Source organism: Salvelinus sp. IW2-2015, linkage group LG36, assembly GCF_002910315.2.
Source record: "Salvelinus sp. IW2-2015 linkage group LG36, ASM291031v2, whole genome shotgun sequence".
Classification (NCBI taxonomy): Eukaryota; Metazoa; Chordata; class Actinopteri; order Salmoniformes; family Salmonidae; genus Salvelinus; species Salvelinus sp. IW2-2015.
Genome location: NC_036875.1, coordinates 23,631,757 through 23,703,730, shown reverse-complemented (window position 1 = coordinate 23,703,730; position 71,974 = coordinate 23,631,757). Strand labels below are relative to the sequence as shown.

Here is a 71,974-nt window from a genome sequence, read left to right as displayed (position 1 = left end):
GACCAGGACCCCCGGCGGCTGGGAGAGATGATGGATGATGCCCTGGGGCTATGGAGCTGCTGTGTGTTTATAGGTGTGCTGTTAGCAGACAGTTATGAATGACTGTGTTCAGGAAACTGTTTTTGTTTTGTGTTTGCGTGGGTGCATGGGTGCACATGAGTGTCTAATGTCTGTAGTGGACTTTGTCGTTTATTAAAATGTGTCACACCTGAGGCTTTCAGCAAATCAGCCTGTGTGGGAAAGTGTAAACAGTGCAGCCATATGTTCACACCCACTTTCACAACATACACACGTAAGGTGCAATGCGCACATAACACACACACATGCACACACACACACACACACACACACACACGCACATACACATACACACACACACATAAGACATATTCACTCCATTGATTTATGAGTTTAGAATGTGAGAGGGAAGCCTTAGATATCCGTATATCAGTGTTTCATTATGAGGCCACCTTCTCAGCACTATTTATACACCAGTCTGCAGACATAATCCACATAGCAGGGGGAGCAGGAGGATGTGAGGAGGGAATGAAATAGAGTGACATCTCTGTTTTGTCTGAGATGCAGATGTATTCAAGTTTGTGTATAAACTGTGTGTGTGTGTGTTTCTGTGTGTGTGTGTGTGTGTCTGTGTTTACAAAACCATAGGTCTGTGTTGGTCCAGTCCCTGGTCCTGTGTGTGGATCAGGTTCCTCTGCTGTGTCCCATCCTGCACGCCCAGACCTCTGACCAGGACCCCGACCAGGACCCCTGACCCGGACCCCCGACCAGGACCTCCAGCCAGGACCCCCAGCCAGGACCCCTAGAACAGTACCCCCGACCAGGACCCCCGGCGGCTGGGAGAGATGATGGATGATGCCCTGGGGCTATGGAGCTGSTGTATGTTTATAGGTGTGCTGTTAGCAGACAGTTATGAATGACTGTGTTCAGGAAACTGTTTTTGTTTTGTGTTTGTGTGGGTGCATGGGTGCACATGAGTGTCTTATGTCAGTAGTGGACTTTGTCATAGTTGGCAGATTCAGCAATCAGTCAGACCTATTGATGAAATGTATGGGGGTATGTGTGTGTATGTTGTTATATGTGTGTGTGACTGGTTATTGATGACTGGCGTACTGTGGATGCTGTTATTCCAGCTATATTGATTACAAGGTGACAGACACGTGAAGGAAGCCCATTAAACACTTTGATACATGGAACACCTACACTGGTGTTTGTTCCAATCATCCCTGCTCAGACAGGGTTACTGCAACACAGCCTTATCATGTACCAAGGGCATGGCCAGGAGGGAGAGACCAGGTAGTGTTTCACCCTCTGCTCGGCACATTCAGGCCCAATGAAAGTGTTCATTCATCAGGACTGAGGCAGCCAGGCATGAGTTTACAGCCAGGACAACAACAAGGGACTGTTTCTAGGTTTATCCATAGATGGGTCTTCCTGTTTGTCTCGTTAGGTGGCTTTGGGATGAGCCTGTTGCTATGTAAAATGACGAGGCCAGGAAACCATGGATTTCAAAGAATACCAGTGTCATTCTGAGTAATAATGTATTTCCTAAAGAATCTTCACAATAAGGAAGTGGTGAAGTTAATTATTCTCAGGTTCACCCTTGGATTGAAAGATTCYGGGTTCACACTGAGAGTTCAACCATGCATGTGTGACACCAAGCGAAGCCTCATAGAGAGTTCACAGAGGTACACGGTTAATAGGGTACTGAGGGTGTATAAAAAGAACAGAATTGTGTTAGCTTACCAGTCCTGGCCAAAGCAAACATATGGTGAGTTCAGAATGGTTAATTATCTGATGATGTTTTATCAAAGGAACTTCTCAGTAGCAGACTCCCCTATAGACTCTGTATGGGAAGATAAGGACTTACTTTCCTTCTATCTCTCATTCCCTCCATATTTATTTTCCTGCGTCTCTGACACTTTCTGGGCTCTAGACACCGGAGGCCCTTTGATGTTCAGAGTAGGCCTGGTTACTGTCAGCAGGGCAATGTTTCGGGTTATCAAGATCACACATCTTTTACCAATGAGTCGGGAATACTGGGAATCAAGTGTCTGACGTGTGTGAAACACTCTGTGTCTGGAGAGAGGAGAGTTAATAAATAAGCTAGCATAGAGATATGGAACTGGGAATGGGAATTTATAGGGTTTAGATTACCATGGGCTTGATTAACAACCTGCTGTTATCTGAGCAGGTTGTTCTACTTTATCTGTAAACCATTATAGAGCTAGACCGTGGATCTCAACTACTGCTCAAAGTTATGGGTAGAGATCTGTTTTAATTCTATGATCAATAATACTATGACAAATAAACAAATAAGCTGTTATTAGCTGAGAAAGTTATCTTCGGTTTGCTATGACGACRGTGACAGTCAACGTGGATGGTTATTGATACATGGTGGATGTACAGTATAACCGGATCACTGCAGGCAGGGGACAAAGGACAAAGGACAGCAAGATTAATTGAATGGACTCAGGAAGACAATCAATCCCTGAGTCTTGCTTCTTCCCTGAGTAGAGCCGCCATTCTAAGATCTGGTCAATTGTACTAGACGGACGCTGAGATTCGGTGTCAGATGTGTTGGGCGTGCCATACCTCCTAAATCCACAGCTCCCCCACCCTAACCCCCCTGCCCCCGTCCCTCTTCCCCCTCCCAGGAAACTACAGCTTCCTCTCCATTCATCTCACTTTTATTTCTATGGAGCTTTTTGCAAACTAATTTGTCAAACTTTTATGTCCTCAGATATTAAGCCCAGAGCAACAGTGTCGAGGAAATAGTCCCTTTTATTATGAGCACAGGAGGAAACTGAGAGAAACCACACTCCAAGGGGGAGCCAGAAGGACTGAATGAAAAGCAGGGTCAGTCAGTAAAGGGTAGTCATCCGATGCCTTTGAAAATGGACACTGACCACAGTGGGCATAACTTGAGTTTCACTTTCGGTATTCAGGTTTGGATCCTCCATTAAACCTGAAGAAAGTTCATCTGCAGTTCAGTTTATTCTCTGTGAGGGTGAGTGCATGAGAGTGTGTGTGTATATGTGTGTTCGCAATCATATCACAGTGGGGTGCACAGGATGTAACACAGAGCCGCCCTCAGCAAGTGTGGATCTTCAACAACAACATGAGCACAGAGGGACGCTCAGATGATAGTCAAAAGATCTGGAGGGGGGAATCTGAGGGAACTATCGGTAATGGGGAGGGGTACAGYGTGTCTCTATGGAGGCTGGAACAGGACCAGGGAACCAGGGATAATATTCCTAGTTTTTATGGCTATTCTCTATTCCATTGAATGTTGTATTCCATTCACTGAATGTTGTCCAGACCCCAGGGTGAGAAGTGTGTGTGTGGGGGTGTGTATGAGTGAGAGAGAGAGAGAGAAACTCCCTGTAAACTGATACTCACAGTGATGCCAGGCCCTGTCTCTGTCCTGCTGTCCAGAGAGACAGAGTGAGAGAGAGGACAGAGAGAGAACAGAGAGAGAACAGAAAAGGTGAGAGGGGGAGGAGGGAGGGGGTGACAGACAGATAGGGAGAGGATATGTGTGTGCGTGTGCATATGTGTGTGTTTCCACTGTCCTATAGTGTGTTATATGAGACAGCAGACCTTTGTCTGGCCTATTACATGAAGAGGACTAATCCACACCCTCCAGATAAACTGAGACATCCTCTCTGTTTCCAGGACAGAGGAACATAAATACTCTACACATGCTATCTGTGAGGAAGCTTGTTGAGAGTCTAGTGTAACAGTCTGTGACAGTGTGTGTGGCATTGTGTTGTGACAGTGTGTGTAACAGTGCTGTGTGACAGTCTGTGTGAACGTGTGTGTGACGTGTGTGTGACAGTGTGTGTAACAGTCTGTGTGACAGTGTGTGTGACAGTGTGTGTGACAGTGTGTGTGACAGTGTGTGTGACAGTCTGTGTAACAGTTTGTGTGACTGTGTGTAACAGTCTGTGTGACAGTGTGTGTGACAGTGTGTGTGAGTCCCTGATGGGGAGAGAGAGTGGAATTTGTTGCAATCAGTAACTGAAGCTATATGACACATACAGTACAGTGCATTGGAGGCCTGCCCATCTCTCTTAGAGACGTCAGAACTTCCCTCTATAGTTTAGGCTGTAATTTTTGTTCTCATATTATAAGGTCAATAATATGATAGTTTTCCTGACCGTCTTGGGAGTGGACAGATTTGGCAAGCATTTTTTTTAACATTATGTTTCTACTGGTTTAATGATATGTAATAATTCCCAGGCAAAAAGCCAATAACATGAATTAGGTTTTTGGCATTGGCAGTGCATTCCTTTATTCCATAGTGTGTACTGGCATTTATATCTACGTATCTCAGCACTCTGAAACCCAGTATGCAAATTGTTGGCCTAAATGTGTAAATTGTGCAAATTCTCTGAATGTGTCTCAAAGCATCTACAGGGGAATATGCAATCACCAACAGTAATCAGATTATCTCTGCAAGAGTCAGTCTTAACTGTGCTGGTTTCATTGACCATGCTGGCAGTGTGAGTGTGCCTGTGGGTGTGAATAACTGTGTAACTGGACAGGCTGGTTTTCAGAGAAACCAAGTCGGTTTGTCTTCCTGTACACGGAAAGAAAGGCATGTGAGACAAAGAGTGTTTTATATAAAGCTGTTAAACCTTGTTAGGAAGAATTCTGGTCAAAGTAACAGCGTGCTAGTCTGTTAGTCTGCACACTGCATTGTTTGGCCTGTCTTTCTGTCTGTGTTTCAGTAAACAGATGTTTTTTTACTGGGAAAAACCAAACCCTGCCCCAGACAGGAACACAGCAACAGAGGAGGACATTTTTCTGCTTAAATATTGTCAGGGAAGTGACTGTACTGGAGATGTGTGAACGAAAGCCAAATGTCTCTTTGTGTTTCTTCCTAGACTCCAGAGGAGCCCATCAAATATGTTGTTTATCACCTCATATGTCACTCAAGAGTTATGAGTCTGAGGCTATAAACATCACTGTTATTTTCACACTGTTCTGTTCTATTTGTCCAACTAGGGTATCATTAACACACTAAGACTATCAGCACACCAGGTAGGTCATTAATTATACTGTACAAGCTACATTAAGGGGCAATCTTACTGTATGAAGTTGTTTGAATGTTTTCTCTCCAAAAAGTTGTAATAAAAAATCCCAAACTGTGCTCATATGGAATCCCATATAGGCCTACTATGGTGTGAGGGGACAAGTGTTATATGGACGACGAGTTTAGCTGGCTTCTCATTTATATGGTCTCCATTCCACCCCTACTGTCCCTTTACTGTGATGATAGAATTACTTTTCTCATTCTCTTTTTATCCTAAATAAAACATATARAAGAAAGATAAGGATGAGTAAGTTAGATGAGTAAAAAAGCAATAGTCAAACCCAAGTAACTTGATAATGTGATAGTTGTCTTCTTTGGCCCATATGGAAAACAATACATGAATTTCATGTGAACACACGTGATCTAGTGTGATCTCATGTCATCACATGTGATTTAGTGTGACAACATGTGAAGCAAAATGTGATAACATAAAACTACACATGTGAGCACATGTGAGAACATGATCTCATGTCAAACTAATGTGAAATAAATGTGACAACATGTAAAATGTCAACATGTGTTATTGGAACACTTCACATGTTGTCACATATGTAGTTTAATGTGTGTACTCACTACTGTAAGTCGCTCTGGATAAGAGCATCTGTTAAATGACTTAAATGTTCAAATGTAAAATGTTTAATGTTGTCACATTGCTTTACATGTTGTCACGTTATCACATTAACTTCACATAATATCAAACCATCCCAAACCATTACAAGAAAAGTAATAAAATAGTATGGGTTTTTTAAAAGTAAGTTGTACGGTGTTCAGGTCAAATGTAACCCCATCTGGATTTGAGATATGCTGCTCTTTCTGCTGTGTCACAAAGTCTGCAGCCTTYCCCTACACATGCATTACTTATAATACATCTCTGCACTTAGMRAAGGAGTGCCAGCTTCACTGCTATTTTAGTTTTCAGTTATTCTGACTATTCTCAATTTCAAGGTTTTCTGTGTAGTTGTCTAATGTTGGTGGGTTTTATTTTGTTTGAATGTTTCTCTTGAATCACTATGATAAGAGGGTCCTGGTGTATCGCTCAAAACCACTGCTCTGCTGAGGTGACACTACAGCCTCGGGTTTGATCCCAGGCTGTGTCATAACCAGCTGTGACCAAGAGCCCCATAGAATGCTGCACAATTGGCCGAAGAGAGGGTTAAGAGACAAGTAGGTGGCCAGGCGTGTCATGTTTTGGAGGAAACATGACTTGAGCTTCGCCTCTCCTGAGCCCATTGAGGAGTTGCAGAGAGGAGCCAAGGGACCTAATAAATAAAATACACTTGTGGCCATATATACCTTTTCACGGTCCGGCCTGGTTAGTACAGGGACAGGAGACCGCCTGGGGGGGATAAATGGTATCATTATGATAAATATGATTGTTTTTCTATAGTGTATTTCTAACAAAGCTGATATTTACTTTGATGTCCAAAATGTAGCAGTACAGGTAAAATCAGTTATTGACACAGACATGGTGGCATATCAGGAAGATTAGAACGCAGTGAACCAAGAGGTTGTGAGTTCAAATCCCAGGTAAGGACATGTTGAATATTAATTACTGTATWTATAAACATACATACACAATGTAGTCAAAGTCTATTTATTATGTAAGTTGAAAACACTGTATGCTAAACATGCTGTGTATCACAATGACTCATTTCAGTTTGCAGGGCATCACCTGTGAAATGTGATCATTTGAATCCACATGTGAAATATCATCACGTGATGTGTTCCAAAAACACATGATTTCACAAATGCAAAACGTGGAAATGTCACACATGTTTTTTCCATATAGAGTGTGGTTAATTTATCCCTTCGTCTTCTTACACTTCGAGAAACGCTTAATGAAGAAACACGTTGAGCTTAGGATAACACAGAGGAAATGGTTTTGCTCTTGTTCATGTCTTCTTAAAGGTTTAAACAGCTGCCGTCTCTTCGCATGCGCTTTTCTGAAGTTCTGTCGTTAAGGATGACAATAGCATGCTGCTCTGACAGTGTGCGGGCGGGTGGAGTGTGTGGAGCTTTTTAGTGGACAGGGTGTTGGGTGAATTAAGCGATGTCTAAATACCGGATCCATAGCCCCGGCACGTATGAGCAATATAAATCAACATTACAAGCCCCGGCTTTCAAGACCATGTGTCCTGTCCACACCATCGCCTTTGATCTGGTTAAGCTCGTTATTTACATAGACATGAGTCATGTGGCAATATCAATGAGAGGGCTAAGCACTGGGTAGGGCGCACAGGTGGTGGGTTACAGCGAAAGTGATAAAGAAGCATTGTTCAGTTAAAGGGCAATTACACCACTTTTAAACCTCATTTTCATTATCTCCAGCACAATACATGTCAACATACTGTATGTGAAAACAGCACATTTCAACATTTTGTAGAAAAAAAAATGAAAAAAAGTTCTACGCAATGACATCATCAAAAGATAAAACATTTTAAAACAGTGATTTTCAAAGACTATGAGATTGKTGGTGATGGGGGAGCAGGAACATACCCTCCTTTGGGCTAGAAACTCGCTGCAGGTTTTGAAAATCACCATTTTATACCTTTAACCCTACCCAGTGATGTCACAGAGAAACATTTTTTAGGACCTTTCTTCTTATCTTTTTAACCACAGACCATAAAAACTCGCTGTTTTCACATATGTAGACACTGGTTTCGTGCTGGAGATTATGAATATGAGGTTGAAAAGTGGCAGAATTACTCTTTAAGGTGGACTTCAGAGACTGTTCTGATCCCACCATTGTCACCAATATAGTGATTGAGGTGAAGCAGTCAGAGCGGGATTTGAACCAGCAACTGTGCAACCATGTTCTGCTTATGTTTCATACAAATAACCTAATATAACACTGAAGGGCAGTTGCTTCTTTGGATACAAAGTTATAAGAGAATCATGCTGACATACAAAGTCAGACTGTCACGGCCGTCAAAGGAAGTAGACCAAAGCGCAGCATGGTGAGCGTACATATTCCTTTTTATTTAGGATGACGCCGACAAAAACAATAAACAATACAAAAACAACCGTGAAGCTTAAGGCTATAATGCCAACAAACAAAGACAACTTCCCACACTGAAAGGAGGGAAAAGGGCTACGTAAGTATGGTTCCCAATCAGAGACAACGATAGACAGCTGTCCCTGATTGAGAACCATACCCCTCGTCGCCGACCCCGGACTGGGGACCCTCGTTGCGGGCCCCGGACTGGGCACCCTTGCTGCGGGCCCCGGACTGGGCACCCTCGCTGCGGGCCCCGGACTGGGCACTGTATTCGTGCCATGGATCATCACTGGAGGCTTCGTGCCATGTATCATCACTGGAGGCTTCTTGCCATGGATCATCACTGGCGGCTTCTTGCCATGGATCATCACTGGAGGCTTCGTGCCATGGATCATCACTGGAGTGAGGAGACATGGGCAGTCTGGTACGTGGAGCTGCCACAGGCTCACCGGCTGGGGAGACACACAGAGGCCTGGTTCTGGCGCAGGCACAGGACTCACCAGGCTGGAGAGACATACAGGAGGCTTTGTCCTTGGCAGAGACACCGGATACACTGGGCCATGGATGCGCACTGGAGGTCTCGAGCTTAGAGCTGGCACAACCCGTTCTGGCTGGAAGCTCACCTAGCCCGGCAGATGCGGGGAGCTGGGATGTAGCGCACCGGGCTGTGAACGCGCACTGGAGACACTGTGCGCTCCACCGCAAAAACACGGTGCCTGACCAGTACGACGCTCGCCACGGTAAGCACGAGGATTTGGCTCAGGTCTCCAACCTGACTCAGCCAAATTCCTCGTGTGCCCCCCCCCCAAAAAAAAATTGGGGGCTGCCTCTCGGGCTTCCTTGCTAGCCGTGTTCCCTCGTAACGCTGGGCCCCTTTACTCGCTGCCTCCGCCTTCCTCAATGCTTCCACCTGCTCCCACGGCAGATGATCCTTCCGGCCAGGATCTCCTCCCATGTCCAGGATCCTTTGCCGTCCAGGATGTCCTCCCATGTCCAGTCCTCCTGAAAACGCTGCTCCCCTTACTACGCTGCTTGGTCCTTTGGTGTTGGGAAGTTCTGTCACGGCCGTCAAAGGAAGTAGACCAAAGCGCAGCGTGGTCAGCGTACATATTCCTTTTTATTAGGATGACGCCAACAAAAACAATAAACAATACAAAAAACACCGTGAAGCTTAACGCTATAGTGCCAACAAACAAAGACAACTTCCCACACTGAAAGGAGGGAAAAGGCTACCTAAGTAGGTTCCCAATCAGAGACAACGATAGACAGCTGTCCCTGATTGAGAACCAACATAGAAATACAAAATCATAGAAAACAAAAACATAGAATGCCCACCCCAAATCACACCCTGACCAAACCAAATAGAGACATAAAAAGGCTCTCTAAGGTCAGGATGTGACACAGACACATATTTACTCTCAGTAATCCCAACGTCTAAAGGTGTGGACAAGGTCATCACAATAAAAGTCTTGCAGGCCTCCACCTCCAAGTATAATCAGCCAAAAACATTTAGGCACTATGTTATCAAGCCTGTTCAGAGGGTTAAATAAGGCGTGGCTGTGTAAATGAATATGTATGATTACTCTGTGTWAATTAGTATGTATGATTACTGGTGTTTGATCCAACTCATGATTTGATGGCCTCTCACCTCTCATTTCCCTGTCTCTCGCTGCAGAACATCTGTCTAACATCTGCCTGCCAGTATGACTGGTCCTACTCTTCTCTCCTAGATGAGTGAGGTGTCCTGGGGGGATAGACTATCCCTATCCTCTATCAAAATAGTCTCTCTGCTCTGACTTCTCCTCAAATTCACTCCAGAAACTCCCCTAGGAGCACACACAGCTGTACTCTTCAACTTCATTAATAATTCAAGACCTTCCACAGCCATACATTCTCATATGGAATTGATCYCAGGCCCACTGAAGCAAATACGGGCTTGATTGAGAATTAAATCTAGTCTAAAGTAAGCGCTTGCATCTCGGCCAGAAGTAATGTAGACCTATAGTGCTGTGTGTGCACATGTGTGCGTGTGTGCATGCACATTAGTGTGTATGTGTGTGTGCACGTGTACTGTATGAGTAAGCTTATATTTCCCTCCCTAAATTCCTGCTAAATTACCCTGTACCTCTCCTCTTCCTCCCCCTTTCATCCTTTCCAGTGTTAATGTTCTCTCTATAGTATGCAGGGCATGAGCAGGGCATGGACCATGAGATCTATAGCTCCATAGCAATGTAAAGCAACCCGCCCTCCATCAATATCTTATCTGGGCCGTTATCTGTCCATATTAAATCAAAACCTAGTGATAACCCAGAATGGGCTGTACTGTAAATCATACCCACTCACAGAGAATGGCTTGCATCAAGTCAAACAACAGATGATTCAACATATACAAACYATATGCTGCACTTCTACTGTACTCAGCCTCCGTGCTGTGCTTTATTTACAGTGGCTGTGCTGCATATCCTTCCGATCTGTTGGCGAGCCATGTGAACGGAGGAGTATTTCACCAAGATTTAAAGTGGGCTTTCATAATGGTGAGAACAGAGGCCTGCTAATAAGAAAGAGCCTTGTCTCTAAAATAAACGGCTCTGACAAGACACTTGACAGATAGTTTGGATGGCTAAATAGCTGGGTCTGGAATAATACTGTTTGACTCGTTCTTTGTAAGCACTATACACATCATACTGCACACGTTAGAAAATCAAAAGTGAATCATAAAGGGAAGCAAATTGTAAAGGGAAGCGAAAACACTTCACACTACAGTGCGAGCCAAGGAAAACACATGCTCTTCAGTCAGTCATGAAGCAGCAGGAGTGTGTGTCTTACTGTGTGTTACTGCAGTTCAGGCCAATCAGTGTGTATCAGAACCACTCTGAGAACTAAATGAAAGTCTGAACACATGCTGTAGAACCACATGGAGACTCTTGTCTGTTCTGAACTAATGCTGATGTACTATTTAAACCATAGAGGTATCACTCCATCTAGACTCTAGAGCCAGAGTAAATGTTATGACTGTCATCATCATTTCCCCATTGCTCAGTCTGGTAAGAAAGACTATGACATTTCATGAGGTGCAGAGAACCGTGCCCATGTTAAACACTGTGTAAAGCCCGTGTTTATATATGCGTATGTGTCTGCCTGTCCCCCTGACTGAGTGAGCACATATCTGGATATATTAACCTGATTTGTCTGCCAATCAACTGGGTCTACATCTCTATTCCTGAATTCTTTCTCATTTAATGTCTGAATTAAACATACATTGTTCTGCATTGGTGACTTTAATTGTAAAGCATGTGTCCTACGTGTCATGATAAGCATTGTAAAAGCACTGTGTATGTTGCAGCCTTGCTTCATAACTGAACCGTTACGGCTAGGATACAGGATATAATTAAACGTTATAAATGACTTAGTCCATTTATTGGCCACATAAAGTTTACAGTTGAAAATGTGTCTGGTTGACTGTGGCCATGCTAATGCACTCCAGTCAGAGCTGCCATACTAAAAGGTGTCCAGTGGTGCAGTAAACCCAGGTTGTTTCACTACTTGTTACTATAATTAAAAGGCTCTGATTAAAGTAATAACACAAAGCAAAAGAACTTCAGACACGAGATTCATTTTAGGTAAGTAACAAAATCCATAACATACAGTAAACACAAAACATCAATGGAATGCCTCTTCTTGTAGACACATGTTGGTGTCCTTTGCTTTCTCTTTTAATAATGACTGCTAGGATTGGAATTCTCACAATGTAACAGGATACATATGTATCCAATCAGATGACACTATGACTCCATGGCAACGGATCAAACAAAATATGTTTGTTACCACAGACAGACAGAAATAGCATTGTATAACTCAATGTTTTTATCCATCATCATTTGGTATGGAACTATGTGTGAGTCAAACTGTTTTCACTATAATAGCAGGACTCGTGTCACAGAGTCAGTGACTCTCATTTACAATGAGGCAGCTTCATGAACACATAGAAATTACTGATGTGAACCTCTGAATCCACAACATATGAATTACGATAAACAAAACTACAGATGTAGGATCTTAAATTGACCAGTTTGTCATAGCAGAATTATCCCGCAGCAACAGGATTTGATTGTTTAGTCCATAGTGCTTGGTCGGTGGTTAGGCTATTAGCTGGACATGTAGAGTGCAATACTGTTCATACAGTATATGACCCATTTCAAGAAGCTAGGCGTATGTCATACATCACTACTTCACATAAGAGGCATTTGAATTTTTATTTTTATCAAAATGCGTTTTTAGTGTGAACTTTCATGTGCCTTAATAACAAATGTGTATGCCATCTGTAAATACAAATAAAATGGTTAAATTACGAGCCTAGTTGTTTTAGCCACGGAAGAAGACAGGAACCTTCCCGCTAGCGATGATTAACTGAGATAATGGATGGGCTGGACTTGCTGAGAAATKAGTTGGGATTGGTCTGCCATGTAGMATGCTTCTGTCTATAACATGAAAGTGTTGCTACTGCTCTCAACAACATTGCTGCCCCAAATTTATCAGGGGCTATCGACTAAGATCTGTGGAAAAAAGTTGTGATGGACTACTTTCTGCACACGGTCAGTGTGAACTGGAGTGACTTGACACAACAACGGGCTAAATAAGCTGTAGTTAACTACAAACCAAACGGAAAGACACGCTGCCGTGAAGCGTTCATCCATGCATTTCATCTATGGTGGCTTGCTATGACAATCCGTTTGTACTGTAGCTATGGGTGGGATTATGGTTTATTGTTTAGCTAATTAACTAGCATTCTCACGTTCGCAGAGAATTATATCATGACCGATCAAGTTAGCCAGGTGTGTCTGGGGGTGATTTCGTACAACTATTGTATTTCATGAACAGACAGTAGTGACCCCATCCACTTAGTTAGGCGTGTCTGGGGGGGGGGGGGGGGGGGGTTATAGCATTTATTTCACATGACCCTTCAATTTAGACAAATGTCCTGGTATCATCAACTTATAATGATAATTATATTTTATCTGGACACTTTCAAAGTCAGGTTAGGATATAGGCCAAGGACTAGATAAAGTGTATTTTTACCTGGAGTTTTTCTTTCTTTTAGGCTACTACTTAAACCACTTTTAGTCTTGAAATCTTTGGTTGTTTACTACACTACCTTACTCTGTTTAGCACATGGCCTCACATGTGAATCCTTAAAGAGATGTGTAGAGCTAAGGCTTAAGAGGGTGTGAACGATTCTGAATATGAGTAGACAAAGAAGAGCTCTCCAATAGGTGTACCAAAGCATTCAAGGGCCATTTTCTCAAAAGTGGGGTTACAAGTTTATCAACTTTCAAAGCAGAATTACTTCCCCATTTTTTCTCAACTGCAGTGTATGATATACCATTTTATCCAATGTAAAAAAACACAATTTAAAATGTTGTTACATAAGACCGAATCGAGGCGGTGGGTCTCATATAACCATGTGTTAGGGGTTTTCAGTAAATCTATGTAAATTAATATGTGGTGATTAAGATCCTACATCTGTACATAAACAATGCCAAATTTGAAAGTATTTTATAATATGTACAAAAATACAGTRTATAGAAAGTTGAATAATAACAATCTAACAATTATAATATATGTATTTCAATGCCCTTCTAACTATTTACAAAGTGGATTTTGAGGTGTCACACAAGCACACACACACACGCACTAACGCACATACACACACCTCTAGCAGTTATATAGGACTCTTCAGACAGACAAACGGGGATTGGTATGTCTTGAAGTAGAGAGAGAGATTGAGAGAGAGTGTCTGTGTCGCCATGACTACAATGGCACTACTTCAGAAGCACTTTAAAACAGTCTGTTTGTCAGACAGAGAACCTACTCTTCCACTCAATATAAGTGCTTTTCTCCAGACATCATTAGTTTGAGTTGATAATGGCCTGCAACTGCAGTCCCTCACACCATCCTTATTAGGAACGCACGGTAGCAGGAGAAATACACAGGTAGCTTCTGTGAGGGGAATGCTGGATTATAAATAATGTTTGGTTTGCTTCAGATGAGGGCACACATACTTGTGGCAGCGATGAAGTTTCTGTACAGCCTAGGCTTTGGGCAAGGTTATTTGTTATGCTCTAGTTATTAAGACACATATTTCATTTTGTTCTTTGTGAGGGCCCAAATTTAGCCTATATAGGTTATCATGGGTTACTGCATTTTAGGTATTTTCAATCATTTTGGGTCAGGTAGACAGACTATGTTCTAGAGTTCTGTGGTGTGTTTTGAAGTTCCAGGGTGTGCTCTAGAGTTCAGACTCAGATCTGTGGTGGGTTCTCCACGGCGACTGCAGAGTACTCCGTCTCAGAGATGTGGGGCTGCTCTATGAGCCTGGTCAGGCCTGTACGTGTTGAGTACTTAAAGATAAAGGCCTTCATCAGGTCATAGCGATAGTTCCTGTTGATGAAGTTGTATAGGATGGGGTTGAAGCAGCAGTGGAGCAGGGACAGACACTGGGTGAGGTGCAGGGCCACGTAGAGGGCGTTCTCCAGCCCACAGCTCAGAGGAACCAGGCCCAGCAGGGAGAGGGCATCGGCCAGGAGCACTCCGTGGTAGGGCCCCCAGCAGCCCAGGAATACCACGGTATAGGCCAGGATCACCCTGCGACTCACACGACGCTCCTGCTCCATCGCCGAGGAGGAACAGGAGGTGGAGGAGAGGGCTTGGGCCAGGAGGGCATAGGCCAGAGCGATGACAGGGAAGGGTAGGACGAAACCAAGCAGGATGAAGCTCAGCTGAACTCCCACCATCCACTCCCTGGAGTGTTCCTCTGGGTACACCGGCCTGCACAGCACTACCTCCCCGTGTGATGACCTCACCGCCTTGAGGAAGTAGGTATCGGGCAGGGAGGCCACCAGAGCCAGGAGCCACACCCCTACGCACACGCTGCGGCGAATCAGCTTCCGGCGTCGGCCCCCATCCTCACTGTCGGCGGGCCGTGTCACGCTCAGGTAGCGGTCGACACTCATACAGGCCAGRAAGAAGATGGAGCTGAAGAGGTTAACAGAGAAGAGCAGGTGGGTGAGCTTACACGCCACCTCGCCGAAGGGCCAGTGGCCATGCTGCGCCAGGGAACTCACCCACACGGGCAGCGTGACGCACACGCACAGGTCAGCCGCCGCCAGGTGGGCGATGTAGAGGTGGGTCTCATGGCGAGGGGAGGAGCTGGAGGTGGTGCGCTGGGAGCGGACATTGACCCAGAGGACGAGGCCGTTGGCGGCCAAACCGACCACGAAGATGAAGATATAAAGGATGCACATGGAGTGGAGCAGGGCGCTGCGGTCGAACGCTGTTGGACACCCGACCATCTCCACACGCGTCCCGTTCTCCAGGAGGCCTGTGAGGTTCAGGTCCTCCCAAGTGTCCAGCAGCTCAACCAAATCAAAGCTGCTCATCCTTCTGCTGGGAGCGATTGCACACACCTCACGGACCTGGGATCTGTAGAGACAAGAAGGCAGCAGCCCATCATTCCTGATATCACTTTGTCTGTTTGGAACTAAACATCAACATAAAGTGCCTTCAGAAAGTATTCATACCCCTTGACTTGTTCCACATTTTGTTGTGTTACAGCCTGAATTCAAAATGGATTAAATAGATTTTTTTCTTTCACCCATCCACACACACACACAAAACCCCAAAATGAAAAAGCAAAAACATGTTTTTAGAAATATTTGCAAATGCATTGAAAATAACATACAGAAATATCTCATTTANACACACACACAAAACCCCAAAATGAAAAAGCAAAAACATGTTTTTAGAAATATTTGCAAATGCATTGAAAATAACATACAGAAATATCTCATTTAAAATAGAGAGCAGTCGTTGACACACTTACTCATTCAAGGGTTTTTTCTACGTTGTAGAATAATAGTGAAGAAATCAAAACTATGAAATAACACATATGGAATCATGTAGTAACCAAAGAAGTGTTAAACAAATAAAAATATATTATATATTTGAAATTCTTCAAAGTAGCCACTCTTTGCCCTGATGACAGCTTTGCACATTCTTAGCATTCTCTCAACCAGATTCACCTGGAATGCTTTTCCAACAGTCTTGAAGGAGTTCCCACATATGCTGAGCACCTTTTGGCTGCTTTTTCTTCACTCTGCAGTCCAACTCATCCCAAACCATCTCAATTGGGTTGAGGTTGAGTGATTGTGGAGGCCAGGTCATCTGATGCAGCACTCCATCACTCTCCTTCTTGGTCAAATAGCCCTTACACAGCCTGGAGGTGTGTTGGGTCATTGTCCTGTTGAAAAGCAAATGATAGTCCCACTAAGCGCMAACCAAATGGGATGGCGTATTGTTGCAGAATCTAAATAAATCACAGTGTCACCAGCAAAGCAACTCCACACTATCACACCTCCTCCTCCATGCTTCATGGTGGGAACCACACATGCGGAGATCATCCGTCAACTTACGCGGCGTCGCACAAAATGGGCTCATCAGACCAAAGGAAAGATTTCCACCGGTCTAATGTCCATTTCTCGTGTTTCTTGGCCCAAGCAAGTCTCTTCTTATTGGTGTCCTTTAGTAGTTGTTTCTTTGCAGCAATTCGACCACGAAGGCCTGATTCACGTAGTCTCCTCTGAACAGTTGATGTTGAGATGTGTCTAATACCTGAACTCTATTTGGTCTGCTCTTTCGGAGGCTGGTAACTTAAAAAAAAAAATGTATCCTCTGCAGCAGAGGTAACTCTGGGTCTTCCTTTCCTGTGGCGGTCCTCATGAGAGCCAGTTTCATCATGGAGCAACACATATGGAATAACCAAAAAAGTGTTAAACAATTTGCCTTGATGACAGCTTTGTACACTCTTGGCATTCTCTCAACCAGCTTCATGAGGTATTCACCTGGAATGCATTTCAATTAACAGGTGTGCCTTGTTAAAGGTTAATTTGTGGAATTTCTTTGAGCCAATCAGTTGTTTTGTGACAAGGTAGGGTTGGTATACAGAAGAAAGCCCTATTTGGTAAAAGACAAAGTCCATATTATGGCAAGAACAGCTCAAATAAGCAAAGAGAAATAACAGTCCATCATTACTTTAAGTAATGAAGGTCAGTTAATGCAGGACATTTCAAGAACTTAGAAAGTTTCTTCAAGGGCAGTCGCAAAACCATCAAGCGCTATGATGAAACTGGCTCTCATGACGACCGCAACAGTTACCTCTGCTGCAGAGGATAAGTTTATTAGAGTTACCAGCCTCAGAAATTTCAGCCCAAATAAATGCTTCACAGAGTTCAAGTAACAGACATCTCAACATCAACTGTTCAGATGAGACTGCGGGAATCAGGCCTTCATGGTCGAATTGCTGCAAAGATACCGCTGCTAAAGGACACCAATAAGAAAAAGAGACGTGCTTGAGCCAAGAAACATGAGCAATCTGTCCTTTTGAGATTTTTGGTTTCAACCGCCGTGTCTTTGTGAGACGCAGAGTAGGTGAACGGATGATCTCTGCATGTGTGGTTCCCACCATGAAGCATGGAGGAGGTGTGATGGTGTGGGGGTGCTTTGCTGGTGACACTGTGATTTATTTAGAATTCAAGGAACACTTAACCAGCATGGCTACTACAGCATTCTGTAGCAATACGCCATCCCATCTGATTTGCGCTTAGTGGGACTATCATTTGTTTTTCAACAGGACAATGACCCAACACACCTCCAGGCTGTGTAAGGGCTATTTGACCAAGAAGGAGAGTGATNGCGCTTAGTGGGACTATCATTTGTTTTTCAACAGGACAATGACCCAACACACCTCCAGGCTGTGTAAGGGCTATTTGACCAAGAAGGAGAGTGATCGAGTGCTGGATCAGATGACCTGGCCTCCACAATCACCTGACCTCAACCAAATTGAGATGGTCTGTGATGAGTCGTACTGCAGAGTGAAGGAAAAGCAGCCAACAAGTGCTCAGTATATGTGGGAACTGTTGGACTGTTGGAAAGCCTTCAAGTTGAAGCTGCTTGAGAGAATGCCAAGAGTGTGCCAAGAGTGTGCAAAACTGTCATCAAGGTAAAGGGTGGCTACTTTGAAGAATCTCAAATATAAAATATATTTTGATTTGTTTAACACTTTTTTGGTTACTACATGATTCCATATGTGTCATTTCACAGTTTTGATGTCTACACTATTATTCTACCATGTAGAAAATAGTAAAAATAAAGAAAAACCCTTGAATGTGTAGGTGTGTCCAAACTTTTGACTCGTACTGTAAGTATTCACACCACAGAGGCAATACATGTTAGAATCACCTTTGGCAGCTATTACARMTGTGAGTCTTTCTGGGTAAGTCTCTAAGTGCTTTGAACACCTGGATTGTAGAATAGTTGCACATTATTCTTTAAAAAATTCTTCAAGCTCTGTCAAGTTGGTTGTTGATTATTGCTAGACAGCCATTTTCAAGTCTTACCATAGATTTGCAAGCCGATTTAAGACAAAACTGCAACTAGGCCACTCAGGAACATTCAATGACGTCTTGGTAAGCACTCCAGTATACAGTATATTTGTCCTTGTGTTTTAGGTTATTGTCCTGCTGAAAGGTGAATTTGTCTCCAGTGTCTGTTGAAAAGCCGACTGAACAAGGTTTTCCTCTCGGATCTTGCCTGTGCTTAGCTCTATTCCGTTTCTTTTTATCCCGTCCGCCCCAAAAGAAACCTTGTCTTTGCCGATGACAAGCATACCCATAACGTGATGCAGCTACCAGCATGCTTGAAAATATGAAAAGTGATACTCAGTGATGTGTTGTGTTGGATTTGCCCCAAACATAACACTTTGTTATCAGGACATAAGGTACACTTATTTACCACATGTTTTTCAGTTTTACTATTTGTGCATTCTTGCAAACAACAAAAATGTTTCCATTCTGTTATTTAGGTTAGTATTGTTGAGTAACTACAATGTTGTTGATCCATTCTCAGTTTTCACCTATCACAGCCATTAGACTCTAACTGTTTTAAAAAGTCACCATTGACCTCATGGTGAAATCCCTGAGTGGTTTCCTTCCTCTCCCACAACTGAGTTAGGAAGGACACCTGTATCTTTGTAGCGACTGCGAGTATTGATACACCATCCAAAGTGTAATTAATAACTTCACCATGCTCAAAGKGATATTCAATGTCTGCTTTTTGTTTTTTACCCATAGGTGTCCTWCTTTGCRAGGCATTGGAAAACCTCCCTGGTCTTTGTGGTTGAATCAGTGCTTGAAATAAACTGCTCAATTGAGGGACCTTACAGATAATTGTATGTGTGGGATACAGAGCAGAGGTAGACAGTCATTCAAAAATCGTGTTATTAATCGTATTATTAAAAACAGAGTGAGTCCATGCAACTTATTACGTGGCGTGTTAAGCTCATGTTTACTCCTGAACTTATTTAGGCTTGCCACAACATAGGGGTTGAATACTTATTGACTCAAGACATTTTTGATTAATTTGTAAAAAAATAACTTTGATATTATTTTACATTTACATTTAAGTCATTTAGCAGACGCTCTTATCCAGAGCGACTTACAAATTGGATATTATGGGGTATTGTGTGTAGGCCTGTCCCACAAAAACTTAATTTAATCCATTTTAAATTAAAGTTGTAACACTTTAAATTAAAGTTGGGTGAATTGGGGTGTGAATACTTTCTGAAGGCACTGTACATCCCAGTTAGCACATAACATTCTGGGAACCGTATGTTTCTTAGAGCGTGGTTGTCCTATCATTTTTTTTGCATACGACCTTCCCACAACATTCTGGGAACGGTGCAGGATTGATACCCAGGGAGCACATAACATTCTGAGAACTATGTGTTTCTTAGGTTGGAATTTCCGTACTTCAGCATAACGTTCCCTACAGGCTTCCTCGTGGTTCTATTTAAATTAATGCTCTCAAATTGTTCCAATAACGATAAAAAACAACATTCTCTGTGGGAATGTTTTCTACCGGTTTCCTCATGGTTCAAATTAAAGTCAAGTTCTCAGAACATTCAGAGAACGTTAAGAAACAACGTTCTTCTGTGGGATTTTCAGCACTTCAGCAAAATGTTTTCCGCAGGTTTCCTCACGGTCAAGTCATGTTCTCAGAATATTAAGAAAACTTTCCAAAAAAGCCACAAGAAAACATTAGTAACATTCAAAGAATGTTATTTAAAAACATATATATTCCCTTCTCAGCATCAACAAAACTCCCTMTATCCTGGCCGTGCCCACTAATTGACCACACCTGATCTTAATGAGTGCTTGTTTCTTTTGAAATGGGGTCTGTTTGAATAGACTAAAATGACCAGCTTCGTAAGAGTTTAAAAAACATGGCATGCTAGCTCCATCCTGGTGGCGCAGTGGACTAATTTCATGGATAAAGAACAGAAGATATAATCACTGGTCACTTTAATAAGGAACATTAATCACTTTAATAATGTTTACATACTGCTTTACTCATTTCATATGTGTATACTGTATTTGATTCTACTGTATTTTAGTCAATGCCACTCCGACATTGCTCGTCCTAATATTTATATATTTCTTAATTCCATTATTTTACTTTTAGATTTGTCTGTATTGTTGTGAATTGTTAGATACTACTGCGCTGCTGGAGTTAGGAACACAAGCATTTCGCTACCCCCGCAATAATATCTGCTAAATATGTGTATGTGACCAATAACATTTGATTTGAGATCATAGGTTTGAATCTCGCTGACGACGTTCCACAAGAAAAAAAGTGAGTTATTCAAAAACCTCCAAATAACCTTAACATTTAATTCAAAACTTTCATAACATTTAGAGAATGTTATTTAATAACCTTCAAATAACCTATCATTTCCGTTATCCGAAAGTTAATAAAACCACCCAGGAAAAACTTCAGGGAGCCATAGTAAAATGTTCTCAGAATCTCACTGCAACTTTAAAATGCATGTTCCCAGAAAAGGCTACATTTTCTCTTCCGTTTAAAAAACGTTATGTTTTACCGGTCAGGAAACRTATGGTTTCGTTCCCAGAACCAATGGGAAACCAAAATCTTGTGTTCCCACAAATTCAAAGGAAACTAAATGTGCTAGCTGGGATGTCTCTCAATCTGTCTGTTTGGAACCAGGCATCAACATACATACAACATGTCACAGTAAATGTTTGAATTATATTTAGTGAGTGCTGCCCTGAGTTCCCTTGGCTTTTCATTAATGAGACCTCAACCAATCAGTCTATTTCTGAGGCAGAGTAAGATCAGAAAATCAATTAACTTCTACACAGAGCACTGCATTCTATGGTATTAAGTTATACGCAGAGCACTKCATTCTAWGGTATTAAGTGCTACACAGAGCATTGCATTCTATGGTATTTACTTCTACAGAAAGCMCTGCATTCTATGGTATTTACTTCTACAGAAAGCACTGTATTCTATGGTATGTTATGAGATCCAATAAGCATCCAAATGAAATGTACAAAAAAAACACAGCTTTTAATGATATGCCACCTGATCCCAAATAATCTAAATGTAGTTAACTCTTAAAAAACTGCTTTATGAGTTCATAAAGACTGTTGTTTTGGGATGATTGAGGAATGACTGAAAACTCTGTATCTTTTTATGTCCAGTCAGAGGGCAGCACCAGCTACAGTATGTTTACATTTGTCCCAAAACAGATTAAATGTGAGGCAATAGGATCTGGGACCCAAACATTGTACATTTCCAAAATGTTCAGAGATCCAGCGTCAGTCGGAATGGTAAACCTGATGTTGCTTTAAATAATGTTTTCCATTGATGTGCTTGCAAGAAAACATTTTCCCGTGTGCCACTGCTCCTCCAGAAATAAAGTGAGGGAAGGAGAGAGAAGACAGATTTGTTATAACCACAACATCATCTGAAAGCATCTGAGGCTAATCATATACAGTATACAAACACACGAAAAAGGGATCCTACACACTCATGCATGCACATCATGTACACACACTGCTCTCTGTTTTATGTATACCAGGGTCACAACACAACCTCTGACCTCTCTGTACAGTATGTCTGATTGGTCATTTTACACTCTAGCTTGATGTCTCTCTTCCCATGACAAACACAACATGACGAGTGAAAGGTGAGGGGTTAAAGGTGAGAGGTCAGAGGTCAGACATGAGCCATCAGTGATTTAATCCTTCTGTTCCTTATGATTGACATGCATGTCCACAGACTGTGAGACATCAGAGCGGGGTTATCGAGAGGTTTAACTACTTTAGAAACGGTCCAGCCACGGTCAAAGACAGGTCGGCGACCACAGGGCAATACAGCAGGTTAAAGTGCATTGAAACGTGACCTCTTAAGCAGCTGTGCGTGTGAGCTCAGTGAGAATGTGTGACCGCATGGCCCACGCCAAACTGTCTGTGATTCCACAGGAGACCATGTTGACAGTGGAGAAGGGAGGGCCTATCTGTGGCTGAATGTGTTGTTGCACATGTCTGTAGCAGTGGCCCATAGGCGTGTGTGTGTTATGACTGCCTCTAGTTTCAGCAGATTCTATCAGTGATCAAGGAGCTATTCGATTGATTGCTCTTTTCATTTTTATTTGGCCCTTCACCCCTGGCACACAACCACTTGCCCTTTACTACAGTAGAATTTTATTTTTCTGTTTTAGAGGGATGCTGTAGTCTAACTCAGGCCCTCATACATAAGTGTCCCTGTAATTCACCTCTATTATATGGTAAACAGAAACACCTGAGGTGCCAGCTCACGTCACATCTCTCTGATCCATTATCCCCTTCACACTCAGCCCATCTGATAATACACACACACACACACACACACACACACACACACACACACACAGCCAACACAACACACAAACACACACCACACACACACACAACACACCAGCAGAACACTGCACTGATAAGCTCTCTCCCCCTTTCTGTCTGTCTCTCTCTCTCCTCATCTCCTCTCTCTCTCTCTCATTAACTGCCCCTCAAACTCTCATTACAAGTAACTGGGAATACTCAGATCAACAATTTTAGTTTCACCATACTCCAAATACCCAATAAGGCCGAGCTGGTTGCAACATAGAACATGAGAGCCTGTATGAACATGAGCATTATATGTTCCCCCTTACTAGCTCCGACTTTGCTGATTTACTGAGGAAAATGTATACTATGACTGTGAATGTGGTTGTCCCACCTAGCTTAAGATGAATGTACTAACTGTAAGTCGCTCTGGATAAGAGCATCTGCTAAATGACTAAAATGTAAATGTATTATATTATACCGTGAGGGCTGCGGTATAGATGTAGGATCATAATTTGAGCCACTTTGCTACAGCAGGAAAATAATCCTGCAGCAACAGGAAATGTGAATTATTATGTGGATTATAATTAATTGGCATTTTTGTAGGGGTTGATACATTTTTCGTTAGGGAAAATCAAGTCTGAAATTTCAATGTGGAAATTACAAACTTTAGAAGCCTTTTTAGACCTCAAATACACTACAAATTTRCATTTCCTGCCGAGCAGGAAAATTCTCAGCAACAAAATAGTTATCCAATTAAGATCCTACATCTGTATTTTATGATCCCTGGTGATTCTCTATCTGGTTACACATTAGCCAAGCAGCATGCAGGGCAGATGATGCATGCATTCCAATACTGGACAAATAGGGAGCAATGTTTTCATGTGTTAATCCAAAACCAGAGAATGCTGCAGGTGTGACAATAAAAGATCGGAGCYCTCTCTTGCTGGAAGCGCTCTCTCCTGTTGGTTTAGGCTTTTGTCTTGCAAAAGAAAAGGACTCAATGGAGAGGGGTCAAGGGAGGGCCCACAAWCGTCCCTATAGCTGCCAGAACCCTATATGAGATGAGGAAGATCAACTTTTTCGTTTTGGTTATATATTTGAATATGGGGAACCGTCGTACCCAAGCGCATTTATTTGCACTTTTCTAGCGCATTTGCACTTTTCTATGGTATTACATTATCCATGAGTCACAATGCTTATATTTAAAATATATTTAAATTGTGTAAGAAAATATGTATATGCTAGGGAACGGATGAATGTAMATAAGTGAGAAACACACACTTATGTAGAGTTACAAAACCGAGTTGTTCTTTATATCCGTACATTTCCATTACGCGCGAGAGAGCACTGAAATAATCCGACGTGAAGCTCTTGTAGCCTATCTGAGAACACATTAAATTCCGTAAAACATGTTTAAATCTGCCCTGAAAACAAACCACATTCCTTATCAAATGCCAGGGGACTCCRTGTGTAACCTGGCGGTGTTAATTGAACAGGCTCTACTAATTCGCGCCCCCCGCTGCGAAAGCCGATGGCCCTTTCTATGGATAGAACGACTTGAGGACATCAGAGGCCAGTAGTCACATTAGGATAATGTTTTAGCCAAAACTCAACACGCAACAATGCACCATTAGCTGAAACGTAAAATTGGCTATCGGCTGTCCACGAAACCGAAATGTTAGGAGTGCAGCTGTTTGGCCCGCAACCTCTTGTYATGGAGATGCTCCTGTCAACTGGTTTACCTAGAAACTAAAATGAATGTAAAATACAATGTCTTACTTGTAATTGAGAAAAAAATGCTTTACGCGTGAGCTCTTCGATGAAATTGCACCGCTTCTCCTGGGCGAAGGGATGTCCAGTTATGCTTTGTCCAAGATAGGGAGAGGTGGTGGTTGTGAGCTCTCCGCTATCTGATTCGAATGAGTGGGTGAGTACCCAGTGTCTCTCTCCTCCCAGCGATAGAGAACCTGGCCTCGTGCCTCCCACTGCACTTGTTAATATAGGCCTAACCTACTGCGTAGTGATACGCCTCCCAAGGCAGGTCCCAAAACACATTCATTGAAGTTTCTGCCAAGAGCGAAACAAAGGCGTCTGATTTTCACTTTGTCCCGCAAACAATTGCCCAATAGTCGAAACACGTTTGTGCTTCATGCAAACAGGTGGAYCTATTGTGTGCAGACTGCCAAAGAGAGATGATAATAAAGATTTACTTAGTAGACAGTCATTACCTGAGATAGGTCTATGACAGAAATCAATAAGCTACTATTGTGCACATACAGTTTAAGTCGGAAGTCTACATACACCTTAGCCAAAATTAATTTAAACTCAGTTTTTCACAATTCCTACATTAATCCCAGTAAAAATGCCCTGTCTTAAGTCAGTTAGGATCACCACTTTATTTTAAGAATGTGAAATGTCAGAATAATGATTTTTTCAGCTTTTATTTCTTTCATCACATTCCCAGTGGGTCAGAAGTTTACATACACTCAATTAGTATTTGGTAGCATTGCCTTTAAATTGTTTAACTTGGTCAAATGTTTCAGGTAGCCTTCCACAAGCTTCCCACAATAAGTTGGGTGAATTTTGGCCCATTCCTCCTGACAGCGCGGGTGTAACTGAATCAGGTTTGTAGGCCTCCTTCCTCGCACACGCTTCTTCAGTTCTGCCCACAATTTTCTATAGGATTGAGGTCAGGGCTTTGTGATGGCCACTCCAATACCTTGACTTTGTTGTCCTTAAGCCATTTGCCACAACTTTGGAAGTATGCTTGGGGTCATTGTCCATTTTGAAGACCCATTTGCGACCAAGCTTTAACTTCTGACTGATGTCTTGAGATGTTGCTTCAATATATCCACATTTTCCTTCGTCATGATGCATCTATTTTGTGAAGTGCACCAGTCCCTCCTGCAGCAAAGCACCCCCACAACATGATTTTGCCACCCCTGTGCTTCCCGGTTGGATGGTGTTCTTCGGCTTGCAAGCGTTCCCCTTTTTCCTCCAAACATAACGATGGTCATTATGGCCAAACAGTTCTATTTTTTGTTTCATCAAACCAGAGGACTTTCTCCAAAAAGTATGTCTTTGTCCCATGTGCAGTTGCAAACCGTAGTCTGACTTTTCTATGGCAGTTTTGGAGCAGTTCTTCATTGTTGAGCGGCCTTTCAGGTTATGTCGATATAGGACTCGTTGTACTGTGGATAAATATACTTTTGTACCTGTTTCCTCCAGCATCTTCACAAGGTCCTTTGCTGTTGTTCTGGGATTGATTTTCACTTTTCACACCAAAGTACGTTCATCTCTATGAGACAGACTTCCTGAGCGGTATGACRGCTGCATGGTTCCATGGTGTTTATACTTGCATACTATTGTTTGTAAAGATGAATGTGGTACCTTCAGGCRTTTGGAAATTKCTCCCAAGGATAAACCAGACTTGTGAAGGTCTACAATTGTTTTCTGAGGTCTTGGCTGATTTCTTTTGCAAGCAAAGAGGCACTGAGTTTGAAGGTAGGCCTTGAAATACATCCACAGGTACACCTCCRATTGACTCAAACTATGTCAATTAGCCTATCAGAAGATTCTAAAGCCATTACATAATGTTCTGGATTTTTCCAAGCTGTTTAAAGGCACAGTCAACTTAATGTATGTAAACTTCTGACCCACTGGAATTGTGATACAGTGAATTAWAWGTGAAATAATCTGTCTGTAAACAATTGTTGGAAATGTTACTTGTGTCATGCACAAAGTAGATGTCAAAACCAACTTGCCAAAACTATAGTTTGTTAACAAGAAATTTGTGGAGTGGTTGAAAAACGAGTTTTAATGACTCCAATTTTGCAGTACGTCCAACCGGCCTCATGACTACAGACCACATGTATGACATTGTGTGGGCGAGCGGTTTGCTGATGTTAACAATGTGAACAGAGTGCCCCATGGTGGCGGTGGGGTTATGGTATGGGCAGGCATAAGCTACGGACAACGAACACAATTGCCTTTTATTGATGGCAATTTGAAAGCGCAGACATAACGTGACGAGATCCTGAGGTCCATTGTCGTGCCATTCATCCACCGCCATCACCTCATGTTTCAGCATGATAATCCACGGCACCATGTCGCAAGGATCTGTACACAATTCCTGGAAGATGAAAATGTCCCAGTTCTTCCATGGTCTGCATACTCACCAGACATGTCACCCATTGAGCATGTTTGGGATGCTCTGGATTGACATGTATGACAGTGTGTGCCAGTTCCCGCCAATATCCAGCAACTTCGCACAGCCATTGAAGAGGAGTGGGACAACATTCYACAGGCCACAATCAACAACCTGATCAAGTCTATGCGAGAGAGACGTGTCGCGCTGCATGAGACAATTGGTGGTCACACCAGATACTGACTGGTTTTCTGATCCACGCCCATACCTTTTCTTTTAAAGTATCGGTGACCAACAGATGCATATCTGCATTCCCAGTCATGTGAAATTCATAGATTAGTGCCTAATGAATTTATTTAAATTGACTGATTTCCTTATATGAACTGTAACTCAGTAAAATCTTTGAAATTGTTGCATGTTGCATTTATATTTTTGTTCAGTATAAATAATACAGTATTTATAAAGTCAGGTGCAGTGTTCTTTTTTTGTTGTAATTTATATTGTTGTTCCCCAGCATTCAGTCTCATTCTGAGCACCAGCATATCCTCTTGGAACCGGCACAAAGCATTGTGGGAGCCGAATGTGTGTTGACTGAGTGCTCACCTGCTCCTCTGTCCCCCATACAGCTGCGCTATCTGTCTAAACAACCAATCACAAAGCATTTAGGCCCCAGTCCATTGTAATAGCCCAGTTTGAGGCATTGACTGTGAAGGGAACTCTGTCTTGAAATGATGCCATCGTTCATTAGACAAATAAGACTGTCGGATATATATATATATATATATATTGACCATCTGATCAAATATGAACTTCTGTCATGATTTTCCAAACAGGCTGAGAAGATAGATGTCTGTAAACAAAGCGTATTATATAAGTCTATGAAACAAAGTACAAAGGAATACTACCTTCCACATTGACCACATCATCAATAAACTATCCATAAACCAAGCAGACCTAGATATTTAACACACGCTCTCATAACGATACAATTAGTCACAGATTGCAGTTACTCTCAGTACATGATTAGACTAATGATACCAATAAATAGTAAAAGCTACAACAACAACATTCATTATGATAATACGCCCTCTATTCAATGATCTCTCCTCTGAAATATGACTATTACGTCACATGGCCACTGATCTCTAATCAGGGAGTACTCTGACCTCATAAAGGACCAATAGAGTGGATGCAGTAGTATTGTTTCTGTGCGGGTTGAAAGGGAGTCCCCAGTACTCACGCATATCCATTGTCCTCGGTATCAGGAGCATCAGGGGGGGGGGATATAGGAAGTGTATTAGATAAGCATCCGTGGTCCTTAAACCACTGCCAACCTCTGTTCTGTTCTACAGTAACCCTCATACAGAGAGAGAGAGAGACAGACAGAGAGAGAGAGAGACAGAGAGAGAGCGACCGGCCGACGAAGTGGTTCCTCTGAGACCCCGGCTGCCAGGCTGGATGTGTGTGTGTTTGTGTGTGTGTGTATCTGCACATGTCTGTGTGTGTGTGTGTGTGCGTGTATGTGTGTGTGTGTGTGTGTGCGCATCCGTGTCTGTGCGTGCAGCTGCAGAGCTAAAATAACAATTCCCACAGTACTGTGTATTCAAAACATTCCAAGCAACAGGTGTATTAATACCTAAAGTCTAATGGACTAAACCGGCCTCTGATATTAGAAGGGTAGGCCTACCATACACAAACAGCAATCAGGGACACAGAGAGTTCCTTTTCTCCTTTAGAAGACAAAAGCCATACTAATTTGTCACTGATTATTGGTTAAAGGTTGAACACAGCATGTACAGTTGTAGACCTGTTCCTGTAAGGTTTATTTACCMGTCTTTAATTTAGTACAGAAGGTGACTGTTATGAGTCCTGTGGGGGGGCTAGATTACTGTAATACGTATTTAATGATGTATCCTGGGAAACCAAAGCTGCTTTTTCTGTAATAATAACTGAGTGTGTGCGTGTGCGTGTGCGAGAGAGACAATCAGAGACAGAGAAAGAATAGGAGACAGAGACAAAGAGAAATAGAGCGTGGTGTCTCAGTCTGAGTCCAGGTAACTGTTTGTTTATTTCTCAACTGGCTTATAAGACATTCTTTCTGTTTGGGTTTACTTATATACTGTTTAAATAGGAGCTGTTCTGATCTGTGGTCTCGTAGTTTAGTTATGTTCAACAGTGRACAGGGTGGTCACTGTAAACAGTCCTCATGTTGCACTGCTCAGGGTCATCATGGACTGGCCTCACACAAAATGAAAACAAAGATTTAGAGATAGGGAGAGATGGAGGATAGACCACAAGACAGAAACCAGAAAAAGAGGCAGAAAGAGAAAGAGAAAAAGTGAAGAACCCTTCATATTAAGTCCTCTTCAGTGTGGCATTGTCCTCTTACCCTGTAMCCAATAGGAGGGCTGAGAGAGAGGTACTCTATTTTAGTGAAAATCTCCATTCAGAAGGTCCCTCTCCAACCCCAAGTATATTATTCACACTGACCCTCTCTTTCCCCTTCCTAAACCCCATACTCCTCACCCTGTCTCCACCCTCACTATGCAACTACCTCACCACAAAAAGCCTCACCCCCTCTCTACCTCCCCATTCTCCACATCTTCTCTCCCTCTCCAACTTCACTCATTCTCTTTCGTCCTTGAGATGAGAGACAACATAATTCCATGTTTTTGTGTGTTGAAAAGATGGGAGGTGCTATCCTAGAAATTCGATTTCTGTAGGTGTTATGTTGTTGTGTGTGTTTCATAATAAAATGTAACAGTGTGTTGATGTTGTTGTTTAGCGTGTGTAGGAGGATATTAATTTTATTCTGTGTTCTGGGTCAGGCTCATGCAGGTGTGTGTGTTTGGCAGAGAGTGTTCCTACCAGGTAGCACGGTCAAAGACATTCCACACTCTGAGTGTCCCTCACAGCAACCTTGAATGGACCGCAGCTGAAACCTGATAACTGACTAAATGTCAAACATGCCGGAAAGGCCAGCATTTACCCAGATGCTTTGTTGTAGATGTATACAGGTGTGAACTGCTTAATACTTACCTCTTTTCAGTTTACCTATCGCTCGAAATGTCTAAGTAGTCGCTGTCTCTCGTTCTCGTTCTCCATCAGTCTGTCAACTATGTTTACTTGTTCAGTCACTCACAGCCCCTATGTACTGCTGTCCTAAAGACATCTCATCCAGCCTAGGGACCCCTCTAGGGATATCTATCAGTCTACCATCCCAGTGAAATAACTGGAGAAAGCGGATTCTGCCTCGAGCTTCATTCATCTGAATATGACCCCTATGAATGAGGATTCACCCGGGGTGTATTCATTACACCGATTCTGTCGCAAAAAAAATGTTGTCTGTTGTAAACCGTTTTGAAACAGATGAAACGTTTTGCAACAGAACCGGCGTAATGAATACACCCCAGGCTGTGCCTACCACACACACGCACACTCACACGCGTGCAGGCACGCACTCAACCACACACACCTTTATGCTCTGTAACTCCATATGATATATAGCCCATTAGGTCCATGTAGATAATAGGTAATAACTCTGAACAGGTGTTCCCTGAGGGCTCAGAGTGTGTCCACTACGGATCAGTGAGTGAGCRCTGACAGGCAGACTCTCTCAACAGAGGACAAGACAGGGTGTACGCTCCAAAACCGTTCCCTATATGCTAACAGCACTAATCCCGTAATCCTATCCCGGCGTTCCTGACGTCTGCCCCGGAGAATGCCGGTTTTATACGCTGCAGACAGAGAGTTCACAGATAAGGTGGCTGACTTTTGGGTCTTTTGTGCTGTCAAACAGTGAATGAAAAATGAACCACCTCAGGACTCTGCTGGAATGTGCAGTCTTTTTAAACACCTCTTGACAGAGATGAGGGAAACAAAATAAGCCTTGCTCACAGCCACAGGTACCTTGTCACCACAGCCTAGAGGGCTCAACGTTGTGTTACATTGCCTGGGTAAACTAACCAGCCACTGGTGAGTTATGAACATCTAMACAGGCATCTAAACAGACTGTCTATACTGTCAACAAAAAGACCATCCAATCTTTGAGATCTGAATCGACTACATTCCTTATTCAAACTGAAAAAACAGAGTTTAGCAACAGCAGACATAAACATACATGGGGAGCCAATACTCAGCTTAATAGGATACAAAGAATGACTCAAACTGCTTGATAGAATAAATGACATAAAGAAATGTATACACCCAGCTATGCGGATGGATCATACAGCTGGGACATAAAACCTGCACTATAATACAGTATTCAGAAGTATTTAGTCCCCCAGCTAGCACATTTGGTTTCTTGGAAGTTGTGGGAACGTATGTTTTGGGTTTCATATTGGTATGTGCTAGCTGGGCCCTTACTCCAATGATAGAGTACAAAGGATTTGAGTTGCCAGGGTAAAATCACGTGATGGAAAGTTACCTCTGGCTATTTCTCTCCATCCCAGGTGGTTCCCATTCGTGGTTTTACCCTCCGATGGTCCACAAGGGTGAACACAGCGCTACGGGGCGATTACGGCCAGGATGTGGCAACCCAACCGCCATCTGGAGTTGAGCCTTGTGCGCCTAGAGCTCCTAGCTGAGGGATAGGAGTGCTAACACTCCCATTCATCCATCCTCCCGCTCTCTGTTCTCTCCATTCCTCCCTCAGGGCTTGTTTATGACCAAGTGCTTAACTTATGTTACATTGTAAATACAGTAATATCACTGTGTGCACCCATTACTCACAGACAAGGGATATGACGGATGATGTAGTGTTTTGTAGTTTTATACTATGTGGTGATATGCATCAGCAAAGCTACATATGTAAGAGAGAGAGACAGAGAGAGAGAGAGAGAGAGACAGCACAAGAGAGAGAGAGGAGAGGCGACGGGAGAGAGAGAGAGAGAGAGAGAGAGAGAGAGAGCAGAGAGAGAGAGAGAGAGAGAGACAGACAGACAGACACAGAGAGAGAGAGACAGAGAGAGACAGAGAGAGACAGGCACAGAGAGAGAGAGACAGCGAGAGAGAGAGACAGAGAGAGAGAGAGAGAGAGGCACAGAGAGAGAGAGAGAGAGACAGAGAGACAGGCACAGAGACAGAGAAAGCCGAGAGAGTGACAGGACATAGAGGGAGAGAGGCGGGAGATGAGAGTGGGGGGGGGGCAGGGGGGGGGCGGGGGGGGGGGGGGGCGGGGGGGGGGGGGGGGGGGGGTACAGAGGACAGAGGGAGAGAGAGACAGGCACAGAGACAGAGAAAGCGAGAGAGTGACAGAGACATAGAGGGAGAGAGAGAGTGTGCAGTTGTGCCTGTTTCTCCCATCAGTCCCCAGGCTCTGCTGTAGGTAGTGTGGTAGGGGGCTGACGAGATCTGCTTCTCATTACAGCATAGGAGGGGCTTTAGAGAGGATTCTAATGGCTGACTCCAGTCTTAACCCTGTCACTCCAAACATGCTCTGACACCCCTAACCACCAAGGCTGCTCTGAGCCTCCCAGTCGCACTCACACTCTACCATTAAATATGAAACAGCCCGTCACTGTCTCATGTCAGCCTGTTWGTGCCTGGCACTCTATTCATCAGAGCCGGAATGGAGGACCATGCAGGCTGATGTGGAGGCATTTATTAGAGCCGGGATGGAGGCCTCACCATGTGAGTGTGCTCTGAGCTGTATCGATCTTAATCCATGGTATAAAGGATCTGTCTGGGGTCTGTCCTGAGATTGTTKGAGTCCTTAGAGGATAAAATACAGTTCATTCCCTAAGGAATCCTGGGCCATTTAACCTTAAACACACTGTAATGACCAGAAGGTGTGTAGGAAGTCCCACTGTTTTCAGTGAAAATGGCTTCCTGTACACTCCTACTACAGAGAGAGGATATTTTCACAGTGGAAGCAGAAGTAGAGGAAAAATAAAAGGATGAAAGACGTGGAGTCCAGTAAGTGGAGGAAAGAGAGGAAGGAAGGAGCTGGTGTTTGTTTGTTGTGATATTTTCTCCCTTAGGGTTATGTTTCCTCAATTCAAACCATTTCAAATAGAGCACTTTAGTGATTCAACACAGCTTATTTGTTGCCGTGTTCCTCTCCAGCTGGTGGTTGAGAATTCCTGATGGCTGACTGAGTTAAATGCAACATTCACCTTAAGAGCTGAGGTCATAATGTGTGTATTTGCCCACCGCCTTACAGGATCTTTCTGACTGTTCTCTGGGGCTAACACACACTCAATGTGYGACAGGAGGAAAATAAGTCGATAGAACCGTCTCTCTTAGAGCAGATGCCAGTAAATCTGGCAGACTAAAATGTGTCTAGGGCTGGCGGGAGGCGTGTGTCTSCATTCACCACAGTAGAGTGTGGGTCAGAGGTGGGACATAGCTAATGACTACAGCATGTAATTAACCTACAGTACAGTCCCTTCCACAACTGATGAGAGGCATACTGTGTGTCCTCTCTGTCTGTATGTAGGTTTAGCTCTCAACATGCTGCGCTTCGATCAAAAGGCGCTGTGTTAGAATTGCTCTAAATAACAAAGACTAAGGGTGGAAGTCAAAACGTAGTTAAGTCTATAAGTGCTTTAGGAGGGAGTACACTGCTATGTAGACTAATGGAGGAAGTGAAGTTGGGAGCTATGATTGGTCCATCAGGAGGGGGATTGGACTCAGACTGACTGAATTCCTTGGTTCCATAATGACAAGGTACCATACAAAGGACATACTGTTAGTTTTGAGGTGTGTGGAGGGGGAGGGGATATTCATGCTGTACCCCTCTCCTGTGTGGAGGGGGAAGGGGGGGGGGTTGTGGCAGGAGGGCAGGTAGACATTGGTGGTTGATTACACACTTTTCCTGCCTGTCAATCTCAATCCAGCTGCTCTGTTCTGAACCCTGTCTCACTCTCCCCTAACACACTGTACACACATTGCAGGCACGCACACACACGTTGGACCCCCGTTTTCATTCTCAGGAGGTAATTGATTGTTTTTTAATGTGTGTTCTGACAGCGTGAAAGGATAACACATGGGTCATATAAATCTCCTTCAGTCTACACCTCTTCTCCTCCATTTCTCACTATCTCTCACTTTCTCTCCCTCACTTTTTCTATACCCCTCCTCCCAAACTTTCTCCTTTTCCCAAACTCTCCCCCTCTCTCCCTTTCCACCTCATCCCACTGGGCACACGCTGGTTGAATCAACGCTGTTTCCACGTCATTTCAATGAAATTACCTTGAACCAACGTGGAATAGAYGTTGAATTGACGTCTGTGCACAGTGGAATCTCTCTCCCTCACTCTATTTTTCTCCATTTCTCTCACCCTCTGTCTCTCTCCTCGTACCCTGCTGTGGGTCATCGTTTTTAGTGACTGACCCATCGTTAACCCTGTCACGTCTGACTCAAACAGAGACTCGTTTACTGCCCCGTCAAAACACCCCGTGGCTAGAGGAAAACAGATCAATCACAGCACACTTCAATGGCTCACCACTGCATTATCTAATAAACAGACATTCAAACCTCTCCCCTGATACCTAGGCAGCCTTTGGGTTGTAAAAATTCAATGTCATATTATTCAAAGTCTTTCGAACTGGTAATATAATATAGTAACTGATCTTAAAAGTGTCATGTCCATTTAATTCAGTGAATTGGCTCATTGTAAGTGGTCTAATGTCATTTGAGTCAGTTTTGGTGCCTACTTTTCCCCTTACATTATGCAAGTCTTAGTTACTCTTGGATTATATCGGATATTTTTAACCAGTACCTTTAAAAACATATGTTGGTTTGTGTGTGTGTTTCACACCTGTCTGTCCAGCTTCAAACACTGTGCCAGAAAGGTTTTTCTCAATGGATGTGCGTATTTTGGCTCCCTGAGAGATCCAGATCTGCTCTTCCGGACAGCCGGGCTCTGGGCCTGGGAAGAGAGTGCCCACTTCCTCCCATTGATTGTGTGGAGAATGGCCTTCCTTAAAGTGTGGGAGAACCAAGGAGGACAATAGCAGAGCAGGGGTTTTGACTAGGTAGTATACGGGAACTTTTTCGTGGCAGGTTAGGAGAACTTACGCAGCAGGTTAGGAGAACTAACATAGTAGGTTAGGAGCATTCGGTTGAGGTTAGGAAAATAGTTAMGGTTAGGGTTAGCTAAAATGCTCTCCTAACCTGCTACGAAAATCACTTCTGATCATAGCTGCACTCCATCTAGTCACAACCCAGAGCAGAATGGGCACAGGACTGGAGACCAGGATTTCTCTATACAAACATACCCTGACCCTTCAACTATTTCTGCTCTTGACTTGGCGAATGTTAGATGTCAGAAACCTCAATTATAAGTTCAGGAAAAACTCCTGGCCCTACGTCATAACTATACTCTCCCTCACATAAACACTGTAAAACGCATCAACTACCCCTTGACCCTTTAGCTGTGCGGTTTTGCTTCCTGTATTCTGTAACAGCCGTCCCAGTGAACTCCAAGCATTCTAACCATGTTCCCAGTGTGCCTCTGCCGTGTGGTGAACCACAGAGGGGCGTGTGGCAAGGGGTGCGTTCAGAGGGCGTGTGGCAAGGGGTGCGTTCAGCCAAAACGAGAGTGCTCCCACTGGCTCCAAACACCACATGGGAACCATCGAACAGAGAGTCTTATCACACACCAAGCAGCCACAGATACCAGGTCGCTAAGGTACATTCAGGATCACTGAACAGTTTGAAATGATTTTGATAGCTGCAAAAAGCCTGAACTGGAATGAACAGAAGCAGAGAAGTTTCATAACACAATGCAATAGCTTGTAGTGCTGATGTAAACAAAGCACCATGCAACCTGGTGAGATCTTGCCTGTAGAAAGCATTCTTTTAGCTCCTACATGTCAGACTTCAGTCTACATCTGACTGCATGGATCCATTTCCTCTCTCAGTCTAGAGGCTGATGGCTTGGAGTGGCAGGGTACAGGCCSCTTTTCCTGTCGACCCAAACAAAAGCCTATTCTCTAGGAGAGAGGGAGAAAGGTCTGAGGCCTCAAGCTGCTGCACAGTGGGAAACTGCATAAAGGTCACCAGCATGTCTTTGTGGGGAGGGTATGAACTGACAGACTTGAACTACTAAAGGCCAGATGGCATGATGTAGATTCAACAGAACTGAATGTAATGCGGCTGCTTTTGTGCCCATAGCAAATTAGTGAGCCTAAACCCAGGAGTTACCATTCAAGATAGGTAAACTAGGGGAGAGTGGGTTAAGTTTARCATTTTTTTTTAATCTTCAAAAGTACATAAATCCAGCCTCCCCCTCCCGGCAACCAGAGAAAACCCCACCCCTTCCCTGTGGGCAGGGATAGCTGACCTAAGTTGTAAATATAGAAAAAAGCAGTTGCCTGGTATTGAGTATGTGTCTTTTAAATCTTGGAATGTTCTCAAACCATTACTGTCCATAATATCGCTAAGGGTACAGATTCCACATKTGGACCATTGGGGTATGCAAAAGGCTGCCCTCCAGATCGCAAGGCGTTATTGTGAAATATTGGAGTATGGGCATGCATTGTTTTTCAAGTTTGTGCCCAAACAGAAATTGTGTGAGCAATAATAGGACCAAAGTGTCATTTATATTATTTAAGGAATATATCAGTAAAGACCACATCTTCCAGGGCAGTAGGAGACACCATATTTCTTTCCATACTCAGCCAGGGGGTGGAAGAATAATTTGTAAACCAATTTAGGATGGGAAGAAATGCTAGTGCTTGGAAATACAATTAAAAGTTTGGCACGGATAGTCCTCCTACGTCCTTCCCCCTTTGCAAGTTTGGCACGGATAGTCCTCCTAAGTCCTTCCCCCTTTGCAAGTTTGGCACGGATAGTCCTCCTACGTCCTTCCCCCTTTGCAAGTTTGGCACGGATAGTCCTCCTACGTCCTTCCCCCTTTGCAAGTCTGGCACGGATAGTCCTCCTACGTCCTTCCCCCTTTGCAAGTCTGGCACGGATAGTCCTCCTACGTCCTTCCCCCTTTGCAGAGCCAGAGGGGGGAGACAAGAGAAGCATTGAACTACACAAATTCAGCTGTGGCAATATATTCATTTTTACGATAGATATTCTGCCGGTTAAAGTAACTGGGAAATTAGTCCATCCACTGAGGTCGAATTGAATTGATTTGGGCGTTCTGTTAAAGTTTCTGGCAATGGTTTTATCTAAGGAAGWAAATATATCTATTCCCAAATATTTCAAATGGAAATGATTGTAGAGAGTAGAAATGGAGTCCTGCATCGGGGTCTTGAGGCAGTAAGGCTGATTTTGTTTGAAATATTTTATAACTTAAGATGGAACTGAATTTGTTTACAATCTTTTGGGAGGGCTTGAGATACGTTGTCTAGATAAAGACATCGTCGGCATATAATGAGATGACATGAGAAGTAAAATTGAGATATTGCTGTCATTTCTTTTGATTGTCGAATTGCCTGGGGCAGGGGCCCCAAAGACAAAAATAGCACCTTGCTGGCTACTTTCTTGTTATAATGAACAGAACAGAGCAGGTATTGCCTGTTATTGCTATGGCTGAGGGATTGGCATATAGTATTTTAACCATATGAAATTGGAGCAAAGGTCCCATATGTTCAAAAACTGACCAAAGCTATGACCATTCTAATCTATCAGAAGCTTTTTTTACATTGAGAGATAGAACTGCSTAAGAAACWTTGGTTTCTGATGAAKCATATACAATAAGTAATACAYGACAGAGGTTATCTGAGGATAATAGTTTTTGAACAAACCCGCTTTTGTCCAGATGTATCAATTTAGGTAAGTAACGAGACAACAGAATCTGAAAATAGTTTAATATCTGTGTTAATCAAAGATAGGGGGTGATAGTGACAGCACTGGGTGGTGTCCTTAGCGTTCTTATTAAATTAAAGCTACATTTGTGCTGTATTTACATCCCTTCCAAATAAAYCTTTGTGAATGGCGGTGTTAATCGTCAAAGTAATTGACCTAATTGGTTCCAACATTTTAAATAGACCTCGGGAGGAATATARTACTCTAACAAAGATATCTACATATATTGTTGTGTGTCCCTGGAAATAAATCAGAATTCATGTAAACATTGCAGTTTTGAAAACACAGCTTGCTATTTTGGCACAACAACTTACTCTGGGTATGGGGTCAGTTCAGCCGCAGGACAGGGTAAGTTAAGCCGACCTACACATTTCTGTACTGAATTAAATATTACCATTATCTTTTTAAAACCATGTCCATCTTTATTTCCCAAACCCAATTCAGCACAATCACTTTGTATTTTAATCATTGAAAGCATCTTTTAACACAGGCTAACAGTTTGTATTTTAAAAGAAACTTAACATAGGAAAGGCCCTGCCCATTTGCTCATATTTTTATTGGCTCAACCATTGACTCAAYTTACCTCATGGCCATTGGCTCAAACATGTTCACAATATTAGCCCACACAGCTACAAGGATGCACTTTCATTCTAGGATTAGGACTTTGTTTGAAGCTTATAGAGACACCAACGGATGTATAGAACACTCTTTCCTAGAAACAAGGGTGGCCCAACTTACCCTTCCCTAAACTAAACACCTGAATGAGTCGGAAACTATTATCGTGAAAGTTGAAATTACTCAAAATGTCACACCCTGATCTGTTTCACCTGTCCTTGTGCTTGTCTCCACCCTCTCCAGGTGTCACCCATCTTCCCCATTATCCCCTGGGWATTTATTTGCCTGTGCCAGTTTGGTCAAGTCAWCCAGCGTGTTACGCTGGGCTCCTGCTTGATCCTGGTTTGCAGTTGTTGTTTTTTGGGCTAGTCCTCCTGGTTTTGACACTTGACTCTGAACCTGCCTGCCTGCCCTGACCATACTGCCTGGCCTGACCATACTGCCTGGCCTGACCATACTGCCTGCCTGACCATACTGCCTGCCTGACCATACTGCCTGGCCTGACCATACTGCCTGGCCTGATCGAGCCTGCCGGTCACTCCGTACCTCCTGGACTCTGACCTAGTTATGATCTTTTGCCTGTCCATAACCATTCTCTTGCCTCCCCCTTGGATACTAATAAATATAAGAGACGTGAACCATCTGGGTCTCGCCCTGTTCCTTTATAGAAAGTAACCAATTAAGCAACTTAAGTTCAATCAAATGTATTTAGAATGTGTTTTTTTACATCAAAACAGATGTCACCTAAAACAGCAAGCAGCAAGCAATGCAGATGTAGAAGCACAGTGGCTAGGAAAAACTCCATAGAAAGGCAGGAACCTAGAGAAGAACCAGGCTCTGAGGGGTGGCCAGTCCTCTTCTGGCTGTGCCGGGTGGAGATTATAAGAGTACATGGCAATTAAGGCCAGATGGTTCTTCAAGATGTTCATAGATGACCAGCAGGTTCAAATAATCAAAGGTTGTAGAGGGTCAGCACCCTCTACAGTTAAAGCCATTTACTACCATAACTGTTGATTAAGTGAATAAACCACTGACTTGTTGAGAACACCATTTCTAAGGAAACCAATAAGTTATTTACTTGTKATTAAGAGCATTAACAGCATGTGGATAGTTGCCATATCGCCAAAACAAATAGTTTATTCTAAAAATCAAGAAAAATCATAGTTTATTGCAACTATCTAAACAACTCAATGTTATATGGCCACATTAAATCTTAAGATAATGAATTTAATGAACCATGTAATGCTTAGTCCCTTGAACTTGTCCTCTAGTGTGACACATGATTCTCAAATATAYATTTTTATTCATTAGTTACTTCTGWAACTATTATTCCAGGAAATCAAACACTTGCATTTCAATTGAAAAACATGTCCTTGTATGTGAACCAAGTGTCTTGCCATTAAAACCTCTCTTGGGTACGTGAGACGTTAGCGTCCCACCTCTTCAACAGCCAGTGAAACTGCTGGGYGCCATATTCAAATACAGAAATACTCATTATAAAAATTCAGAAAACAAAACCTATTTGACATAGGTTTAAAGATKAACTTCTTGTGAATCMAACCACGGTGTCAGATTTAAAAAATGCTTTACGGCGAAAGCATACCTTACGATTATTTGAGAACATAGACCAGCAGACAAATCATTACAAACAGTAACCAGCCAAGTAGAAGAGTTACACAAGTCAGAAATAGAGATAAAATTAATCCCTTACCTTTGATGATCTTCATATGGTTGCACTCAGCAGACATTCATTTACTCAATAAATGTTCCTTTTGTTCRATAAAGTCTCTTTATATCCAAAAACCTCAGTTTTGTTCGCRTGTTTTCTTCAGTAATCCACAGGCTCAAACGCAGTCAAAACAGGCAGACAGAAAAATCYAAATTGTATCCRYAAAGTTCATAGAAACATGTCAAACGATGTTTATATTCAATCCTCAGGTTGTTTTTAGCCTAAATAATCGATAATATTTCAACTGGACAATAACGTCATCAATATGAAAGGTAAACAAGAAAGGCACGCACGCATGAAAAAGCTCTGTGACACTTTAGGGTCCACTCATTCAGACYTACTTCCTCATTTATCAGAATACAAGCCTGAAACAATTTCTAAAGACTGATGACATCTAGTGGAAGGCATAGGAACTGCAATTTGATACTGTCAATGGATACTGTAATGGCATTGAATAGAAAACTACAAAACCACAAACAAAAAAACTTCCCAAATGGATTTTATTCAGGTTTTCACCTGCCAAATCAGTTCTGTTATACTCACAGACACTATCTTAACAGTTTTGGAAACTTKAGTGTTTTCTATCCAAATCTACCAGTTATATGCATATTACATCTTCTGGGCCCGAGAAGCAGGCAGTTTAATTTGGGCATGCTTTTCATCCAACATTTTGAATGCTGCCCCCTACCCTAGAGAAGTTTTAAGTTGTGTAAGAATGTCATTTCTGTTAACCTAGAAAAAAAAGCAATGCGCTTATGTCACCTGCCTCATGCATAACAATTTTAGCATTTTGTCCAAGACAACGCATTTTTCTTTTTATCAGCGTCACACATATGACATTATCACCCCGATGGAYAAAACACTTGCAATCATTGATGCTGCTTTAAGTTTGACAACTGAAAAAATRCTTCCAATCAGTTCTAAATATCAGTAATGGATCCTCATTAACAGATTTAAAGTTAAAGTACACATTACAATTAAAGGGACCCGTATTGTTATTTCACTCCCTCCCAGAGTAGGGAGTGGAAAATGACATGCCTGCTGCTTCAATGGATGAGGTAGGTGTTTCTTACAAGCTGACTAGACCGGTCACATTGCATAAAATAAATGTACACATACAATACCAGTCAAAAGTTACCTACTCATTCAAGGGTTTTTGTTTTTACAATGTAGAAAAAGTATTCCAAGAATGACATTCCATTTTAGCTTTTCAGGTGTGCATTGTGAGATACTGTACTGCCAGGAACAAKCATTTCGCTACACCTGCTAAATGTGTATGCAACCCCCACAATTTGAAGTCTAAAAGGGCCTCATAAGTTAATGGCTTCCATTCCCCAGWGTGACAGCCATTTGCTCTGGTACAGCATACCAATAATTATTTATACATCTCATTGTCCCTGTTGGAAATCTCAGGCTACATGGTAATTTAAAAAGTAATAGTTTACTCTAAGGGCTAAGAAACGGACCCTTTTYCACTGACAGAGTGCAATACTTTGCTAAATATGTTTCTAATAAAGCTTACCAGGCTGTGCACCAGCAATGTCTTCTGTACATCATTGCAAGAGAACCCTCCCCTGCACAGTAGTGCCCAAATGCTTGAGTAATTCAAACAGAATTGTGTCACACCAAGTGGACATTACTGTAGTGAACAAAATCGCAACTATTTGGAAATTTGAGTAGACTTGGGACTATTGTTCCTTGAAATAAACTAAGAACTACAAGAGCAGGTGAAGGGAATTTTATTAATTAGGTGCCTTCACAACCTTAATGAGAACAGTCACACCAGTGGACAGTTGTAACATCAGGTTCAACATTAAGACAACAAAATGATGCATGACTTCACTCATGATTGAAGCTTTTAGTAATATCACAAGCTACCCAATTTAAGTTATTAATTTGCCATCATGAGAAAGGTTGTTAAGTCAACTACCCAGGTACAGAAGAGCAGGACATTAWCCCAGAATCCTTCACACCCCAGCTTTGATCTGGCTGTTGGGTGGGAGGGGCTTGCCCAGGTGGGTTCCAACAGTCAGGCTGAACTTTTTGGCTGCATGCTTCTCCTGGATATCCTCTTTAAGCTGGAAGCCCCGCCCACCATCAAAGCTGTCTGAGGGGGTGAAGGAGAGCGGAGTTTCTCCCAGAAGCCCTTCCAGCYGTGTGCGCCATGCCTCCAACATACTGCAGCAAGCCTCAGATGGGATGTGGGGTGGAGCCCAGAAGATCTGAGGAGCCAGAACCTGGAAGCCAMAGTAGTGCAGGATGCCATTCTACAGGGGAAGATAATTAACTGGTTAGTAAACATGCTCAAGGTGAATAAACATGAATTGTCCAATGAAGCAATCCTCCCATCATTGAAATGATCACTTGCCAATCTGGAATTGAAATGCTTGTAATAAAAGCAGATGTCAAGTGGGGATAACATTATGCTACAGCAGTCAACATGCCGGTAGTGTCAGCCAAGCCTAACATACCTGCAGTGGCCACAGGGTGACATTCATGTCTCCATTGATGCCATTGGCACTGAACATGGACTCATGAGATCCAGTGGTGAAAGACAGCATGGCTTTCTTGTCCTGGAGGAAGACAGGGAAACAACCAGGTGAATGATAGAGGGACCAAAGAATAGGAGCAACTATTTGAAGTTTAACAGCGACTAYGTGCGATCGTCTCCCTTACCTTGAAGATGCCCTGGCTGTACCGCTTCTCTGAGGTGTATGCAAACCCCAGTGTGAGGACCCGGTCCATCCAGCCCTTCATGATGGCAGGAACAGTGAACCAGTACATGGGGAACTGGGACAGAAAATGGCAGACACTAGTCAACCTGGAATGGGTGCATTTCAACCACCAGCCAAAAAGTAAAGCAGTCATTGTAAGAGCTGAAGGTTCTACACTTAATAGGCCAAAGCCAATTTTCTTACGACATTTAACAGTACTGCTGGAGAGCTTACCTGGAATACGACAACCGCCGCTTCAGAGAGTTTGCGGTGTTCCTCAGTGATGTCAGCAGTGAGTCTCCTCTCTGTACTGGAAGTGTTCAGCATCCTTCACCTCCCCTGGGAAAGAGGGACAGAACCAGTCAAGGTTAAAAAAAAGATTAAAAAACACATGATCATTCACTACTGTAAATTAAGAAACTTAGGGTTCAGACTTACCAGTGACATCAGCAGTAGCAGAGGCTTTGAACTTCATGGCATAGAGGTCAGACACCTCCACCTTACAGCCCTGCGATGTCAGAACTTTCACAGCCGCGTCTTTGGCTGCAGCATTAAACGACCCAGCACTCTGGTGGGCGTACACGATCAGTATCTTCTCAGCTGCAACACCACAGATAAGCCACACAAACACTTCAACAAGCAAAGTATTGTAGTCAGACAATGCTTTTCTTACTCAAATGAGAACTACAGTAGTTTCTCTAGCATAAAGACAAAGTCAAAATGGGACCCAGTCTGGAACACTCAAAATAATTTAAGACTGTTCACAAACTCTCACCCATTTTAGTGCTGTCTGCTGTGTTAAGGGTAAAGCTGGTTTGGATGGAAACTAGCACATACTAACAGAGGGCTGAGATGGCTGCTTTTATACTGCTCTCCTGCACCAAACATATCATCTCACACAGCTGCCTGTCAATCAGAAATCAAGCTAATCATCTGTATGTCAATCAATCAATCAATCAGTCTGTCGTCTCTCTCTCTCCTTCTCCCCCTCTCTCACGTTCACACACTATTATACAGTCAACCTGCCAACTGCTTAGCCAATGTACTATTGTGATGAACACAAGTGAAACTAATCCCAGTTTTGGACAGTGTTTCTTATTGCTGGTGAAACATGCCAAGTAGTGTTGAAGCTATTCTGGACAATATTTGTATCCTGTGGTGCAGGCCAATGTGGGACCCCTGTCCAAGCCCAACCAAGCGTGTGTACGTGCATGTGTACGTGTACAGGTGTGTGTGAGCTTACATTACTTGCATGCTGGCGTCAATGTGTGTTTGCGTGTGTTGCGTATAACATGGCTATAGGCACTGTGCAGATGCGGTTGAGTAGCTCTGTGCTGTAGTTCTGTTAGACTTCCCCTCTCCAGGCACTGGTGTCTCGTTGAACTGACTCACGGGTTGGGGTCTCATGAAAAGGAACCCTGTCCAAACGGGCATCAAAGCTAGCCTCGGAAACACACACGTACACGTACACACACACACACACCAACCCGGTCCCCACAGGGGTACTAAGTAACAACTGCTACACATTATTACATGGGTATGCATGCATGCAAACACAGCATGCACCAGAACATTTGTGAGACAGTTTGTCACCCCATTCTCTCCTTATCTTTTGTTTGCATGACATCAGAATCACCTTTATTCGCCAAGTACATTTACACATACCTGGAAGTTGCCTTAGTGAGAAGGTGCTGCCAGCAATAGATATACAAACAGAATACAAACACAAGTCCACATAGACATCATGCAGATACAGTGGTGTAAAGAATCTAAGAAAAAATCTTTAAAGTTCTACTTAAGTCATTTTTGGGGGTATCTGTACTTTACTACTTATAACTTTTACCCCACTACATTTAAAAATATATATATGCAGTATCAATCAAAAGTTTGGACACACCTACTCATTCAAGGGATTTTCTTTACTTTTACTATTTTCTACATTGTAGAATAATAGCGAAGACATCAAAACTATGAAATAACACATATAGAATCATGTAGTAACCAAAAAAGTTAAGTAGTCACCCTTTGCCTTGATGACAGTTTTGCACACTGTTGGCATTCTCTCAACCAGCTTCATGAGGTAGTCACCTGCAATGCATTTCAATTAACAGGTGTGCTTTCCTTCTTAATGCGCTTGAGCCAATCAGTTGTGTTGTGACATGGTAGGAGTGGTATACAGAAGATAGCCCTATTTGGTAAAATGCCAAGTCCATATTATGGCAAGAACAGCTCAAATAAACATAACGACATGAAGGTCAGTCAGTCTGGAAAATGTCAATAACGTTTAACGTTTCTTCCGGATGCAGTCGCAAAAACCATCAAGCACTATGACGAAACTGTCTCTCCAAAATCTCCAATTTGAACTCATCAGACCAAAGGACAGATTTCCACCGGTCTAATGTTTATTGCTCGTGTTGCTTGGCCCAAGAAAGTCTCTTCTTTTTATTGGTGTCCTTTAGTAGTGGCTTCTTTGCAGCAAATCGACCATGAAGGCCTGATTCACGCAGTCTCCTCTGAACAGTTGATGTTGAGATGTGTCTGTTGCTTGAACTCTGTGAAGCATTTATTTGGGCTGCAATTTCTGAGGCAGAGGTAACTCTGGGTCTTCCTTTCCTGTGGCGGTCCTCATGAGAGCCAGTTTTATCATAGCGCTTGATGGTTTTTGCGACTGCACTTGAAGAAACGTTCAAAGTTCTTGAAATTTTCCGTATTGACTGACCTTCATGTCTTAAAGTAATGATGGACTGTCATTTCTCTTAACTTATTTGAGCTCTTCTTGCTATAATATGGACTTGGTCTTTTACCAAATAGGGCTATATTCTGTATACCACCCCTACCTTGTCACAATACAACTGATTGGCTCAATCAGTTGTATTGTGAAGGAAAGAAATTCCACAAATTTAACAAATTAACAAGGCACGCCTGTTAATTGAAATGCATTCCAGGTGACTACCTTATGATGCTGGTTGAGAGAAAGCCAAGAGTGTGCAAAGCTGTCATCAAGGCAAAGGGTGGCTACTTTGAAGAATCTCAAATATAAAATAGATTTAGATTTGTTTGACACTTTTTTGGTTACTACATGATTCCATATGTGTTATTTCATAGTTATTCTACAATGTAGAATTTTTTTTTTTTAAATAAAGTAAAACCCTTGAATGAGTAGGTGTGTCCAAACTTTTGACTGGTACTGTACATGTTATTTAATAATTGAATCCAAAACTGCTCATGGGCGTCTGCATAGCCCATGATCTTTGACAGCCATGAGTTCACATTTATTAATGTTAAGATATAGACAAGATGCTTTGGAAAAGGATTGTATCACATTGATCGATATGGGAATGTGGTTTGCGTCTTTCAGAAAAAGTGTAGTATCGTCAGCCAGCTGGCTTATAATCATTTATTTACCAGCTATGGAAATACCTTGTACAGGACTATTATTTAAATAATTTGGAAGAAGGTGGGTGATTAATATAAACATATACGGAGAGATAGGACAACCTTGCCTAAATCCTCTCTTTAACTCAAATCTAGGGGAGGTGCCATGTTTCAGTTTGATAGAGCTGTTACCATTTGTATGGAGTCTTAATAGCCTTACAGAAAAAATCCCCAAAGCCACATTTCTCAAGGGAGTGGAAGAGGAACTGATGCTCTACTGTGTCAAATGCTTTATAGAAATCTAAGAATAATATGAAGCTATCCTCGGTTATTAGGTCTGAGTAGTCAAGAATGTCTAATACTAGTCTGATATTGTTATAAATGTATCTGTTCCTCATATAGCCAGACTGTGTTTTATCAATGATTGCATCCAGGACTTTAAAAATTATTTTTGCAAGTAGTAAGGCTAATATCTTATAGCCATTATTAAGAAGACAAATTGGATGCCAGTTATCGATGAGCAGCACTTATTTTTTAGGCTTAGGTGTCAGTGTTATGACTCATTGTAAGAGGGAGAACATTGTTTTTAATAGTCTCTAAAAAATACTTCAAGTAGGAAGGGAGCAACTTGTTCAGAAAATAATTTGTAAAATTCTGACGTAATTCCATCAACACCCTGGGATTTACTGTTCTTTAGATGTTTGATAGTATCTATAATCTCTTCAATTTTGATGGGTTCATCACACAGTTTAGATTCTGTATCACTGATAGTGAACATTATTCCGTGAGTCAAAAAACATATCTGTGGATTCCTGATGGAACGTAGATGTAATGGGTGTGTGTCGGTGGCAGGGAAGTCAGGCGCAGGAAAACGAACTTGGTATAAACAGAGTCGTTTAATAAGTGCTCATAAAACTCCAAAAACCAAAATATACAAAAAATAATATAAGTGGGTACAAAACCCGTCGCACACCGACACATGACTTGCACATAACATACAATAAAACAATCTCCGACAAGGACATGAGGGGAAACAGAGGGTTAAATACACAACATGTAATTGATGGGATTGGAACCAGGTGTGAATGAAGACAAGACAAAACCAATGGAAAATTAAAAATTGATCAGTGATTGTAACGCTCGTCGTTAGGAGAAAGAGAGGAGGACCAAGATGCAGCGTAGTGAGTASTCATATTCCTTTTAATGAAAACCGAATACTCGAACAAAACAACAAAGTAACGATAAACGAGAATAACACAAAACGAAACAGTCCTGTCTGGTGACATACACAGAGACACAGGAAACAGGAAAAATCACCCACAACCCACAAAGACAAAACAGGCTACCTAAATACGGCTCCCAATCAGAGACAACGACTAACACCTGCCTCTGATTGAGAACCATATCAGGCCAAACACATAGAAACAGACAAACTAGACATACACTATAGAATGCCCACTCATATCCATACCTCGACCAAAACAAACATAGAAACTTCAACAGCAACTATGGTCAGGGACTGTGACAGTACGCCCCCCCCCCAAGGTGCGGACTCCGGCCGCGAAAACCTAAAACCTTAGGGAGGTCTGGCCGTGGGCATCTGTCCGCCAGGTGCGGCTTCTCCGGGGGTTGTTTCTTGTTTTTTGTTCGTGTGTTCGGTCTTTTTTTATCCCCTTTCCTTATCTGGTTTTGTTTGTTTTTTTTCATGGCGCGTGGACTGGACCCCACTCACATGTCATGCCCGCTTCAGTGGCTCTTTGAGCGGCGCCCTCGCTGCCGACCTTGGATTGGAACCCTAATAAAGGGCCCCACTGAACTGAGGAGGCTCTGGACTAGGAGCGCTCTGGACTGAGGAGCGGCCTCTGGACTGAGGGGCAGGGCTAGGCAGTCCGGACTGAGGGGTGCGGAGCTCCGGACTGAGGGGCGGACTGAAGGGAGCTCCGGACTGAGGGCGCTCCGGATGAAGGCGCTCCGGACTGAGGGGCAGCTCCGGACTGAGGGGCAGCTCCGGACTGAGGGGCAGCCCGGACTGAAGGGCAGCTCCGGACTGACAGCGGGCCAGCTCCGGCTGAAGGCAGCTCCGGACTGAAGGGCAGTTTCCGGCGGCTCAGGCGCTCCGGACTGAAGGGGCAGTCCGGACTGAAGGGCAGCTCCGGACTGAAGGGGCCAGCTCGGACTGAAGGGCAGCTCCGGACTGAAGGGCAGCTCCGGCGGCCAGGCGCCTCTGGACTGCAGGGGCGGCTTCAGGCGCCTCTGGACTGAAGGGCGGCTCAGGCGCCTCTGGACTGAAGGGCCGGCTCAGGCGGCTCCTGACTGAAGGGCGGCTCAGCGGCTCCTGACTGAGGGGCTCAGGCGGCTCCTGCTGAAGGGCGGCTCACGCGCTCCTGACTGAAGGGTGCTCAGGCGGCTCCTGACTGAAGGGCGGCTCAGGCGGCTCAGGACAGACTGGGCGGCTCAGGGGCTCAGGACAGACGGGGCGGCTTCAGGCGGGCTCAGGACGACGCGGCGGCTCAGCGTCTCGAGGACCTGAAGGGCGGCATCAGCGGCTCCTGACTGAAGGGCGGCTACAGGCGGCTCCTGACTCGAAGGGCGGACTCAGCGCGGCCTTCCATGACTGACAGGGCGGCTCAGCGGCTCCTGACTTAAGCGCTGCTCAGGCGGCTCACTGACTGACAGGGCGCTTCAGGCGCTTCAGGAACAGGAATGGGCGGACTCAGGCGGCTTCAGGACAGGCAGGGCGGTCAGGCGGCTCAGGACAGACGGGCGGCTCAGGCGGTCTCAGGACGACGGACGGCTCCAGGCGGCCTGGACGGGCGGCGGCTCAGGCGGCTCAGACAGACGGCGGCTAGGTGGTTCTCAGGACAGACGGGCGGCTCAGGCGGCTCAGGACAGAAGGGTGGGCTCAGGCGGCTCAGGGGACCAGCGGGCGGCTCAGGCGGCTCAGGGACAGTGGGCGGCTCAGGTGGTTCAGGGACAGACGGGCCGGCTCAGGCGGTCAGGACAGACGGCGTCAGGCGGCGCTGAGGCACAGGAGGCGGTCAGGCGTCGCTAGGACAGGAGGGTGGCTCAGCGCTGCCGAGGCGCACTGTAGGGCCTGGTCGTGGTGCCAGACAATGGTGGTACCGGGCTGGGGACACGCACCTCAGGGCGGGGTGCGGGAGGGGAACAGGGCATACTGGACCTGGAGGGCGCACTGTAGGCCTGGTGCGCTGGGTGCCGGAACTGGTGGTACCGGGCTGGGAACACGCACCTCAGGGCGAGTGCGGGGAGGAGGAACAGGGCATACTGGACCCTGGAGGCGCACTGTAGGCCTGGTGTGTGGTGCTGGAACTGGAGGCCTGGTACGTGGAGGAGGCACCGGATAGACCGGACCGTGGAGGCGCACTGCAGGTCTCGAGCACCGAGCCTGCCCAACCCTACCTGGCTGAATGCTCCCCGTAGCCATRCCAGTGYGGCGAGGTGGAATAGGCCGCACTGGGCTGTGCTGGCGAACCGAGGACACCATGCGTAGGGCTGGTGCCATGTACCCCGGCCCGAGGAGACGCACTGGAGACCAGATGCGTAGAGCCGGCTTCATGGCACCTGGCTCGATGCCCACTCTAGCCCGGCCGATACGAGGCGCTGCTATGTACCGCACCGGGCTATGCACACGTACTGGAGACACCATGCGCATCTCCGCATAACACGGTGCCTGCCCGGACCCTCTCTCGCCACGGTAAGCACGGGGAGTTGGCTCAGGTCTCCTACCTGACTTAGCCACACTCCCTGTGTGGCCCCCCCCCCCAATACATTTTTGGGGCTGCCTCTCGGACTTCCTTGATCGCCGTGCCAACTCCATTCGCCGGTATCCCTCCTCGCACTGCTCCAGAGAATCCCAGGCGGGCTCCGGCACTCTCCCTGGGTCGACCGACCACCTTTATATCTCGTCCCATGTTGTCACCTCCTCCAGATAGCGCTGCTCCTTACCACACTGCTTGGTCCTTTGGTGGTGGGTGATTCTGTAATGGCTGTCTTCCTCCTCCTCTGACGAGGAGGAGTACTAAGGATCGGAGGACCAATGCGCAGCGTGGTACGTGTTCATGCTCTTTATTAAAACAATCGAACACTGAAACAAAACAATAAACGACACGTGAAATAACCAACCGAAACAGTTCCGTGTGGAACACACAGACACAGAAAATAAACACCCACGAAACACAGGTGGAAAAAGGCTACCTAAGTATGATTCTCAATCAGAGACAACTAACGACAACAGCCTCTGATTGAGAATCATACCAGGCCAAACGCAAAAACCAACATAGAAAAACGAACATAGATGACCCACCCAACTCACGCCCTGACCATACTAAAACAAAGAAATAACAAAAGAACTATGGTCAGAACGTGACAGTGATGGCTAGGTCGGTGACGTCGACCGCTGAACACCGACCGAACAAGGACAGGGACCGACTTCGCGGAAGTAGTGACAGTAGAGCAAAACAGTTTCCTGTAAAAAWTGCTACAGTATTTGCCAATTCATTTTTGGTCATCAGTATTAACACCATCCATGTTTAACTTATGGATAGTGTTATTTGTAGAGTAACATTTCTGAAGTCTTAAGAAATAGGATTCTCTTCTCCCTCCTCAAGCTATTTTTCCTAGATGTAATAAAGGCTCCTTCTGCTTTTAATCTATCTATATTATCCAGTTTATTTTGTAACTCAATCAGTTCCATCTTCTCCTCCCCCGAGAGGCCGGCTGGGAACCTCTGAGAAAGGGAAGTTATCTTAATGATCACCTTTTCCTCCTCGGCTCTTCTGGTCAAGATTACTACCATATTTTCTAAGGTATTTGGACACCTCAAATTTAAAGAGCTCCCAGTTCTTGCAATAAGCTTTTTCTTCACAAGCCCTTTCCCAAAAGTGTGAGAGCAGAGCTTTAATCTCGAACTTAACTATATCATTATTTATTAACAAGCTATTTAGCTTCCAGTACGATGCGCTACCAAGGTTAGTATCAGGGGTAAATATTTTGATATCAATGTAAATGTCCCTATGGTTGTGAGGGGAGTAGTACAAATATTTGTAGTAACACACTCACTATCAATACATTTGGATATAAGCCAAACATCTATTCTGATATCGTTAGCTAGTCCATACATGGCTATATCCTTTGTAGACGTAGTGCTTCCTGCTGAAAGATTAGTCATTTCCTGACATCCGATTGGTTACTGCCAATTAAAGGCCCTTTCAGGCAACCTGATTGGCTAAAATGCCTCACGTGCCGTGCAGCACCTCTTTGTTTGAAAATATCTCCCAGGAAGAATCGACGTAAAGACAAAATGAGAAAATCTCGAAGAATATACCTACAGTATGTGAATAAAAATAGTCGATCTCAGTTAGCCAATGCGAGAAAAGCAGTGAATGAAAGAAACATTTTGCCTGATCCGCCGATCGAGGCATTGGCAGTACAGGTAGAGGAGGGAAAGGAGGTATCCCGCAGCAGAGCGTTAAGACGCAACTAGTTGAGATGAAGATGACAAATTAGTTGAGATGAAGATGACAACTAGCAGCGATCAACCAGACAGCAGCCAGTCAACAGTGGCTTTTATTCCACATGTAAATTCCACAATAAACCAACTTGTACATGATTTGATTTGCCCTAAGTGTCTACTAAACACTCAACTGAAAATCACCATAGACTTCACCAACCAGATAAAATGTGCAGACTGTAAAGGTGATCGTGATGCATTTAGGAKGAGTGTTTACACTTCATCCAGGCTGCAGGAGTGCTCCAGGGGAGATGTGGCATTTGATATAAACGTGAGGATGGTTCTTCTAGCCCACGAACATGGACTTGGTTATGCAGCTAAGAAAATAACCAAAGTCCCAGGGATTCATATCAGAGACATGAGAGGAGAATGACAGGTGAATAAAAAGGAAGAGTGGCCCATTGTTGCCAGGTGACTTGCTATGTATAGATATTTATTTCCTTGCTCCAGCAAATGTTTTCAAATTTAGTAAAACAGAGTGATAGGAAAACATAACTCTACAATGAGACTGACACATAGGCCTAGTGTCATAGGGCTGTAGCCTAATGTGATTMGTGAGAAATTAGCATTACATAAAATAAATAAATGCTTATATGCAAATATTTTGTAAAAAATTGTTGGTACCCTTAACCAGATCTGTGCCTCGACACAATCCTGTCTCTGTCTTATATAGACAGGTTTGTGCCTTTCCAAATCATATCCAATCAATTGAATTTACCACAGGTGGTCTCCAATGAAGTTGTAGAAACGTCTTACAGGTGATCAATGGAAACAGGATGCACCTGAGCTCTATTTCGAGTTTCATAGAAAAGGGTCTGAATACTTATTTAAATAAGGTTTTTCTGTTTTTAAATTTTAATAGATGTGCAAAACATTTGTAAATAAATGTTTTCACTTTGTCATTATGGGGTATTGTGTGTAGATTGATGAGGAAATCATTTTGTTTAATCCATTTTATAATAAGGCTGTAACAKAACAAAATGTGGAAAAAGTCAAAGGGTTTGAACACTTTCTGAATGCACTGTATGTAAGCAGAGGGAGGGATGCTGCTGTGGCGAATATATACAGTGAAAAAGCACTGTACATCAACACAGACCTGCTTTTTGGGGAGTCTTGTCAATCTTTTGGTATTTGGTATGTATGGAGTGTGTATGGACTTGTACAAGACATTGCAAGATGTTAGCAGTCCAGTGTGAAGATATACTGTATATTTTTGACCAATGCTGGTATGTTTTCAGGCTGTTGCGTGATGGTGTATCATGTGTTGCTCACACTGAATTTTTCACAGTCCACTGTAAAGGCATACACTGAGTGTACAAAACATTAGGAACCACTTCCTAATATTGAGTTGCACCCCCTTTTGCCCTCAGAACAGCCTCAATTCACCAGGACATGGACTCTACAAGGTGTTGAAAGCATTCCACAGGGATGCTGGCCCATGATGGCCCAATGCTTCCCACAGTTGTGTCAAGTTGGCTGGATGTCCTTTGGGTAGTGGAGCATTYTTGATACACATAGGAAACGGTTGAGCCTCAAAAACCCAGCAGCATTTCAGTTCTTGACACACTCAAACCGGTGCACCTGGCACCAATAGTACTACCATACCCAGTTCAAAGGCAGTTCAATTTGTCTTGCCCATTCACCCTCTGAATGGCACAGATACACAATCCATGTCTCAATTGTCTCAAGGCTTAAAAATCCTTCTTTATAACCTGTCTCATCCCCTTCATCTGCACTGATTAACATAGATTTAACAAGTGACATCCATAAGGGATCATAGCTTTTACCTGGATTCACCTGGTCAGTCTATGTCATGGAAAGAGCAGGTGTTCGTAATGTTTTGTACACTCAATGTATGTGTTATGCTCAATATGTTCTGAAGGTAAGGTATGTCATATGTTTTGCTTGGGGATATGTTTCTTGTGAGTCTTGCTTATATCATGTGTTGTACTGGAGTGGTATTTGTCTCGCTCTGTTGTGAGGGTGTATCCTGTTGAGTACGGTTAGGTGTCAGACTGGGGCACACAAAGGAAACATCTGCAGCCCACCTTTAAAGAGGTCCCCTTGTATAATTAAGACCATGCRGTTTACAGAGTGAACAGACCACACRAACTCACATGAAAAAACTTTAAAGTATACACATATTCATTCTGATGACACCAATAATGCTCAAGAATGGTAATAGGGAGGTATTATCGCCATCTTGTGGTCATTGTATAGTGTTACAGTGCACTTTATGAAAATTAAATAAATGGGTTTATGTTTGATGAACTGCAGATAAGTGAAACAAATGTAAATCAAGATAAAGACATCTAGAATGATGAGTATTTCAAGGTTCACTCTTTTAATTTAAAATCCATTTGCAGAAACAGAAATGCAGATAAACGGCTGCATTTAAACAAACGGCCCAATTCTGATATTTTGCCCACATATTGGCAAAAGAGCTGATCTGATAGGTCAAAAGAGGCCAGTTAATGAAACAAATAACAGAATTGGGCTGCCTGCGTAAACATATTGGAGTATTTGTAGTAATCACTGATCTGACAGGACTGAATTGGTAAAAGCTAGTAGTGGAACCCTTGTTTTCAGCCATCGTACTGTATAGTGTGTTATTTCAGTGATAACTTCAAGGAATGGAGGGAGGAATTATTTTTCAATGTGTTGGAACAGGGCCAATCAGTGTGTTCAAACAATGCTGACAGGTGTGTGTAATAATCCAAGCTGGTGGGCAATTCACTAAATGAGAAACAGGGAGGAGTCATGGACAGGATCTTTGGCTGCATTTACACAGGCAGCACTTTTTTCCACTAATTGGTCTGTTATTTTGCCTTGCTTATTTGAGCTGCTTGCCATAACATGGACTTGGTCTTTTATCAAATAGGGCTATATTCTCTGTACAACCCCTACCTTGTCACAACATAACTGATTGGCTCAAACACATTAACTTCTTATGGCTGCAGGGGCAGTATTGAGTAGCTTGGATGAAAGGTGCACAGAGGTGCCCAGAGTAAACGGCCTGCTCCTCAGTCATAGTTGCTAATATATGCATATTATTATTAGTATTGGATAGAAGACACTCTGAAGTTTCTAAAACTGTTTGAATTATGTCTGTGAGTATAACAGAACTCATATGACAGGCAAAAACCTGAGAGAAAATCCAAACCGGAAGTGGACATTCTGAGGCTGGTCGAGTTTCAACCAAGATCCCATTGAAATCACAGCGAGATATGAATGAGTATTCACTTCCTACGGCTTTCACTAGATGTCAACAGTCTGTAGAATTTTGTCTGATGACTCTACTGTGAAGGGGGGGCGAATGAGAGGAGAATTAGTCACCACCGCCATGAGGTGACCATTCTTTGACCATGCGCGTTCACATGAGAGGGAGCTCCGTTCCATCGCTCATCTGAAGTCAAAGTAATTCTCTGGTTGGAACGTTATTCAAGATTTATGTTRACAACATTCTAAAGATTGATTCAATACATCGTTTGACATGTTTCTACTGACTGTTACGGAACTTTTGGACATTTCGTCAGGTTTTAGTGAACGCGCTTCGTGACTTTGGAATTGTTTACCAAACGCGCTAACCAAAGTAGCTAATTGGACATAAATAACGGACATTATCGAACAAATCAAGCATTTATTGTGGACCTGGGATTCCTGGGAGTGCATTCTGATGAAGATCATCAAAGGTAAGGGAATATTTATCATGTAATTTCTGGTTTCTGTTGACTCCAACATGGCGGCTAATTTGACTATTGTTTTGAGTGCCGTCTCAGATTATTGCATGGTTTGCTTTTTCCGTAAAGTTTTTTTTAAATCTGACACAGCGGTTGCATTAAGGAGAGGTATATCTATAATTCCATGTCTATAACTTGTATTATCATCTCCATTTATGATGAGTATTTCTGTTGAAACGATGTGGCTATACAAAATCACTGGATGTTTTTGGAACTAGTGAATGTAACGCGCCAATGTAAACTCAGATTTTTTTATATAAATATGAACTTTATCAAACAAAACATACATGTATTGTGTAACATGAAGTCCTGTGAGTGTCATCTGATGAAGATCATCAAAGGTTAGTGATTCATTTCATCTCTATTTGTGCTTTTTGTGACTCCTATCTGTGGCTGGAAAAATGGCGTTGCTTATTGTGGTTTGGTGTGACCTAACATAATCGTTTGTGGTGCTTTCGCTGAAAAGCATATTTGAAATCGGACACTTTGGTGGGATTAACAACAAGATTACCTTTAAAATGGTATAAGATRCATGTATGTCTGAGGAATTTTAATTATGAGATTTCTTTTTTCTTAATTTGGCGCCCTGCACTTTCACTGGCTGTTGTCATATCGATCCCGTTACCGGGATTGCAGCCATAAGAAGTTTTTAAGGAAAGAAATTCCACAAATAAACTTAACAAGGCACACCTGTTTATTGAAATGCATTCCAGGTGACTTCCTCATGAAGCTTGTTGAGAGAATGCCAAGCGTGTGCAAAGCTGTATCAAGGCAAAAAAAAATTACTAGACAAGTCAGTTAAGAACAAATTCTTATTTGCAATAACAGCCTACCCCGGCCAAACCCTAACAACACTGGGCCAATTGTGTGCCACCTTATGGGACTCCCAATCACAGTTGGTTGTGATACAGCCTGGAATCAAACCAGGGTCTGTAGTGACACCTCAAGCACTGAGATGCAGTGCCTTAGACCGTTGCGCCATTCAGGGGCCCAGAGGTAGCTACTTTGAAGAATCTAAAATCTAAAATMTATTTTGTTTAACACTTTTTTGGTTACTACATAATTCCATATGTGTTATTTCATAATTTTCATGTCTTCACTATTATTGTACAATGTAGAAAATAGTACAAATAAAGAAAACCTCTTGAATGATTAGGTGTGTTCAAACTTTTGACTGGTACTGTGTATGTATGTATGTGTGTGATGGTATTGAGAATGTGTGGTCATCCTGGTAACAGTCCTATACAGGAAAAACTAGCCCACTACCTGCTCCTGTGGTTGACCCATAGAGATAGAGGACTCATATTTGTATCTGTGCCATTATGCCGTCTCAGACAGCACGGAAGGTGCCATTGAAAGTAGTACATTTTCTTMTTTTGTGTTTGAAAAAGGCGTAAAGCTAATATTGAGTCACTGAACACATTTTCAGATTGCCAGCATGATGCATGTCATAGCCAGTCTCTCTATTTCACCACTAGATGGAGACCAATGTTAGCCTCTCATACCACAGCCTCAAATGCCAGTCATGAGTGATTTGGGACTTTCATCTTAGAGTTTATGGTTTAATCATTGGGTTTCAGATTGTCTGCCATATCTCATTGAGGTTAAGTCCAAAGTTAATAATGAGCATCCCAAATGGTGGAACATGAATTGTGGCTGTATTTTGGAAGGACACGGTGCCTCTAAGCCAGGGACGCAAACTCCAACCATAAACAGATTAATGTCACTGATCTAATCACAGTAACGACCACAAGTAAACACTGTCAGGATTTACTGTTAAGTCTTTGGCACTGGCACAACATTGCTAATTGTGTGGCAGACAGATTAAAATGACCTATTGGTAAATGCATGTCTATGGGTGTGATGGGTATGTTTTTCACCATGTTTCTTTATGTCATTCATTGATGACCCGAGACTGAACCATAGGCTACCTTCAGATGTAGAAGCCTTGCTTTTGAGTCCACAACTTAAAGAGAAAGTTATTTAGGTTGCCGTACTGTCAATCAGCTCTCTCACACAGCGGTGTATTCACTAGGAACCAAACAGMATAAAACGGAACATAACGAGGAGGGACCTACCTGAATTCGTCCAATAGGATCTCTTGTTTTCGTTACAAAAAGTTTTCAGTTTGGAACTGTTGCCAAGGTGTGCATTGTGCACTAATGATTACACCCCTGTTGAACTGACTCCTGTGCTGCAATTCTCAGCTGCACTGAGGTGTCATTTCACCATTTCACCACCAGGAGGAAGAATTCTGCATGCACTCAGGGCCCATGCTCAGACCACCCACCCCCAAAGACTAATATAACGGGAGCATCTGGGACCCAAGATAGATTATAGTAGGTCTATCTGATCCCAAATGCTTTATTAACATGGCTTGTGATGGTAGCAGGTGCAGCGTAGATTAATGTTAGCCAAATTGTTAATTTCTATTTTATAAGCATTTATGCTGTTTTGAGCCATCATCCATTGATCATTTGTAATTTTTCTGATGCTGGCAATATGGCACTAAGGGATAATACTATACACAATATAGGATGGGAACATACACAAGCTACATTATGAGATATGTTTGATGAAACAGATGGGACTTCCAATAGAGACGTTAAATGTTATGTCTCGTTCCCTTGCAATGCTGTCAAACAGTGTTAAATTATCGGTTTTATTCGAGACAGATTCCAACATTATTGGCGCGGCTTTCAGGCTACACATATAAATCCTTCTCGTTTCGCACCACTGTCCAATAATATCGACCTGCTTGCAGACAACACGCCCTCCTGAAGGAAACATTGATGAGAGAAATATTATTGAAAAACATATCAATGCAATACGAGGCCTATATCTGAGTAAGGCATTGTGAGGAACCATCATTTTAGTTTTTCCTGTCCTAAACTGAACTTTAACTTGAAACTGTAAAAAAATAAAATAGTTAATTCATTAGATCTGGCTAAAGACTTAATCGCACTGAACAAATTGAGCAATCAATTTGGATATGTTACACCACAGTGTGTGGGACTTCGCAATAAAAATGTCCCAAACAATCTTACTTTTCCATCTTTGTCTACAGCTGTGGGTTTATAAATGGCATGACTGGTTTTGGGGCAGGCTTGGGTCCGTCCACCCTCGAATGGAATGCTTCAGTTCTGCCGCTAGAATCTATTAATTCCCGTTCCGTCACTCTTCATTCCCTGACCCCCGGTTGCATCCATTAGCACCGTATAATATTATAACAACAATCAGCCACGGCGAGGGATGGAGAGGAGTTGGGCAGATGGCGCGTAATTGGCTCGCGGCGCAAGCCAGGGGAGTCTACGCTTGCGGGTCTCGAGGGAAAGAACGTTTCAAAAAGTGCAGGTGCATTGAGTTTTGATTTTTAAAAATGGCCCGAGGAAGTGTCCGAGATTTAAAGCATCAAAACGATCCTCTCTTCAGAGGAGAAACTTCTCAAAAGCACTTTCACTAAATTAGAGAAGACAGGGTGCACCTGGACTCTCCAATTAAGCCCATGGAGTTGAAACAACAAGGGGATTGGTTGGTTCCACCGCTTTATAGAGCCCAACAGTGGAGGCGTCATAATACCATAAAGCCTAGCAGTCAAACAGGGAAATAGTTCCAATCGTTTTTCCACCATTCATTTTTCTCATAGGGAAACTCTTAAAATAAGGGCTGTGTTTCATGTAGGCTTACCCTGGCATGACTTTTTGATAACTACGTAAGTGTCTCTCGGACAAGGTGACTTTTATCAATGTATTCGGCTCTATATACTCTCGGATTCGAAAAGACTACAAATCCCTGCAAGCTCCTGCACGTCATCTCTAGCTTACACCTTTGCTAACAGGTATTGTGTCCATTTAAAACTTGTACAGGACAGTTCATAGAATGGTCCATTACATTTTTTTGTCTAATTTATTCATAACTACATTTAGCTAACATTTGATAGTTAATCCAGAAATTCTTACCTTTACCTCGAAATTAAGCTTTGAAAGTTGATAAACTTCTACCCCACTTTTGAGAAAATGTCCCTTGAATGTTTTGGTACACCAACTGCAGATCTCTTCTTTGTCTACACCTATTCAGCATCATTCACACCCTCTTAAGCCTTATCCCCACCCATCTCTTTAAAGATTCACATGTGAGGCCATGTGCTAAACAGGGTGAGTAAGGTAGTGTRGTAAACAACCAAAGACATCAAGACTAAAAGTGGTGAAAGTAGTAGCCTACATTCAATTATATCAAATCAAAACAATGTATCACATGCGCCGAATACGACAGAGAAATACTTACTTACAAGCCCTTAACCAACAATGCAGTTTTGAGAAAAAAAGTGTAACGTTTTTACTAAAATAAACTAAAGCAAAAAGTAAATAAATAGAAAATAAGAAAAATAACAAATAATTAAGGAGCAACAATAAAGGGCTATATACAGGGGGTACCAGTACAGAGTCAATGTGCGGGCCCACAGGTTAGTCGAGGTAATTGAGGTAATATGTACATGTAGGTAGAGGTAAAGTGACTATGCATAGATAATAAACAGAAAGTAGCATTGGTCACATACACATGGTTAGCAGATGTTATTGCGAGTAGTGAAATGTTTGTGCTTCTAGTTCCGACAGTGCAGAAATATCTAACAAGTAATATCTAACAATTCCACAACAAATACCTAATACACACAAATCTAAGTAAAGAATGGAATAATAATATATAAGTATATGGATGAGCAATGTTAGAACTGCATAGGCTAAGATGCAATAGATAGTATTGAACACAGTATATACATATGAGATGAGTAATGCAAGATATGTAAACATTATTCAAGTGACTAGCGTTCCATTTATTAAAGTGACCAATGATTTCAAGTCTGTATGTAGGCAGCAGCCTCTCTGTGCTAGTGATGGCTGTTTACAGTCTGATGGCCTTGAGCTAGAAGCTGTTTTTCAGTCTCTTGGTCCCTGCTTTGATTCACCTGTGCTGACCTTGCCTTCTAGATGGTAGCAGGGTGAACAGGCAGTGGCTCAGGTGATTGTTGTCCTTGATGATCTTTTTGGCCTTCCTGTGACATCGGTGTAGGTGTCCTGGAGGGCAGGTAGTTTGCCCCCGGTGATGTGTTGTGCAGACCGCACTACCCTCTGGAGAGCCCTGCGGTTGTGGGCGGTGCAGTTGCCGTACCAGACGGTCATACAGCCCGACAGGATGCTCTCAATTGTGCATCTGTAAAAGTTTGAAGGTTTTAGGTGACAAGCCACACTGTCTGTGCTGGTGGACCATTTCAGTTTGTCAGTGATATGTACGCCGAGGAACTTAAAACTTTCCACCTTCTCCACTGCTGTCCCGTCGATGTGGATAGGGGGGTGCTGCTGTTTCCTGAAGTCCACGATCATCTCTTTTGTTTTGTTGAGTGAGAGGTTATTTTCCTGACACCACACTCCCAGGGCCCTCACCTCCTCCCTGTAGGCTGTCTTGTTGTTGTTGGTAATCAAGCCTACTACTCTTGTGTTATCTGCAAACTTGATGATTGAGTTGGAGGTGTGCAAGGCCACGTACTATGGTGTTGAATGCTGAGCTGTAGTCAATGAATGACATTCTTACATAGGTATTCCTCTTGTCCAGATGGGATAGGGCAGTGTGCAGTGTGATGGCGATTGCATCGTCTGTTGAGCTATTGGGCCGGTAAGAAAATTGAAGTGGGTCTAGGATGACAGGTAAGGTGGAGGTGATATGATCCTTGACTAGTCTCTCAAAGCACTTCAAGATGACAGAATTGAGTGCTACGGGGCGGTAGTCATTTAGTTCAGTTAACTTTGCATTCTTGGGTACAGGACGAATGGTGGCCATCTTGAAGCATGTGGGGACAGTAGACTGGGATAGGGAGAGATTGAATATGTCCGTAAACACACCAGCCAGCTGGTCTGCGCATGCTCTGAGRAAGCGGCTAGGGATGCAATCTGGGCCGGCAGTCTTGCGAGGGTTAACACGTTTAAATGTCTTACGTCGGCCACGGAGAAGGAGAGCYCACAGTCTGGTAGTGGGCTGCATCGTTGACACTGTTTTATCCTCAAAGCCTAAATTGATGGGTCATGTGAAATAAATGCTATAAACACCCCCCAGCCACATCTAGCGAAGTGGATGTGTCACTTTTGTCTAGACATGTACACATGTTCCTGAAATACAATAGATGGCCGTAATCACCCCCAGACACACCTGGCTAAATTGATGGGCCATGTAATCATCTGGCGAAGTGGAGTCTTTTGTTTAGACATGTAGCTAGCTAGCTAACATTAAGATATAACTAGCAATGCAAATGGATTTCTGAGATACTAATAATATTACCACACAGATCATACACGTAACATTAGCTATCGAGCCAGCGAGCTAACGTTCGCTAGTTAACAGTACGCTTTAACTTGCAATGAAAATGACTTTCTGACAAAATTAGAAACTTATAATTTATGAAAATGTGGCTAGCTAGACTCTTACCCGTATACATGGATAAGTGCTTCACGTCAGCTATCTTTTCCATTGTTTGTAGCTAGCTACAGCTTGTTTGGCCCGTGGTGTCAAGTCACTCCGGTTCACACTGACCGTGTGCAGAAAGTAATCCATTACAACTTTTCCCACTGGTGTTTGTCGATAGTGCCTCCTAAATTCAGGGCTGAAATGTTGTTGAGAGCAGTAGCAACACTTTTGTAGTTCTCCATGGCTAACGTTATATCTTTCAAAAAAGCCGCAGTAGCAAGGATTATCTACACATACTGAGCAGCTTTTTTTTTTATCAACAGAAGCGTGCTACATGGCAGACAAATCCAAACTCATCTCTCGGCAAGTCCAGCCCATCCATTATCTCAGCSAATCATAGCTACCGGGAAGGTTCCTCCCTTTTTCTGTGGCTAAACCAACTAGGCTCGTAATGTAACAATTTTATTSGTTTTTACAGATGGCATACATGTTTGTTATTAAGGCACATGAAAGTTCACAAGTTCCAGATGGCATTTCTGCCAAAAAAACACATTCAGATTTAAAAAATCTAATCAAATAAACTGACTGTCCTTTGAAGTAGTGACTTGCAACATGCAAGTCTTGAAATAGGTAGCATTTGGAGTTCTTTATGATAGCCACATTAGCAGCTAAGTAGCATTTCATTTTGGGGGGGTAAATACAGGTATACATTGATAAAAGTCACCTTGTCCTAGAGAGATTTACATGGTTATCAAAACGGCATGCCATGGTAAGCCTACATGGAACACAGCCCTTATTTTAAGTGTTTCTAAAAAATAAAAATAAAGGAAAAATGAATGGTGGAAAAACGATTGAAACCATTTCACTGTTTGACCGCTGGGTTTTAGGTATTATGACTCATACTATGGTACTCTATAGTGTAGGCCTAAATTAATCTTTAGTAGGCCATACACATTTCCAAATCTCCAAAAATAKATGGATGTCACAGAATGACACTTTTAGGAGCTGTCTGATATTCAGCACCATGGACAGCTTTGTGGATTCCACAGCCGTGGTGCTGACTCTGCACTCAATTTTCGCCACTCTTCCACTAGCACCAATTGCAGTGTGCTGTCCACAGTGCTGAATTATTTGGGGCTCCTGTGGGTTATTGAGACATAATAATCTTACTTGCCTACTAAATCAGCCTGTGGTAGGTCTGTGTGTGTAAATACACTGAGAAAAGGGATGAAAGAGGGTACGAAGCCCTGAGCTGTCCCTGACTTCCTATGTGGGGGATGTTCCGTATTACCCCCAATGCACTCCTAAGCTTAATTAAATCATTGTTTCATCATCCCTCTAAAAAACTAACTTACTACATACCTGGGGTGTGTCCTCATGGCACAAACACCTAACCATGCTAACAACATTACCATGGGCGCTAGGCTAAAGCATTTTGACTAATTGGTCTTTCTACCAATTACAGCAGATCTTTTTCAGAGCTGATCTGATTGGTCAAAAGACCAGTTAGTGAAAAAAAAGTCTGAATTTGATATGCAGATATACCTCATCAGTAAGGTAGCAGGTCCAATTTACCTACAGAAATAGTCTGTATGAAATAGAGAAATGCAACGGAAATTGCATATGGCACTGAGTTGTGCGATAGAATTTTGCAAGGCCCTACTCCTGTACAAGCCCCTCATCCTGCCTGTATCAGACTAATAAATTAGTCCCAGCTCCACCATAACAGCAGAATAAGAGTCTGACTTAACCAACAGCTGTGGCCCAGGGTTACCTAGCAACAGGTTGGGCCCAGAAAATAGTGCATAGGGTAGGCAGAGAGATACCTCATGCACGTCTGAGAGAGATGGAGACAGAAGAGCGAGCGAGACACCCATACAGAGAAGAGATTGTGTCTGAGTAGTTATAAGTCTACGGGTCGGTTTCCCAGACACATACACTATATATACAAACGGATGTGGACACCCCTTCAAATTAGTGGATTCGGCTATTTCACCCACACCCGTTGCTGACAGGTGTATAAAATCGAGCACACAGCCATGCAATCTCCATAGACAAACATTGGCAGTAGAATGGCCTWACTGAAAAGCTCAGTAACTTTCAACGTGGCACCGTCATAGGATGCCACATATCCAACAAGTCAGTTCGTCAAATTTCTGCCCTGTTAGAGCTGCCCCAGTCAACTGTAAGTGCTGTTATTGTGAAGTAGAAAGGTCTAGGAGCAACAACAGCTCAGCCATGAAGCGGTAGGCCACACAAGCACACCGAACAGGACCGCCAAGTACTGAAGCGTGTAGCGTGTAAACATCGTCTGTCCTCGGTTGCAACACTCAGTACCGAGTTCAAAACTGCCTCTGGAAGCAACATCAGCACAAGAACTGTTCGTCGGGAGCTTCATGAAATGGGTTTCCATGGCCGAGAAGCCACACACAAGCCTACGAGCAGCATGCYCAATGCCAAGCGTCGGCTGGAGCGGTGTAAAGCTTGCCGCCATTGGACTCTAGAGCAGTGGAAATGCGTTCTCTGGAGTGATGAATCACTCCTCACCATCTGGCAGTCCAATGGACAAATCTGGTTTTGGCGGATGCCAGGAGAACATTACCTTCCCTAATGCATAATGCCAATTGTAAAGTTTGGTGGAGGAGGGAAAATGCTGTGGGGTTGTTTTTTATGGTTCAGGCTCCTTTAGTTCCAGTGAAGGGAAATCTTAATGCTACAGCATACAATGACATTCTAGACAATTCTGTGCTTCCAACTTTGTGGCAACATTTTGAGGAAGGCCCTTTCCTGTTTCAGCATGACAATGCCCCTGTGCACAAAGAGGTTCATGCAGAAATGCTTTGTCGAGATCGGTGTGGAAGAACTTGACTGGCCTGCACAGAGCCCTGACCTCCACCTCATTGAACTCCTTTGGGATGAATTGGAACGTCGATTGTGAGCCAGGCCTAATCGCCCAACATCAGTGCCAACCCTCACTAATGCTCTTGTCGCTGAATGGAAGCAAATCCCCGCAGCAATATTCCAACATCTCGTGGAAAGCCTTTCCAGAAAAGTGGAGGCTGTTATAGCATCCAAGGGGGGACCAACTCCATGTTAATGCTCATGATTTTGGAATGAGATGTTCGATAAGCAGGTGTCCACATACTTTTGGCCATGTAGTGTATGAAGATAGTTCTGGACTAAAAAGCTCCATTAATGGGGAATCTCCATTGAGAATGCTTTTAGTCCTGAACTAGGCTTAATATGTGTATGCGAAATTGGATAGATCCCTTAGAGAGGGAGAGACATAACAGACTGTTATTAGACTGACTCTGGGCCTACAGGCAAACACACATCTGTGGAAGTGAGCAAACAAGCAAGATGAGGTTGTCTTATCACGCACACAGATGCATATACACACACACACACACACACACACACACACACACACACACACACACACACACACACACACACACACACACACACACACACACACACACACACGCATACACGTTCTGCATGTCTTGGAGAAGCCAACATAAATTATATCCAGCCTGTATAGATTGCACTGTGCTGGGTGAAGACCTTCAGAGCACAGTGTGTCACAGTCAGGCCTGAATATATATATATATATATACTGCATGGTCATATAGTGGAAAGGTTACATTCTCCAAGGGTGTGTGTTATCTTTTCTTCTCTTCTCCTTTTCTCTCCTCTCATCTCCTTTTTCTCCTCTCCTCTCTCCTCCTCCTCTCACCAGGATCATTGGGCACCCATTTTGGGATATTTTTGTTTTCTTTAACCTCTACTCCCTCAGGGCAAGGGGGCTGAAGTGATGTTCACTCATCCATAACAGAGAGAGCCCCACCAAACGTAGAGGGTGTGTACTGTATAATAGATGTTCTGTTGGAAGTCTCTTGCATGGGTCTGTACATTACTGTAGCATGTTACAGATCAATCGTACACTAGTTCATTGATCCTGACAGATATTGTTCAGAATCACTCCTTGGGACACCATGGGTCTATGGTAGGGTAGAGGCAAGTGGTAATCTCWCTTTTTCTCACTCTGTCTGTCTTTCTCTCTCCCCATTTCTGTGGATTACAGGTATTACTTGTTTTTTGTGAATTTTTCATAGGGACCCCTGTCAGACTGACATACCCATCCAGTGGCCTCTCGGTCACTGTAAAGCAGAAACAGGTGTCCTGTCTGATGCTTATTTCAGTACATCACTGAGATTCTCATSGCATTTAGCTGCTTAGCGTGTGTCACTAATTGAAGTGGATGTTTTTTTATGTGGAAGCTAACTTTAGTGTTTCACCAACAGTCATACACACATGGGGATTCCCAGAAGTGATGCTCTCGGTCTCAGGTGTGTGCTCGGCCCACAGCGAATGCATCTCCTCTGATTTTCCATTCACGCTTCTCTGAACCAATTACACATTTGCTAAGAGTTTGTTTTTCTGCTGATTTGTTTTTTTTCCCTTCTTGCTTGTATTTTAATTACTGTTCAGTGTGGGAATTACAGTTGAAGTCGTAAGTTTACATACACTTAGGTTGGAGTCATTAAAACTCGTTTTTCAACCACTCCACAAATTTCTTGTTTACAAACTATAGTTTTTGCAAGTTGGTTAGGACATCTACTTTGTAATGTTTCCAACAATTTCACTTATAATTCACTGTATCACAATTCCAGTGGGTCAGAAGTTTACATACATTAAGTTGATTGTGCCTTTTAAGCAGCTTGGAAAATTCCAGAAAATGATGTCATGGCTTTAGAAGCTTCTGATAGGAAAATTGACATAATTTGAGTCAATTGGAGGTGTACCTGTGGATGTATTCCAAGGCTACCTTCAAACGCAGTGCCTCTTTGCTTGACATCATGGGAAAATCAGAAGAAAATCAGCCAAGACCTCAGGAAAAAAATTTGCAGACCTCCACAAGTCTGGTTCATCCTTGGGAGCAATTTCCAAACGACTGAAGTACCACGTTCATCTGTACAAACAATAGTACGCAAGTATAAACACCATGGACCACGCAGCCGTTATACCGCTCAGGAAGGAGACACGTTCTGTCTCCTAAGATGAACGTACTTTGGTGCGAAAAGTGCAAATCAAGGACCTTGTGAAGATGCTGGAGGAAACGGGTAAAAAACGTATATTTATCCATAGTAAAACGCGTCCTTTATCGACATAACCTGAAGGCCGCTCAGCAAGGAAGAAGCCACTGCTCCAAAACCACCATAACAAAGCCAGACTACGGTTTGCAACTGCACATGGGGACAAAGATTGTACTCTTTGGAGAAATGTCCTCTGGTCTGATGAAAACAAAAATAGAACTGTTTGGCCATAATGACCATCGTTATGTTTGGAGAAAAAGGGGGAGCCTTGCAAGCCGAAGAACACCATCCCAACTGTGAAGCACTGTGAGGCAGCATCATGTTGTGAGGGTGCTTTGCTGCAGGAGGACTAGTGCACTTCACAAAATAGATGACATCGTGAGCAAGGAAAATTATGTGGATATATTGAAGCAGCATCTCAAGACATCAGTCAGGAAGTTAAAGCTTGGTCGCAAATGGGTCTTCCAAATGGACAATGACCCCAAGCATACTTCCAAAGTGTGGCAAAATGGCTTAAGGACAACAAAGTCAAGGTATTGGAGTGGCCATCACAAAGCCCTGACCTCAATCCTGTAGAAGATTTGTGGCCAGAACTGAAAAAGCGTGCGCGAACAAGTTGGCCTACAAACCTGACTCACTTACACCAGCTCTGTCAGGAGGAATGGGCCAAAATTCACCCAACTTATTGTGGGAAGCTTGTGGAAGGCTATCTGAAACGTTTGACCCAAGTTAAACAATTTATGGGCAATGCTACCAAATACTAATTGTGTGTATGTAAACTTCTGACCCACTGGGAATGTGATGAAAGAAATAAAAGCTGAAATAAATAATTCTCTCTACTATTATTCTGACATTTCAAATTCTTAAAATAAAGTGGTGATCCTAATTGACTTAAGACAGTGAAKTTTTACTAGGATTAAATGTCAGGAATTGTGAAAAACTGAGTTTAAATATATTTGGTTAAGGTGTATGTAAACTTCCGACTTCAACTGTATGTGGGAGCTTGGGTGAAAAACTKGAGTGGATTAAAAGCTAACTTGGAATGAATAGACTATTGTATTGTATTCTTCTATATTATAATCCTGACAGTCTCATTAGAGAGGGTGGGAAATGTTGTTCCAGGAGAGAGGAGATGAATGAAGGGAAGTGTGTGTGTACACGCACACACACGCACAATGTCTGTATGTCTCTGAGATCTAGCAGCCAGACAGGTGGGCTAGTATTATTATTAAAATATCTCTGTCTGTAAAATCATATTCAGATCAATATCATATCAAATGTTATTTGTCACATGCGCCGAATACAACTGGTGTAGACCTTGCAGTGAAATGTTTACTTACAAGCCCTTAACCAACAATGCAGTTTTAAGGGGCCCCCCCCAAAAAAGTTAGATATAACAAAAACAAATAATTAAAGAGCAGCAGTAATTTACAATAGTGGGGCTATATACAGGGGGTACCGGTACAGAGTCAATGTGTCAATGTGCGGGGGCACCGGTAATTGAGGTAATTRTGTACATGTAGGTAGGGTTATTAAAGTGGCTATGCATAGATAATAACAGAGAGTAGCAGCAGCATATGGGGCTGCAAATAGTCTGGGTAGCCATTTTATTAGGTGTTCATGAGTGTTATGGCTTGGGGGTAGAAGTTGTTTMGAAGCCTCTTGGACCTAGACTTGCCGCTCCGGTACCGCTTGCCGTGTGGTAGCAGAGAGAACAGTCTATGACTAGGGTGGCTGGAGTCTTCACCGGGGTCACGGAAGCTTGACCCCGGTGATGTACTGGGCTGTACGCACTACCCTCTGTAGTGCCTTGCGGTCGGAMCCCGAGCAGTTACCATACCAGGCAATGATGCAACCCATCAGGATGCTCTCGATGGTGCAGCTGTAAAACATTTTGAGGATCTGAGGACCCATGCCAAATCTTTTCAGTCTCCTGAGGGGGAATAGGTTTTGTCATGCCCTCTTCACGACTGTCTTGGTRTGCTTGGACCATGTTAATTTGTTGGTGATGTGGACACCAAAGAACTTGAAGCTCTCAACCTGCTCCACTACAGCCCCGTCGATGAGAATGGGGGCATGCTCGGTCCTCCTTTTCCTGAGCCCACAATCATCTCCTTTGTCTTGATCACTCTGAGGGAGAAGTTGTTGTCCTTGCACCACACGGTCAGATGTCTGACCTCCCTATAGGCTGTCTCATCGTTGTGATCAGGCCTACCACTGTTGTGTCATCAGCAAACTTAATGATGGTGTTGGAGTTGTGCCTGGCCATGCAGTCATGAGTGAACAGGGAGTAAAGGAGGGGACTGAGCATGCACCCCTGAGTGGTGCCCGTGTTGAGGATCAGTGTGGCGGATGTGTTGTTTCCTACCCTTACCACCTGGGGGCAAACCGTCAGGAAGTCCAGGATCCAGTTGCAGAGGGAGGTGTTTAGTCCCAGGGTCCTTAGCTTAGTGATGAGCTTTGAGGGTACTATGGTGTTGAACGCTGAACTGTAGTCAATGAATAGCATTCTTCCTTTTGTCCAGGTGGGAAAGGGCAGTGTGGAGTGCAATAGAGATTGCATCATCTGTGGATCTGTTGGCATGGAAAACCTTGGAATAATTGTTAATGATTTTTTTGAATAGTTTTTCTTGACTTCTGCAGACACTTTTCCTGAGCTCAGACTCTCTTAGCATGAACCTAAAAGCAGGGGATTAATTATTACCCCAATTATTTTCAGTGCACATGGAGCACAGGGGAATTTATTTAACATCATGGGGAATGTGAGTGGTCCTGCAATTGAGTTCTCACTCACTCCATCCCTCCTTTGAGTTCCTTTATTCCCTCCCTTACTCCTCATCTCCTGTTGGTCCAGTAGCCATGGTTACAAAGCCTATCGATTAGATGCCATCTGATTCCAGACCAGCAGAAACAAAAGATGACAACAGATGGCAACCAGACGGAAAGAGAGAAAACAGATAAATGAACTGAGTTTCACTCTGCATGTTGGTCAATTACGGTGCTTCACAATCTACTGCGGATAAGATTCACCATTAAAACAATTGAAGATACAGAGACAAGCAAACAGTCAGAACATGGGTGAGTGAGAGAAATGGGACAGCTTCAAAACCTTGGCAATTAAAACATTTGTGATATAAACCTTGGATAGAAAACACTATAGGGAGGAAGAGACGAATGAGAGAGAGGGAATTGTGAAAGGAAGGAAAAAGAAAGCTTAATATAGAGAAGCAGACGTTCCTCAAATGCATCCTGGACTCAAGGGAGACAGGGAGTGCGCACACGCACTGACAGGCACAAACACACAGAATTACACATACATTTTATTGGAATCCACAATGGAACATTGAGCCGACAAAGGAAGGATCTATATTTTAAGGGGCCCAGATTGACTTGGTTTCACTCACACAGAGACAGATGAGAGAGGAGGTGATGGTTAGAGGTTTGAGGCTCCCTCGTTCCTTTTACATGATGGAACAGATGGTGTCCAGGCTAGAGCAGACCAGGGGTACACACAGGAGAGAGAGGGGGAGAATGAGAGAGCGAGGAGAGAAGGAATAAGAGAAGGAGGAGAGTCTTACTTTGATTCAGCCACACAGAAATGATCTTGACAACAAAGTTGACATATTATTTCTCTTGTACTATACAATTAGCATGGGTGCTTCCCATAAGGGTCAGTTGTTTGGGTGGCTAGCTGGTTGGTATAGGCTACCCACTGGGCACAGATGTCAGTCCAACGTCTAGTTTTGATTTACATTTGGTTGAGTTGTCAATTAACGTGAATTCAACGTGAAATGATCACCATGTCATTGGATTTAGGTTAAAAGTTGGGTAAAAAAAATACGACCTGACCTTACGTTGATTACTTTTTGCAAATCCAATTAGTTTTCCATGTTGATTCAACGCCATCCAATAGATTTTTGGGGTTGAAATTACGTGAAAACAATGTTGATTCAACCAGCTTTTGCCCAGTGGGTACGGTTATTCTGGACTGAGCACAGCTTGGTACAATTGATCTCCATTGATTCAGTGTTTAAGGCGAATTAAGCTGTTGAAAGGATTCCCAATTTGTCATCCTGTCAAAAGGAACCACAGAAAATCAATAGGTGTGATCTATCCTTCCTGTCTGGGTGATCGGCAACTGAATATGCTGTTGCACAATTACAGCACCACACCATGAGGACGACATGGAACTGAGACACTTCCTTTTCATAGTACTCAAAATTACTTCCCACACAAATGTAGTGGTCTCCGTAATGCAGGCATTTTTCTTAATCTGCATAGTATTTACAAAATACTACAAAAGTACAATCATTCACAAAAGTATATTACAAATTAACGTTCATGTGGTGATGTCGTATCATGTAGAGTAACAGGGAAACTGTGTGTGTGTGTGTGTGTGTGTGTGTGTGTGTGTGTGTGTGTGTGTGTGTGTGTGTGTGTGTGTGTGTGTGTGTGTGTGTGTGACCCAAGGTGAGGGGTACAGCAGTCTATGGACCAATTACTGTAGACAGCTGCTTTATTGTGGAACACCACACACACACACACACACACACACACACACACACACACACACACACACACACACACTGTCTATACTTTTCCTTACCTACACCCATGCACACACATACCCTTCCCCTGTGACAGCATAACAGTGTGTGTTAGGTCTGACAGTATGGCTGCTGGCCCTATGGCCACCCTCTTCCCATGACTCCCCTACACAATCTGATTGGGATGGGGCCACACCATGGTTTCATATGTCCCTTTTTCAGCTATGCTGTTTCCTTCATTTATTAGTCTGTTCGTTTCTCTGTGTAAGAAGGGGCATATTTTACATGTAATATGGTAGCATTAGCTTAATATCATGATATTTGGGTAATTGGTCCAAGTAATAGAGTAACCTTTATTGAG

The 71,974-nt window shown here is 43.2% G+C and overlaps 2 protein-coding genes across 2 annotated transcripts; both read right to left on the bottom strand.

Annotated features, from left to right (window-relative positions):
• Positions 1-11,714: 11,714 nt before the first annotated feature.
• LOC111959319 (atypical chemokine receptor 3) lies at positions 11,715-24,856 on the bottom strand. The gene is made up of 2 exons (XM_023980819.2): positions 24,677-24,856; positions 11,715-15,596 (listed from the first exon to the last, which is right to left on the bottom strand). Exon 2 carries the CDS (start codon positions 15,551-15,553, stop codon positions 14,417-14,419), a length of 1,137 nt encoding a protein of 378 aa, XP_023836587.1. The 5' UTR covers positions 15,554-15,596; positions 24,677-24,856; the 3' UTR covers positions 11,715-14,416.
• A 17,022-nt stretch (positions 24,857-41,878) lies between these two features.
• LOC111959830 (NAD(P)H dehydrogenase [quinone] 1-like) lies at positions 41,879-43,721 on the bottom strand. The gene is given in 7 exon segments (XM_023981637.1): positions 41,879-42,422; positions 42,627-42,728; positions 42,832-42,945; positions 43,104-43,176; positions 43,178-43,208; positions 43,308-43,499; positions 43,645-43,721. Coding segments are annotated over 7 exon segments (816 nt in total). The 5' UTR covers positions 43,649-43,721; the 3' UTR covers positions 41,879-42,122.
• Between the last annotated feature and the right edge of the window lie 28,253 nt (positions 43,722-71,974).